The 71,753-nt window shown below is 40.4% G+C and overlaps 2 protein-coding genes and 1 non-coding gene across 4 annotated transcripts; 2 read left to right on the plus strand and 1 right to left on the minus strand.

Annotated features, from left to right (window-relative positions):
* Positions 1-4,258: 4,258 nt before the first annotated feature.
* TIPIN (TIMELESS interacting protein) lies at positions 4,259-14,072 on the plus strand. The gene is made up of 8 exons (XM_074156784.1): positions 4,259-4,815; positions 5,173-5,338; positions 6,596-6,689; positions 7,581-7,656; positions 8,694-8,816; positions 9,376-9,439; positions 11,459-11,656; positions 12,023-14,072. The coding sequence occupies exons 2-8, from the start codon at positions 5,206-5,208 to the stop codon at positions 12,178-12,180; spliced, it is 846 nt and encodes a 281-aa protein (XP_074012885.1). The 5' UTR covers positions 4,259-4,815; positions 5,173-5,205; the 3' UTR covers positions 12,181-14,072.
* LOC141470616 (small Cajal body-specific RNA 14) lies at positions 10,496-10,632 on the plus strand. The gene has a single exon (XR_012463499.1).
* DIS3L (DIS3 like exosome 3'-5' exoribonuclease) lies at positions 13,266-30,483 on the minus strand. Of its 2 annotated transcripts, XM_074156782.1 has the most exons (17): positions 30,309-30,483; positions 27,731-27,884; positions 26,849-26,977; positions 26,064-26,199; positions 24,340-24,516; positions 23,348-23,426; positions 22,212-22,391; positions 21,014-21,183; positions 20,070-20,231; positions 19,124-19,371; positions 18,150-18,242; positions 16,468-17,001; positions 15,817-15,971; positions 15,530-15,708; positions 15,044-15,189; positions 13,866-14,040; positions 13,266-13,790 (listed from the first exon to the last, which is right to left on the minus strand). In XM_074156782.1, exons 1-17 carry the CDS (start codon positions 30,436-30,438, stop codon positions 13,479-13,481), a joined length of 3,159 nt encoding a protein of 1,052 aa, XP_074012883.1. In that variant the 5' UTR covers positions 30,439-30,483; the 3' UTR covers positions 13,266-13,478. The 2 variants fall into 2 exon arrangements, with proteins under 2 accessions (XP_074012883.1, XP_074012884.1); XM_074156783.1 differs by lacking the exons at positions 26,849-26,977; positions 30,309-30,483 and having other exon boundaries at positions 27,731-27,876.
* Between the last annotated feature and the right edge of the window lie 41,270 nt (positions 30,484-71,753).

A 71,753-nucleotide genomic window follows, 5' to 3' on the forward strand; every position in this document is an offset into this window, starting at 1 on the left:
TCCTCTGGAGCACTTTACAATTGCACTGTTAAACCTGGAATCTGAAAAATTACTGAATTCACTCGTATCTTAAAGTCCCGTTGACCTATAGCACGAAAACAAAGGTATTTTGAACTGACTGAATATAGAAATAAAGTCGCGGGCGTTCAGATTGATGCCACGGCAGGAATTATTTCTGTGTAACTGCTGCCGCTACCGCCGAGTTCCTCCGGCACCTTTGTCCCCCCGGAACCTTAGAGAGACCCCAAGAGCTGGGTGGCCCCTGAGCTTTGCTCAAAGCCTCCTAAGACACCTTATTTAGGTTTTTTATTGTTGTTGTTCATTTTTTATAACGCTTGTCACGCGGATCATACTGAATGACCGGTTTTCTTTTCCATGGCTACATAGCACATTTGAAAAGTTTCAGGGTTGTTGCAGGTTGGTTTGAACTTCTGTAAAACAAACACGTTTAACTTCAGCGCATTTGCAACTAAAAATTAAGCATATTTCCCCAGCCCAAACAAAACACGTGTTTGGGGAATTTGAATATTCTCCATGGAAGGAATTGCGTTTTGCTTTGCGTTTCTGAAGGTGGATCACAGAGGAAATGATGAAGGAAGAATAGAAGGTAGTGTCATTTCTATGAAAGACTTCTGAGCCGGGAGACTTCCCGATTTATTGATTCCACCGCTGCTTGGAGAAACAGAACTACAAGATGTCTCTGTAAATAGAAATGGAACAAAGAAGCCTGTCTTCATCACCGCTTTTCTTCTCTCATGGAAACCTGCATTTTGTCTAGTTTCTTGCATGAAAAGGAAAAAGTGATTACTATATAGATTAATCGCATCACTAACTTATCCCAACTTTTAAAACTCCATTGCCACATAAAGCTCCGTATTTTACTGCCAAAACATACGCACGCAAACTTTTATTTGTAAGATTTAATGCTTCTTAATCTATTTAGTGGTTTACAAAGCAATTTAAGGAAATAATTAGTCCCATAAGCAATGGAATTTAAGAAACCTGATTCAAATTTGACTGAAACCAGCCAACAGGATCAAAAATTATTAGGAGGGGGCTGACAGACAAACTGACATTCAAACAGCTGGAGATCCCGACCTGTCTTGCAAATCCTCTTTTCCTCAAGAAGCAGGGATTTAAAAGAATGCTGTGGATCCGAACACAATCTTAAATGTTTAGTAATATACTAAGAGCTTAGAAATTAATGTTTAAGATGACTGTATAATATACAATTTGGTGTAGATTAGCAAGATATAAATCCCAAATAGCTGAAGTTTGCTAGATCCGTAAGCTGTGATCTCCTGGTAACGCAGCTACAATGGTACCAGTTTTGCCTTGGGTCTGTTGAATGAACAGCTTTGCCAACATAATACTTAAAGGGTTTTTGCAGAACAAGTATGACTCCCATAGGAGTAAAACCCTTCAAATGCGTAAGTAGCCAATTATCCATTTTACAGATTTTCTTTGCCATCTATTACATCTAACATAAACCAGGAAATGAGACTGAAACATAAAATAAGGTGCTACATTTCTGCTATTTTTCTAATGAAATTACACTATTCAATACAGAAACAACCAAGTAATATTTCCATTTCACCTAACTAGAAAACAAAACTCTTTTCTAGAATACAGGCAAGCTATGGGTTGTTTGTTGTTTTTTTTCCCCTGACTTATTATTTTATCAGCATGTGGCTGGTTATTCATTTCCTGAGGAAAAAACAATAATCAATGCCTGCCAGCATATGCTTTTCATTTAATTAGGAACATAGGACTGGAAAGAACTACCTAGGTCATCAAGTCCAGCCTCTAATTAAACACTCTTCAAAAATATTGATTAATCAAAGTTGCATAAATACAGTAGGTTTTATAACACTGTACTCCTCTGCAGAGGTTTTAAGTGATCTGCTTTAATCTTTGCATATTTTTCATATACATAGGTATATACGTTTTTATATACATAGGTATATAAAAAAGGTAATTTTTATACCTTTTCCAGCACTTCTCTTCCTATCTCTTATCTACCTGTTTGGGCAAAGACAAATCGCCTACCACAGGACAGAGCTCTGGCTGTGCAGAGCAGGTGGCCTGGGTATACGCAGACTGGCCGGCCACGTAAATAAATTCTACCTTCTCCCCAATTCCCCTCCAATTTTGAAATCTTGAGCCTCTAATAAGTTTGGTTGACATTAGAGAAGTATTTCAAATCCAATTACTTCACATACACACACACCCCCTTAAATATTAAGGAAAACATTTACATGCAAAGATGCATCACACTAATAGTTATGAATCAGATATTTAGGCTACACCCAAAACCTAATTCATTTGTTTGTAAAGATTTTTTAATATAAGGAGTGACTGTTATTTTCAATGCAAAGAGCTCATCATACAAACATTTGATTTTCAGTAATTTTATATAACACAAATCCTTATGGTCTTTTGAGCTGGAAATTAGCAGCATCTCATCTATAGTTATTAGTATATCTTTGTGCTTATTTTCATACTTCATGTGCCTCAGTCAATTGCAGAAATTGGCCATATGTAAAAAGTTAAGATAAATGGATTCAATGCTAACAAATCCATTAATGTGTTCTCCCTCTGTTTAATGTATTCTTAACTATAAAAAATGCTGCTGCATTTGGGAAAAAACATTTTAAACATTAACTGATAAAATAATTTTGACTAAAGGATAATACTTTTTTTTTTTTTTACTGGAAAGTAACTGCAATTGATTTTCTTTGTCATATTAGAAGGAATACATTAAATTACCAGAAACATTATATGTAAAATTTGAATTTACAGAGAAATAAGGGAAAAGCAATTCCTTTAATCTATTAATATTTGACATTAATTTCTCTCATTTTGCTTAACTGAAGACCTATAATTTAAGTCACATACAATTCTATGGACTGACCTGTAAAAATACGAAAACAGATTTTTTTTCAGATGCAATGGCACTGGAGATGGTAGCGCGGAGCTTCTCTCCTATTATTTCTGCAGCCTAAGTCCTTAAATGGCATCTTATGCACAGCGCTGCCAAATCTCAGAGGGCTTGGACATTTGCAAATCGTTTAGTTTTAAATCACCAGAAGGCTCTAGCTGGCATCTGTGTGGATAAAGCTTGGGATCACAGGCGATAGGACAAGAGGAAATGGCCTCAAGTTGCATCAGGGGAGGTTCAGATTGGATATGAGGAAAAATTTTGACACTGAAAGGGTTATTAAGCCTTGGAATGGGCTGCCCGGGGAAGTGGTTGAGGCACCATCCCTGGAGGTTTTCAAAAGACGGGCTGACATAGTGCTTAGTGACATGGTTTAGTGATGGGGTTTTTTTTATCAGAGTTAGGTTGATGGTTGGACTAGATGATCTTAAAAGGTCCCTTCCAACCTAGACAATTCTATGATTCTATGAATGGTTCGGGTTGGAAGGGACCTTAAAGCTTACCCAGTTCCAACCCCCTGCCCTGGGCAGGGACACCTTCCACCAGACCAGGTTGCTCCAAACCCCCTCCAACCTGGCCTTGAACCCACCCAGGGATGGGGCAGCCACAGCTTCTCTGGGCAACCTGGGCCAGGCTCTCACCACCCTCACAGCAAAGAAGTTCTTCCCCACATCTCATCTCAATCTCCCCTCTTTCAGTGTCAAACCCTTCCCCCTCCTCCTATGGCTCCCCTCCCTCATCAAGAGTCCATCCCCATCTCTCCTGGAGCCCCTTTAGGGACTGGAAGGGGCTCTAAGCTCTCCTCAGAGCCTTCTCTTCTCCAGGCTGAACCCCCCCAACTCTCTCAGCCTGTCCTCACAGCAGGGGGGCTCCAGCCCTCACAGCATCTCCGTGGCCTCCTCTGGCCCCGCTCCCACAGACCTCTACCTGTCCTGGCAGCCCCTTCCTCAGAGGCGGGGAAGCGAGAAAGGGCTCAAGAATGACCATTGTAAATCCCATTCCTGGGGCTGATTCACGGCGGGGCCAGGCAACCTTGTACTCTTCGAATAAAACTCTCACACACCCACACCCCCCGCAGCTTTTACCTGAAGCTGTGACACCGAAGCTGCCCCGGGAAGCCACCGCCCCAGCCCCGGCCCCGCCTCAGCCAGCCCGGCCCCGCCCATCGCCTTTTGGCGCCAAAAGCAGCGCCGCCGAGGCTGCCGCTCGGCCGCGCATGCGCACCGGCGTCCGCCCGGCCGGCCGCTCGCCTGCCTCCGCCGACCCGTCCCGCGACCTCGCGAGACCTGGAGCTCTCGCGGCGCTTCCCCGGCGCGCGGCCCGCCCGGCGGGGCAGGAGGAGGAGGGCGGTGAGGGGGGGGCGCGCTCCGGCTAACGAGCGATCGTTCTTTGGGCTGTGGGCGGACCGAGCTCTCCTGAGAGGGTGGGTGAGGAGCCCTCTTCGCCCCGCTTGCCGCCGATGTGAAGGGGAAAGTCGTGTTTCCCCCGTCTTCCCCTTTCCCCTCGGTGCCTCCGCGCCTCGCGGCTGCTGTGGCGGTGTGAGGGGAGCGGGGCCTGCGCGGCGCCTGGCGGGTTGGGGCTCTGGAGGGAGACTCCAGCTTGCTCCTTCGCTGCCCTCCCTCGCCTCCCTCAGCCTCCGGCTCCCTCAGAGTTTGGCGGCCTGGAGGTAGGGAGCTGCCTGGGGTGTCGCTGAAAACCGCCCGAGAAACAACTTTCCCTTCAAAAAGAGCGGTTCCTGAAGCCTTGGGAACGCAGCCGCCGTGAGACCGGGTCGTCCTAAACCCAGTTGTGCTGATGTGCTAAAGTCTTTGGAATTAGCTTTGCTCAAGGAGCCGGAAAAGGGGAATTCTCTTCCAGACTGCATTTCCAAGTGGGTAAGTTGTAAATCAGATGAGTTATCACCCCCTCCCCCCTCCCCTGAAGTCTTTGATAATCAAGGATGTGAGTGGAAAACAGCCGTCTGGATAAGTGCTTTGGTTTGAATTCCATTTCTTTTGTTGTGTTCCTGTGACCCGTAACTTTAATGAGTTGAAACATGACAAACCCGTGTTTTATTGGGCTTGTCGAGGCTGGGTTGTGTCATCCCTCCGCACGGTATCTGTTACTTAATTTGTATGACGTTATTTTTTCTGGTTGGGAAATCTTTTTTTTCTGGAAAAGCTGTAGACATACTACTGTATATAACTGGTGTTTTGCTGCTTCTCTTTAAACGCTTCTGGTATTTCCTGCAGGAGCGAGGGGGAAAAAAAAGTTTATCCGTGGCAATGATAGATCCTCTAGAGAACAACTTGTTTGATCTTCCTGATTACGAGAATACAGAAGATGAAACGTTCCCACCTCTTCCACCTCCTGCCTCGCCGGGAAGAGACGATGTTGAATGGGCTCAAGCTAATGGAGGTGAACACCTGTGGCCCCTAACGATCCCATTTTGCAGTATAGACAATGAAATGCTGGGAGATTAGTAATACTGGTGTTACACTTTGCTAACTTGAGTTTACTGCATAAAAAATAGCCTTAGGTAGATAAGAAAGCAATTAATAAATTTAGATTGTTATCGCTTCTATGCTTCCGAGTTTGTGGGAGAAGCTTATTTTTGTAGATTCCAGAAAATATGCACACAAATGAACCTGCATAAAATTTGAACTCTTCTGAAAAAATGCTGGTAAAGATAATTATACAGAAGTAATCTATAATTACCTTTTATGCTTTGGATTTCAGACAAGGCAAGAGTTTTAAATGTAGTATTCCAGGGAGGTGTTGGTAGGTTTTGTAGAGCATGTGACCTAGGAAAAATCCAAGATGCTTCAGGACAGTAAGACTCAATTACTTGTATTTGAAAAGATCTTACTGTGTACTGAAAAAGCTAATAGAAAGTATATAGATTTTATTTTTACTATTGTTTACTTCAACTTGTATTTACCTGTAGTGTTAAAGATATGTGTTCTTCCATCCCTGCTCTGTCTGTTCACTAGAAAATAGTTTTTGGATACATTTAGTTCCTTTGTAGATAAAAAGGACAACTTCTGAATTCCTGATGTTCAAAGTAACAAAAAGTAGACGAAGAAATCAGCATGATAACTAATTGCTGTCTCTGAGATGAGATAGGTACTGGTGCCTTGTCTGTTGCAGTCAAAGAATATATACTGGCCCTAATCAAAACCTATATGGACTTTGGTTCTTAAAAGACACATTGATGTGGTCACACATTGCCTCTTTCTCTATTTTTTTTTTTGAAGGGGATGCTGGTGGTTTAAGTCTGTCTTTCAGATCTATCAGTGGAAATTTTGGGACACACCTAGCAAATTATTGATAATTTGAGTTTCTTAACTTTTAGAAGCAGTATCTACTTTCTCTACATTTCTCATCAGAAATACAATATAAAAGTTCTAAGATTAGGAATTTTGCCTTTTAAGGAACCTACTTTGTTGGAAAGTTGATTCCTCAGTATATTTTGAAGAGAGAGATTTATTTCCAGTCTGTCTTGTGGGAGAAGCAAGGTGAAACGTGCAGACATTTGTTTGGAGCACTGTACCTACAATGGAATACTTGTGACTGTTGTCTTTTTGATGGGGTAGAAACTTAAAATTTCCGTGACATAATTCTAGTTGATGTCATTTGAATTACATACTTGAAGTGTGTTATTGTCTTTATTAGAACCAGATGGAAACCAGCAGTCACAAACAAAGGATTCTGCTGCAGCTCCACGGAAAGCAGTTAAAAGACCAATGCCTAAACTAGATGCCCAGAGGTAATTTTTTACAGAATGTTCTTTCCGTGATTACTTTGGTATATGGCAGTGGGAGAATGGTTAAGGTTACTGTGATCCCTTCTTGGTCATAGCCAAGTCAAAGATCATGAGTTTGGGATATGAAAGGGACTCTTGCTTGCTGTATCTCAACCTTTTATCCCTGGCCTACCTGTGTAATGCTATTACTAATGTAACTTTCTTGAAGCCTCTTTGGGACTTAGTACATGACTAATAATTTAAGAGATATTTATTATTTATACATGGGACTTTTTCAGCTTTATTTCCTTTATTTTGCTCAAACATAGTACTATAGATTTATTTGTTTAAAGTGTGCTTCAAAATCTCCATATAATGGTGATTGTAAGGTACTGCTTAAAGTACACTTACACCTGACTTATGTACAAGCTGGATAAACTCTTATACAAAGAGAAAGGATTTTAATATTGTCTTTGCTGTTATCACTAAAATTGGTGTAAGTTCTTTACAAGCAAGGGAAGGAATCTGAGCTTTCAGTCTCTTCTGCTTTAAATATAGTGATGAAGTTAGTGATATCACAGGTGGATGCTCTGCTCAAGCATCTTACTAGTTTTACTTGGCCAATGTAGATCATAGAACTGACTTACCATGTAACAAAAAAGCTCCTTGGGCTAGAAATAGATGTGTGGGTAACTTTTCAAATAAGTCTTTGGTCTTACAGAGTCTCCATCCTATTTTGTGTGCTTTCTTAACGATTTCTAATTCTGTACATTTTTCAAATAGAGCTTTGTAACTTTAGACTATTTAAAAGAATAGGAGGTGGTTTGTGGGGCATTAGTTTTTGTTGTTGGTTTGTTTTTAATTAGATAAAGAAAGTATGGGTTTCAAATAACTTCACGCATTTCCTATCACCAGGTTAATTTCAGAAAGAGGACTTCCAGCCCTGAGACACATGTTTGACAATGTAAAGTTCAAGGGTAAGGGGCATGAGGTAAGACATAGTGAGCTTTTTTTGTTTGTTTGTTTGTTCTTTTGTTTCCTGAGAGCTTAATCTAGAATTGACAGGTTGCTGCCCATCTGGTATGGGGAGAATTGATATTATATTCTGGTTAGCCAGCTTTCTAACAGTATTTGATCGTACCCCGATAGGGTTTGTAGTTGCAAATTAAAAAAAAAAAAAAACCCACACAAAGAAACAAACCAAAACAAACACACGTGAACGTTATAAAAAAAAATAATTTCATGTTGTGATCTTAAAACGGTTTTCCTCTACTTCAAAACCAGAATATCATGTCTGTGGCTCTTAATATTGCCCAAGACTGCCTGCTACATCAGGAATGCCTCTACCATCTCATTTCATGAACCATTTCCTCTCTTAGTGAAAACCTTCCTGCTTTTGTGATACGTCTATCCCAGCTTCTTTAATATTGAAAAAAGTGTGACATACCACTTAAGCAAAGAGAAAGTGGTATTTTCGCTACAAACTGTCTCATTGTCTCTTTAAATATCATCAGACTGTTGCTGTACTTGCAATGATGCCTGTGCATCTCTGGTTTACAGTGAAAATTCATGGTATAAATTTTCTCTTTACAAATGGGGGCACAAAGAAAACTAAGCAATACTGCTGATCTGAGCAAAAATCTTTACTAGATGAGGTTATTTTGATGTACATTCTGTGTGTTCTAAACATCAAAATAAATGCCAGCTGTGCCCTTATGGATTTATTTTTTTTTTCTGTCTGGGTTCAGACCTAGGTTGTTCAGGCGCAACTTCTCAGAAGCCTGTCAGGCGTTTTACAGTATGTACAAATGCTCTTCCTGAACTTGGATCGTTATCCTTCTCATAGCTTGAAATGCTGCTTACAGACGATTGTGAAAGGGTACCCACGCATTCATATCACTTAAATTTTCAAGAGACTTTGGAGCTGCAGATGCCTGATGTTTTCAGAAACGTTACTGTCCTGTTTCCCTCTTTAGTCTCCTGTCTTGGCCAGTTTTTACTAGCTGGATGTCTCGGTTCATATTTTAGGCAGAGGACCTGAAGACACTCATACGACATATGGAACACTGGGCTCATAGATTATTTCCAAAATTGCAATTTGAGGATTTTATTGACAGAGTAGAGTCTTTGGGAAACAAAAAGGAAGTTCAGGTACGTATTAGTCCTGTCAGTGTCTCCTTGGGCAGCACTGAATAGTGTAAGAGGTAGATTTAGGAGAGCAATTATGCAACAAAAGAAGACTGATGTTGTGCATAATGCTAAGGAGTATAATACTACTTAAATTAATTTATCTCCCTTTAAAAAAATCTTTCCAGTGTTTCAGTTTACATTTAGATATAACCTTTCTTTATTTGAATTAGTGCCCCAAAGAATTGGCTTTGACTTTTCCAGGACATCTTTAACCAAAGTAATGTCCTTAAGAGTGCTGGAACTGGTTGGTTTTGGGGTGGGTTGGTTTGGTATTTTTAATGTTTGATCCTGCAAAAGAAGAGTTATGAAGAATGCTGCTTCACCTGGCTAGATGGTGGATGAAGGAAAATGATCCACGGCATTAAAAGTTGTGGGTCAAACAGATGTGTAGTGAATTGGATATTTTTTTCAGAGTAACAAAATGTAAAGAGAAATTGGGAGTAATATTAAAAACATGTCAGTGTCGCCCAAAATCTGTTGTGCCAAATGAAATATCAGTATTTTAATTTCTCATTTGCAGACCTGCCTAAAGCGGATTAGACTTGATCTTCCTATTTTACATGAAGACTTTGTGAGTAATGAAGGTATGCTCTTTGTGCTCTTGGTTCAAGAGTTCAATGCTTAAAATTACTTTTATTTCACCTCCTACTGACCAGAAGTTAATGATCATGATACGCTTTTCTGATGTAGAAGAAATTGTTGAGTAGTCCTCTATTTTAAAATGAGGTTTCTGTGAGACTTAACGATTACAAAACTGACCTGGTACTCTGACTAAAATGCTACATGTATATACAAAAATAAATAAAGGTGTGTGATGTGAAAGGAAATTGAAAATGGGTATTATTACCCACATTGTTAGCAACATTCTTTCAAAAAAAACAACCCCCAGAACTGGAATTATCAAGTGAACACGTTGGTTTGTGTTTGCTCTTGTGAGTGTGCATCTGAAGAGCTCTTGGATCTTCCTAATGCAGAAATCACACACTTGTTACAGCGTTTGTACCACAAGGTGTGACAGAGCAGTCATGGTGTAGTGTTCTTTTTAGGGAAAGTACTCGTTAATGCTTGTGGGCTGTTACGTCTATAGGTCACTCCTGGCATAAGACTTGGTAGTTCTCATATGAAAATCCAGCCACTTAACAAGTAGCTATTTCAAGAGTCTCTTCCAATCAGATGATGGTTTTAGATAGACTAGAAATAAAAAATTCATTTTTCTCTGGAGATCCTCAAGGCCCGCCTGGATGCAGTCCTGAGTAATGTGCTCTGGGCAATCCTGCTTTAGCAGGGAAGTTGGACTAGATGATCTCTAGAGGTCCCTTCCAACTCTGACAATTCCGTGATTCTGTGGGTTTTTTTGTTTTTATAAAAAGAGGGAGCAGAGTTCACCTGGTTGGTTGAAAGCAGCTTTATTAGCAGAAATGAGAGAATTTCATAGTCATTCCGAAGCTGCTTCGCAGGTATTCACACTTTCACTGTGAGTCTCTCTTGAAATGAGGATCCGCCCGTTGTCTAGTTTGTCTTCACTTGAACCTCAGCCTCCAGACAAACCAGTGCTTGGGAAGGGCGTTCTGGAGGCCGAGTTAACCAGTGGTAAAACCCTGCCTCAGCTGTGGGGAGGGCCTTTGGGCAGTTGGTGGCCTGTGGCTGTCTTCGCTCTGGGCTGCATTTGCTAGAAATGGAATGCAGCCGTAAGCAGCCACGAACAGTAAAGCAAATGGTTCCTGCCGACAGGGTCTGTAGAGTGATCAGATTTTTCTGTGCGATGGTTCCATACATTTGTATTTAAATACAAATATGCTGATGTCATGATGGTGCTGATCTGTTCTTGAACTGCTCGTACTGCTATACCTGGTCAGTCTGCAGTTGAAAAACTTGAGTAGGTGCCTTACAGCTTTGAAATAAAAGCTGCAGCTAGAGTATTCTATTAAAAACCAAAACCTTGGTGTCAGCAACTTCTCTATTCACAGGCCTAAAGTGGTGCAGAGGCACAAGCATACTTGGCCTTAGGCACTCTTGAAAACGTGCTCTGCTTCTCTGTTGGTGGGTGAAGTTTGTCTAATGGAGTTGAACCGCTTCTGTTTTGCATGTGTTAATGTTGGCAAATGAGTAAATATTCCATAATAGTAGTACTCTGAATTCAGAACTGACCATTCAGTGTCTTGTGTTCAAACTTCTGATTCCCATCGCTAGTCCCTGCCACTTCCCAGAGGGCAGTGCTGCATGAGTAGGGGTGGGAAGAAAATTATCTGGCCTTTCAGCAGGGATTGCCTGAATTTACTGGCTCTCTTTTAACCTTCAAGCACAGGTTGTCACTGCTGACAACACACAGAGCTGTGCCTCTTTGAATGCAGGCATTTATTGTTGTTGTGTGTTTGGGATGTCTGATAAGCATTGTATGCTCTGAATAGCAGGCCTGTGGACCCAGGCAGGAAATTGCCCGTTAAAACTAAATTATGGAATGATCTTCAGCTGTCAATAAAATGTAGATCATAGAAATGCTTTAAAAACATTCTCTTGACAGATATCTAAAAGTAGGTGTCTCTGGGTTGAAAAGGTTGATTTCTGCCCCTCTTCTCCCTCTCACCCCCCCAATTTTTAACCAGATGGTGCAGGAGAAAGCAATGGACTGGATCCAGCCACTGAGGATGTACGTCCCTGCTCTGACAGTGCAGAAGAACTCGGCTCTCTGTCTGGTACGACTCTCACGGAGGAGCAACAGCAGCGAATCCAGAGGAACAGGCAGCTGGCCCTGGAACGCAGGCTAGCGAAGATGCAGAGTAACAGCCAGTCTCAACCCAACGGTAATAGCTCTGTGACTTAAGCCTTCTTGGTAAGGTCTGTAGCCCAAGAAGCTCATACTCTACAACTGAGCTGCTGAGTCACTTCATGGAGATAGTAGCGGTTTCTAGTAAGGAGCAAAATGGGCAACTCTCAAATATAAACCACGTTCCTGTAGTCAGACTCGCTCTGAAGCTCAGTCAGAACTGCTCTCCCTACTTGTGACAGCTTTGTCTGATGAACTGAAACTCAACTTGCTGCTCATCTCTGGAGTTGGCTTTCTTGCGGAGTGGGATTCTGGTGACAGAAACTGCAGTTAAACACGGCAGCTCTCTTTTCTCGTGGTAGGAAATTGCTTTATGACCTTATTTTTATTTTTTTTTTAACAGAGCTCTCTGCTCATCACTCCGAAGAGGAGTTTAATACCTCATTTGCTCAGGATCCTACAGACCTTACTGAAGACACTCAAGTTACCACAACCAAGGCTGCTGTTACAGAAGCTGAAGATGGAGAGATAGAACTGGAATGTGCCAGTGAAAAGCCGTAACAGTTCCCCAGACTTTGAATGACTTTCTTGACTGAAAGACCCCACTGGTTTGTGTACTATCACTATATTGAAATGTTGCTGGCTCTTTGCACTCTGATTCCAGCGGCTTTACAGAGTCTTCGCCGTGACCCCTGTATGGTTGGACAGACTCTTCTCTTGGAAGTGCAGATGAGCAACTCCCTACACTGGAAGACAGAACAGAGTTCTTCATCTGCATTGGAGACATCTTTTTCCACCTCTCCCAACATTCTCCAGGAAATGTTAATGAGGTTTTGACCTACTTTGAATTTTGTTTACAACTGATGTCACACTGAAGTACCGGGCTATTGACAGGTGGAAGTTTCTACTCAAGCGCTGGTTAGTTGGTTGGGTTTTTTTTTTTTCTTTAATAGAGGGTGTATATATAATAGCAGGTAGGACTGTCTGAAAAGGTCTGCCTGGGTTTTTTTTAAACTTTGTTACCAAGTACCTGTATCTTTTTCTTATAAAATGGAAGCTATTAAATTTCAGAAGTTAAACCTGAACTTCTTGTATGAGGCTGTTACAAATATGTGTCCTATAGCCTTCCCCCTCCCTTGTGCTAGGTCAGACATCTCCTCCCAGATGGTACATCCCTTGGGGGAACCTGCTTTGGCTTTGACCACAGTAGTTATCTTCCTCTGGCTGATTTTGTTCTCTGGCTCCAGGCTTTGTTTCATCCTCTTCTTACAGTCTTGTTTTTCCTTCTTGCAATTCCCGTTTGTGGAATGAACCAGAATCGCCATAAAGGTAAAGCCCTGAGAGTGGTGTTCGTAACAGAAAGTAAACTAAGATGAGAGCAGAACTTAGAGCAGGTGAAATAAGCTCATGTCAACAGGTATTATTTTATGCCAGATGAGCAGCTAGAGGATTTCGATAAACAAAATTCTATATTCTAGATCAGCGTGAAGGAGTTTGCTTTTTATATCCTTGTAGCTGTGAGTTTAACTCACTGAACTCTAGTGGAAGAGCCAACAGCTGTAGGAAATACTCAGGTTTTAAGAATTCATGGACAACACTGGAAAGTAACTTTTTCAATGATAGTTCAAAGAATTCACCACACTGGAGTCTGGAAGATGAGATTTATCATGTATAAAAATATTTCAAAAACTTATACATGTTCATAATCAGATAAAAATAATTCTTATTTTAAATAGTCATTTTGTTTCTTATTAAAAGGATGCCTGAAAATTTAAATACACTGCTTTAAAAAAACCCACCCAACCATACAAAGCAAATAGGAGCAGAACCTCAGGAATGAGCTGGTGCTGGGTGACAGTTCAAGTTCTAACGTCGGCTGAAACATCTAATAGAGCCAGGTCCCTGATCTCCTCCAGCAGCTGGTACAAGCTGGCTCCCTTGGTCTGGCAGTACTCCTTGTAGTCTTCATCCATTACCTCAACGCTTGCTTTTTCTTGGGCGCGCTGAGCCGCCTCTGCCGACTCGCTGACTTCTTTTACCAACTCGGACTTCACCATGTGGAAATTCTTCTGGGAAACCTCTGTGCCTGAAGTCTGGTATGGTGCGTTCCTGATTATTTCCAGCTTGATGGTGTCAGCATGGCAGCGGGAAGTCTGCACGAGTATTTTCACCTTAAAAGCAATATAAAAGTTACTTTATTTCTGATGGTGCTATTTCCTTTTACTTCCTTCAGATTAAATACTCACTGTAATATGATCTAAAAGGCTTAGTGTAACTGATTCTCCAGTGGTTGTAGTGGAAGTGATTTTATTCTGAAAGCGGTGAAGTGATCCAGGCTTCCACTCACAGCTCCTGTCACCTTGACAAGAGATGACTAAGCCTTCTTTGTTTTTCATATATGCTGCACCTTTGATGCCATATCTACAAAAAAGCAGATAGAAGCTGTTCTTATAATCTTCATCCTTGTCAGTTCTCTTAATTTTGAGACCAAGAGAAGGTGAGCTGGGATTGTATAAAAGCAACATAAAGGGGCAAACGCTGTAGCCTGATAACCCTGCTTTGGAGACACAGATGTGCATTGTCAGAGAAACCCTTAGAGTACAGGAAAACAGCATGAAGACGGTGACTGAAGTGTTTTGAAAGCAGTGAAGCAGAAGCGAAATGCAGTCAGTGATCCATGATCTTATGTGTTGGGTGGAGCCTGGAATGGCCGATAATGGAAGAGGAGCAGCGTTACGGGTTATTCTAGAGAGCGCAGTGAGGAAACACTTCTCCATTGGAAGTTACTTAAAAAAACAGCAGTGGAGTTGCACTGGGTTCTCTGGAAGGAAGCCTTTGGTGGCTGGATAGGTTCTGGCTCCAGGCCAAGCTGTGGGGAATGCTGGAGACCACAGGCCCACATTAAGCTGGTTTGGAGCCAAGCCCAGGCTGCATTCATGGAAGTCCAGGGTGTTCATGTAATGGTTTGCTTTACTTAACATCCCTGTCAAATGGGGTTTGGGTTTTGTTTGGGTTGTTTTGGGGGGGTTGTTTTGGTTGTTTTCTAAATGAGAGTTTTTGTGCCTACATTTCTTGTACCTGTTAACTCGCCGGGCAGACAGTGTTGCTACCAGTAACGCACAAAATATTCCAGTCACTGTTCTGCCCTAGCAGCTGCTTGGACAAAAAATGTCCCTTTAATGTTTTGAAGTCAATACATACTGTGCAGCACAGTCTTACATTTCCTCACAGGGACGCCTTTTCAGAGCCAATGCACAGAAAAGCCCTGCTTTTGATTTACAACAAAAATCTAAAATGCAGTCATCAGTCAATGCCAGCCCCTGCTATAAACACTTCCTTTCTCAAGGACCAGAGCCGTTCCCATGGCATTCCAGTAACAATTACGTCTTGTTTTTAAGCTCAATCCAGGCTCTAATCAACTCACCTTGGTACAAAAACCAGCACACCGTTTGTTCGGACTGAGTAGATAACACCATCTGCGATGCAGCGCTCATCCGTTTCTGGGGTTTTGTCTTTGAAGTACATGCACTGGAAGAGTTCAGTAGACTGTTTCTGAGCACGCTGGGCTGCCTACAAACACCCCCCAAAAGGAGAAGACAAACCAACCTAAATAAATATTTCAACGAGCTTGTTTGGATTTGATTTTCATAGTTTCTTTTTCCCATTACCTGTCCCCTAGAAAAATTACCTGTAAAAGGAAATAGTACAAGTAGTACAGGTGAAATAGGAAGTCACTTTTACTACCGCTCTCAGAAGAAAACTGGTATTTGAGTAAAAAAGCCCCAAAGCGTTATCAGTAACAATGAAGTGATATTATGTCACTGTAGTACCCAAAAGCTCAGCCAGGAACTGGGATCCCATTCCCTTGGGCAGCATACAAACGGAGGGAGACGCGCTGTGACCATCTTACCCGGTTTCTGTTATTAATGTGTCTGCACAATTCCTGGAGATCCTTATTACTGAATATATAATCCTTAACATCTCCTTTAGTATCCTTCAGAGTCGCTGCCATCAGGAGTCTGTGGACAACAATATCAGCGTATCTTCTAATGGGAGAAGTGAAATGAGTGTACTTATCTAAGGCAAGTCCTACAAATGAAAAAGGAAGCGGTGATAAGCAATCACAGCAATCAACTGCCTCCCCCCCACTAGTTCAGAAATAATAACAGGAATAGCAATTAAAATTGACAAGAATACCATAATGATGAAACTCATCCTCAGGACAAGAGCCAGTGGAGAAGTACAAGGCGTTAGACATCGCGTGAGTGGCCATAGATCGCAACAGTTTATTTACAATTGGATCCAAGGGGTCGTTTGCTTTATCCAGAGACTCGGCCAATGCTTTGTTAGACCTGTCAAAAAAGGGTTAATTCTGACGAAAATGATGCTATTCCTGTGATGAAGCTCCCAACCCTCTCACAGTATCTTGACAAGGTAATTCTGAATTATTTTGAGTTATTTAAAATGACCGTATTGCACAGAATTAACTTGATTTAAACAAGTACTCTCTTACATTACTATTACAGGAAATACGGCGCAAACAAAGCTATTACAGAGCTTAACCACTGCACGCTGACCGCACACATTCTGGTTGGATATGTCTAAAATTACTCAGACACTGCCTTTTCAGTCCAGCCAGCAGAACGCAGGCAGCCTCTCTTGTTTAGAGCATCACCTCCTGCTCACAGAAAGGTTACGGTAAATTATTATTATTTTTTTTTTAAGAATTGCTATAGAGTGTCTATTAACATCGATACCGAGAACTGTAATGCTTTGTGATGGTCACACAGGCAAACAGTTAATTGCTTAACTTTAATTAAAGCACTGAAGGTAAGTAATAAAAGATACCGTGTGTCTATTGAGAAACCTTTGGCACTGGCACATTCTCGAAGTTCAGTAAAAAACTCCTGTCGCGGTGGAGGGTGTTGACGCAGCAAAGCTTGGTGAGGAAAATCTTCTGAAATCTTTTTTGCCACCCAGTGGTTGGCAAGAATCATACATTCCGCTACTGTCTCGTGCACCTCCAGCGGCTGCTTGGGGATGAGATCGTGGATATTATTTTTATCATCCAATTGCACTCTGATTTCTACCCCTTCTAGTTCCAGAGCACCACAGCTGTCCCGCTGAGCTCGAACGGCTCGTGCTATATCCGTGAGTTTTGATATTGCCCAAACCAGTTCATCCAGCTTCTTCTGTCGAGTTCTTTCATCTAAGTTTTCCAGTTCCAGGATATCACCGATGACGCTTGTGTCTCCATCTATTAATGCCTGTGCTGCTTCGTAAACTAACTTGTACGCAGATCGAATGATGGTTTTCTTGTAGCAGACTCCCAGCATTTCATATGACTCTTTTTCTAGTTCCCACAAGACACTCACAGCATACCTTAAACATAAAATCACAATTCTAGAAATAGTTCTGGTTGACTTAAACTATCAATTCGAGCACATAAAACTTAACAAATTTACAGGTTTCATTCTGTTTTTTTTACTGGAAACATCCTTTTCTTGATAAAACAAACCAATGTTTGTTTTATGAAGAAAACAAAACAAAGCAATGCCACTAACTGATGCACTTGCCTTTCAGTCTCGAGTATCACAATTTAAAAAGTGAGGACCAACTATGTCAGCAGCATTTTCCATCTGTTGGGGCAGTACTTCCCCTGAGATATAAGGCCACATCTCTTTTAAAGCACAGCTATGCTGCAATAGTTATTGCTATAGAATCACAGAATCACAGAGTGATACGGGGTTGGAAGGGACCTCTGGAGATCATCTAGTCCAACCCCCTGCCACAGCAGGTCCACCCAAAGCAGGCTGCACAGGAACGTGTCCAGACGGGTTTTGAATGTCTCCAGAGATGGAGACTCCACCACCTCTCTGGGCTCTGCCACCCTCAAAGTAAAGAAGTTCCTCCTCATGTTTAGATGGAACTTCTTATGTTCAAAAGTTTGTGCCCATTACCTCTTGTCCTGTCACTGGGCACCACTGAAAAAACACTGGCCCCATCCTCTTGACACCCACCCTTTAAGTATTTATAGGCGTTGATCAGATCCCCCCTCAGTCTCCTCCAGACTAAAAAGACCCAAGTCCCTCAGCCTTTCATCATAAGAGAGATGTTCTAGGCCTCTCATCATCTTTGTAGCCCTGTTATTCATTTTTATTTTATTAGTCAGATGCATCCACAATGAACATATCTGCACCCTGCATATCCTCACACCAATGAGCCAATTAACCCCGTAAACCATAATGAAATGGGGTAACGGCATGTTTGATGAACAGCACAGTAGTAAAAACTGTGACTATTCATGTGGGTACACGCACTCCAGACTGAAACCCATGTGAAAAAACCTTAGGTTGCTGTTTAAATCCAAAGCAAATTGCTAAGGGTATGGGGAAACATTATCGGAAGACAAGACAGTCACTGGATAATACTGTATTTCAGCTTTTTCTGACTCCATACTGTTCTGCTTACAAGTAGTAGCACAGAATTCAAAAAGCAAGCACACAAGCAGTTCCTACACAAAATCTTACCTATCAACTCCACTGAGAAGAGAGCATACGTCAGCACTCAAGACGGAGGGCAGCATGTCGTAACGACGATCCGCTAAATAATAAGTTGTTGCCCTGGGGAATAAAATACATTTACTGTTCTTCTCCCAAGGACTCGCTGGTGTGTATCTCCCAAGCAGTTCGCATTATAAGCGTGACTTCAGCAAAACACAGCACGTACCATGATTTTAAAAGGTTATTCTTACAGAATTCACACAAGTGCAATACCGAAGTCAAATTATTTAAATAACTATTAGTATAGTACAAGCCTAATTTTGCCTTCCTCGGTATCTTGAAGTGCCATTAAGGCCAGAGTTGGAGCTGCACAAAATATGCTCAACTACGGTCACTTCATATTTATATCAAACACCTCTGCTAGCTGTAACATTTCTTTGCATCTACAAAGAATACATTTCATGAAGTGATTCAGCAGTTTCAGTTCAAAACAGTGGCAATAACAGAAAAAGACGACCAAAATATTTGGCATATTACATCACAAGATTGAATATTGAAACGTAAGTCTGACAAATGCCTCTGGAATTAAATTCATGTAAGACTTAATTCAATTTTGTGGATGTTCTATGTTCTGTGTGAAGATTCATCTCCCTTGGAATGCTAACAAGTGGTTTGTAAATACTTCAAATCACAAATGTTAAAGTAGACTATAAAGCAAACACTAGTGATTGGGGAATGATAAACTTAAATTATAAATTTGTGGAAAAGAGCAATTTGATAGTAAAAGGGTGAAGCAATAGGTCAGAAAGCAGTTTCCTCCCCAGTAGGCCTATTTTATCCAAATAAAAGTGAAATATCACTAGTTATATATTGGTTTTAATGAGATGTTTCCATGGCATGCAAGAAGAACGAATGTTTCCACTCTTCCAATGTTTCTCAGTATTTCCTTACGGCAGCATCACAAACTCCATAAATTCTCTAATTTTTAGGAAATAATTTACCTTGCTCTGGCCTCAACATCAGTGTAAGAATTTGCTGCCACAAAGTGGGTTACATCTGCGATGTGGACACCTAACTCGAGATTCCCATTAGGCAGAGTCCTCACGGAGAGCGCGTCATCCACGTCCTCGCAGCCTTTTGGGTCAATGCTGAATATCAAGTGTGTGTCTCTCAAGTCGAGACGCCTTTTTTCCTCCTCTGGATTCACTTTCCATGGATGCTTTGAAGAACTCACGGGCATTTCACTCATCTGTACAAAAATATTATGGATGAATACACAATTATATCTTTTCTTCAAAACAAAGCCAACAAACTAGATTTAGCTCTTCCTTTTCTACTCCATTAATTGTTCTGTGTACTTTTTGATCGTAGATAAATTGTTCTTTCCTTGCATTTTCCAAGTCAGTCTATTAAATTTACTTCACGGAAATTATGAAACAATTGAAAAGAATGTTACACATATTATTAACAACTGCTATTATTGTGGCGATATTGCAGCTCTGGCAGACATCACCACTGTATATTGGTTTTTTTACATTCTTTTTCTTTCAATCGTATGTATAATATCTATGAGAGCTGGTTCCTCTCCTTGTTGAAGATAAAAAGATTTAAGATAATGATTTCAGTAGCTCTGTGCCTTTAGGATCAGTACCATAAATACATATTAAAGACAGTAATATCTTAATAGTCTACCTCAAATTAGAATTAAGAGTTTGTAATCTTCTCCACGTAGAAAACATACTGTCTTAAAGTCGCTCTTGACTTGAAAATTCATAGTATCTACAGAACCACTGATCCAAAAGTAAGTCCAGAAAAATGACCTATAAACAGTTTTCGGTTTTCAAAAACCTGTTGGCAACTAAGACATTCAGCTGTAAGAGGGTCCCTCTCTTTAAACAAGACCCCGGAAAACAACAGAGAAGAACGTATCTAATCACAAAAACTAACCTGGATTTCTGAGAAAGGGGCGACACAAATGCTGTTCTCCACCAGAATAGCTGCAATTTCTCCCTCGAGATCCCCAATTCTTCCTAAAACTCTCACAAAGTGTCCATTTGGATACACAGAAGTCGACTCCCAAGAGTCAATACGCACGACAATCCTGTAGTCCTGCAGCAAGACAATTCTGTTAGAACAGCAAGCAACAGAAATACTCCAGAGGCAAACAATGCAATCTAGAGACTGGCAACTCTGAACACTTCATAGAAAGGAGAAAGAGACCCACAAGGAGAAGCACACAAACAAATACTAATAATTACACTTCTTTCCCGATCAAAGACCCGCTTGGGATCATTATATGGAGAATCTCTCTATTAAAGTGTAAAAATAAAAGCAAAACCAAGATGCACACAAATATTCTTATACCAGAAGAGACACAATGGGAATTTACTTCTTGGTTGTGAAGAAGTACTTAACATTACAAGGTAAAAGGAGCAAGGAATGAACAAACCCATGTTTCTTCTTTCTACAGCAATGGCAAGCTAATCATAATTCATTATCAATTTGTTGAAAAGCTCTTACTACTTTCATCAAAGTTCACATATAGGCAGAGATCCAACAAAGCCACATGGGCTATTACAATTTATATGTATATATATATACCCCATATATGACCTGTATCAGAAAAAAACAGAGCAAGTAGTACAGAAACGGTCAGGGGACCTGAACTGTGGCCAAATTCAGAACTCAAATAATCTTTATTACCTGAAGCTGATGCAGTTTTGACAGGAATTGAAAGCATTCCTTCAAGGCAGAAATTGAACTACTCTCAGAGACTTAACTTTATTAATAGTTTTACCCATGTTTTTGCCAAGGAAACATCCTCAGAGAGCATGTAACGCCCACACAATTTTGTAGGAACACAGAATAGAGAAACACTTCTGTCAAATTACCTGTAATGCTTCAGCTTGCTGGGTGCTGATCCGGATTTTGGGAATTCGATAGTCCCAAGGTGTAACAAGGATTTTCTGTGTGTTTCTGCCCTGGGACTGGTTCTCTTCTTTAGAGGGGAAAGTGACCACGTAATCTCTCCAGTTCTTTTGAATGATTCCAACAACTTTACCTTTTAATGAGGAATATTGTTGGCTGTTACATTAAAGAGTTAAACAGGAACATGAAAGCAAACACGTGGGAGGTATAGAAGACATTGTTTTGTGATATGAACGAATGTGTCCCCAAATCTGTACTACAATTGCTACCAACATATGGTATGGAGACAACATAACAAGTTCGTTATAAATTATTGTTGGCACAGCCAGATTTTAATGAGCTTTTATCTCTGTGGATACTAACTCACTGTATAGATTTCAACTGATACAGTACATAAATTATTCAGAGAGGTTCCCACTACTACCAAAATGTGGCCAATTCTAGTAAAAAATACAGAAAATTTTTAATAGCAAAGATCAAAACCAAACAGCATTGTCTTGCAGGAAGAAAATGAACCTCCTAAAACTTTTAACTGTGACCTCAGCAAAATTTTAAGATGTAGCTATGCCTGCAGAGTAATATTTTCAAATAAGACTCTAACTTCCCATGGTACACAGACTTGTCCCATTGTAATGGGAGCTGGCTACTTCTTCACCTAAGATAAAAAAAAAAAAAACCTTCATCCTGAAGATTATTTGTCATCAAGGAATGAAAGGATGCTGTTATCTTTCTGTATAATCAACAGTGATAGCAGAGGACCTGAGTGCACATTCTGGTAAATTGGTCTCTATTGGAATGGCAGTTTGTTTCTTGTAGAGCTGTGAAGAATGACAGCATGTGTTTGGGTAGTTAACGTATTCCAAACTCAATTATTTTAGGAAGATAACTACAATATTTCAGCTATTTCTACGAATAAAATTAAAAAGAGAAAAAAAGGGGGGGGGGGCAGGATTTGCACATAGAAAGAACCCAGTGGCCTTCTTGTTGGGATATGTTAGAATGCTTTCATTTGGGAGAATCACATCAAATTTACTATGGTGCAAAACATGGGACAATCACAGAAATCAAGGGGAGGGACTGTATAATGAAGAGTACATCCCAGCTTGGACCAAGGAAGTGAGGTGACCTTCACAAAACACTGCACCGTGCTGTCTACGTTACCTGTGGGCATGGGGTCACCAGTGGTGTCTGCGGGTGCTTTATCCTCGCTCTCATTTTCGCAAAGGGCAACGATCCTTCCTTTCCACTCATGCAGAGGCAGTAACTCAACAGCTACCACATCACCATGGATTGCACGATTCCGAGCTTTGGCCCCATAAATAAGGATGTCACTTTGAAGTTCTAAATTTAAAATAAAGAGAACTATAAAATGCTAGAAAATTCAAATCCCTACTCTTGGCAGCACTCTGCTAAAATAACAATGACATTTGCAATATGATTTCTTCCGAAATGGACTATTGGCAAGTGGTTTATGTTGTTAAGAAAATTAAAACCGTTCCCTCATTTTTTTTAAAGGAGATATTAAGCAATTCTGTAAGTAATCTCTGGGATAAAAAGCAGCACAGGCTAGGATGAGTTCATTGTTCTTAGGCAGCAGCTTTAAAAACACACAACAGAGTTAAAGTGTGGAAACCACTGCCACAGGATTCTGGGCAGGGGCCAGAATTAAACAAGGTTTAAAAAAAGGATTAATATATTAAACACTGGTTTGACTGCAGGGCCTGTCACCAGAACGTGTGAAAGTACTTACTAGTGAAAGCTGGGACAATGTATCTGTGCAAGGACAATGCGCTGTTCCTTCAAAGGTATTTATTACTAACTCCCACCAGAAAGACAATACTGATGTTCCAGTCTGATCCAAAAGGCATTTTTCCTATTATGGTCACAACGACCAGCTTCCTAATCCCACCAACACCTACGCAAACAGTTATTTCAGTCGAGCAAGTGGCCATGTGAAGTTAGAGCAAAGCACAGAGATAACAATTTGCATCGATACGCCGCAACTTCAGGAAAGGTCTAAGAAAACCTGTTGGTGGGACAAGAATCCATAACATGGCCAAAGGTACTAAGACAGAGGAAGGAGGACATAAAAGATATTGTTTTCTCATGAGGCCCGCCCTCTGAGTTCATCTTCAGCCTCCTCCGCAGCCCATGAAAATAACCCAAGCATTGGAGTGTCTTAGCTTTCATCTTATTTAATAGCTGAACAGCCACATACATATGGCTACGTGGTTTCCTGTAAAAAGCGCAAGCAGCATCAAAAAGGCATTGAGTAAATCCTCTCATCATCTTTTCACCTGTTTCTTTGCTGCCAAATCCCTCAAGTCGAACAAAAGCTTCCAGTTGTGCTCTATGCTTGTTGACATTCAGCGTACCCTGAAAGAAAAGAGCAAATCAATAAACAGAATGAAACAGTCACGCCTCTAAATAGCCAACTTTAAAGTATAACATTTTAGGGCTTACAATTTTTTAAGATAAATTAGTAGTTTTTATTGATACGTAGGTTATTCTGAACATAACTCTGCTCTCTGGACTGGGAGAATGTACGGTGCAGAACTCGCTTCTGGAAAAGAATGGTCAAATTTAAAAGAACTTTAAGAACAAATTTAAAGGAACTGCTCAAAGCTGGTAAAGGTCCATTTATTCAAATCCCAGGCCAGGTACTTCTGCTGCCTGCCTTAATATGGAACCTGGAGTTACTCCTACAAGAAAGAAAATCCCCAGTCTTTCTGTTCATACTCCATTCTTGCCTCGCTGCTGAAATTGCCAAGAAAGGAAAAATTACTACCTCTAATTCTTTAAATTTTTAAGAGAAGGACACTTGTCCACCAACAATCCATATTAAGGCCCTGAACAGCCATAAAACTATAAATTAATTTCACTGACTGAGAGATCTCTGGGCAAACGAAGTAAGAAATGCTGCCCTTGTACAGCATTTTTTATATTTAGGAATGAGATATAGCTGCTTCGTATCACACTCAGTTTCTCAATTTACAGGTATATCACATATCAACCTGAAGAAAAATCCATAGCAAATTTAAGATCCTGAGTAACAAATTCTCATTTTTCCTTCTCCAAGAGAAAAAAAAAACAACCCTAGGTGTTCACAAGATGAAGTAGGGGTTGAGACTCCTAATCCCTTCCATCCTCTGACTCTTGCTTTTGTGTTTTTTTTTCCCTTTTCCCACTATAGCAATATTTCTTTATCTAATCAGTCTAATTCCAACAACTAAAGGGACCAAGTGGAAGACTGCATTGTTCTGTGGATGCTCTCTCTAGAGCAAATTACCTGTATATATCTGCCAGATTTAATTCCAGCCTCCAATATTTCCACAGGTAAGTGCTCAGGATATTCTTTTCCATGGTTTTCTTGGCTTTCACTCTCCCGTTCACGCCGAGCTTGAAGTATAGAATCAAAGAGTTCATGGGCTGGCTTTAAGTCAGGCCAAAAGTTATCCAAGTAATTCTGTATGCACATATATAGACAAACATGAAAGTATTTAGAGGTCTCTCTTCTTTTAATAATGCCTTTGGAAAGCCCATAATGGATAAGAGCTGTCTCATATGCTATCCTCAAACAGCACATCCAAGTGGTAACGATGTGTCTGCTCTACAGCTTTGTTCCAGATTCAACCTAATTCATTTGTTAAATACAACAAAGGAGGCACAACTGTTAAGACCACATCCTAAACTAGAGATTCACAAACTTTTACCACCAATATACCCCATCCAACCTACATGCTTCTTGTAAAGTGCAACAGCAGAAAAAAATCAAACTGGCAACCCACTATTATTTTGTACACTTTTTATATGACTTTGTACGCTACATTTGGGCCACTTTCCATTGTCTCTTAACAATTAAAAAAAAAACAAGCATCATTTCCCCCTCTACTCTGCCCTGATGAGGCCCCATCTGGAGTACTGTGTCCAGTTCTGGGCTCCCCAGTTCAAGAAGGACAAGGAACTGCTGGAGAGGGTACAGCAGAGGGCTACAAAGATGATGAGGGGCCTGGAACATCTCCCTTACGAGGAGAGGCTGAAGGAGTTGGGTCTTTTTAGTCTAGAGAAGAGAAGACTGAGGGGGGACCTGATCAACGCCTATAAATACTTCAAGGGTGGGTGTCAAGAGGATGGAGCCAGTCTTCCTTCAGTGGTGCCCAGTGACAGGACAAGAGGTAACGGGCACAAAGTTGAACTTAGAAAGTTCCATCTAAACATGAGGAGGAACTTCTTTCCTGTGAGGGTGGCAGAGCCCTGGAAGAGGCTGCCCAGAGAGGTGGTGGAGTCTCCATCTCTGGAGACATTCAAAACCCGCCTGGAAACATTCCTGTGCAACCTGCTCTGGGTGGACCTGCTTTGGCAGGGGGGTTGGACTGGGTGATCTCCAGAGGTCCCTTCCAACCCCGTATCATTCTGTGATTCTGTGATCATCATTTTTATACAGCTTTAAGGTAAATCTGCTTGGTCCTGTTTTTACTCAACATCCTTTCACAGCTAAACATAAACATCCCGTGCACTCCCACTGAATGCAAGTGGTATCAGAGATCAACAGCTTAATGACGAATGAATTACCTCCTCACACATCACTGTATCCAAAGTAGTCACAACGAAATGAAATCAGCAGAATAACGCTAATGGATATTTAGGCTAAGCTGTTTATGGACTGCTTGCACTACAAGTTAGACAGCTGGCTGAGGTAACTGACCATTGTTCACCAATGCTCGATTCTTTAAAAACAAGGAAAACAATGAAAAGGGCTCCTAAGAAGGATGACGTCTATCTTTAGAGCTGCAGTTTTCCTTTTCAGTTCTCTGGCACTGCCACCATTTTTTATGACATTCCCATGACTGACATCTTTGCTGTCTTTGATAAATGAAGGCATGAGTTAGCATCATAGGTTTCTTAAACGTAAACTCTGAAATGATTTGCACTATACATTGGGCTCTGATGCACTTGCTTCATCATTTTGATGCAGTGTAAAGGAAACCTTCTTCGATTTTTCTGGCATGTTACCTTGAAGGAAATCACAAACACTCCTTCTGTTTCATTTCCGTACTGCTTGATAGCATCTTCATCTTCTGTTACCATAACAACTGGCATCTGACCCAAGCAGTGATTAAAATACCAGACAGCTGCGTTGTAAATACTCCTAGAAAAGCAAAGTTTGAAATAAGATTCCTGGCATATCTCATTTGTTACTTGCAAGACATTTGCAGGCTTCGTATAAATGAGATTTTGGGTTAACACGCACAGTTTTGAGATATATACTCAAAGCTACATAAACCTTGTATCTGCAAGATTTTTTATATGCCATACATAAGCACCAAGAGAATAGAGGAAAATAAATTGTTTCCTCCCCAATACACCCACTTGTGCCCCAGCTGCAACATAATGTATTGTTCCTCTGAGTGAAAGTTTGTAAAAAGCAACTTGGAACTGCCAAGACTCCAATGCCATGGTGTTTGCAGGCTACCAAACACTACATCAAACAGCCCGATAAGGTGAGCTTGATCTATTAATTATGCTAAATTATTCTTTAAAATGGCTGTGTAACTTTAAAATGATCCAGCTTTTTTTTTTTAGCATTATTGCATTTAGTTAAGTACACTTTTATCTATTTGCCTAAGAAAACAATGTTGACACTTTGTTAATCACAAAAGGACAGACTTTCAGTTACTGTGAACCGTTTGAGGTGAGCAGAGAAAGAGTATGAACTCTCACGTACCCAATGCAGGCTAATGTTCCTAAATACAATGTCACAATGTTATCAGGGTAGTACCACGTAAGTGAAAACAAACCTGGTCTGCCATTTCTCAATGGATTCTCCCTTCTCTCTTGGCAAATAAGAATGCTGGTGGAATTCATTAACAAACACAATACAGTCATGACGGGCATCCTTTACTAGATTTCGTAACTTGTTGTACTGCCTGGAATACGAAAAAGATAAATATAGTCTTGTGCTTTCTTTTGGTAATGCTATTTTAACTCCAGCTGAAAAACTCAACTAAAAGTACTGTCATGCACAAAGAAATGCATTCATTAAAATACACCATTGATGATAAAACCTAAAACATCATCTGTAAGCAAGCTTTTCTGATTTCCATTATGAATGCTTTGGATTTTTAAATATATTTGCTTTCCAATAAGCCCCCCAAAACATCATAAGCATTCAGGAACTTATTTTATCACTTCTGGGAGAAGAGCTATTTCTTCAAAGGTGTTTGAGCTTTAGCAATATAGGAAGACCTTGATAGCAAATTGCACACTTACATGCTATGGCAATGCATACGTTAATGTCTAGCAATATAAGTACATATAACAGTATTAATTGCTCAGACAAATGCTCAGTCTTTAATACAGCAAACCAAAACCAAGTCCATAATCTAGTTGTGGCACATGACATATCATTTCTGCAAAGACTACTTAATTCCTGCCACAAGCCATCTGATTAGTTAATATCGCTCCTGTCAAGTGAAAACTGTGACAGGCACTGACGTCCACGGATCACAAAGGTTCACAGTTGCTTTCTCTTCAGAAAAATTACATTAAGATACCTGAAAGACCTAAAAACCAATTAAACACAGTATATTTGCTGACATGGGGTTATTGTGCTTAAATATACATTTTATAAAGTTACCATCTTTACTTCAATTTAAATTAAGTTATTTTAGGATAAGTACCTGCGTCCTTTTTGATGTTGCACAGCTTGACATGCTGTTTGCATGAAAATAATACCTTTCAGCTCCGGAAACTCGAGAATCTCAAGGTAATCTTGAACAACCTTGCAGTCGGGGACAACATAATGTGTAACATCATCCGATAACAACTTGCCATCTAAAATATAATTCAGAGTTTAAAGGTTTAAACTTTCAGTTGCAATACCGGTTTCTCAAAAATACTTTCAGATGTCAGGAAATTAGAGTTGTCTTCAAAGGTATGAAAGTATCTCTTTTTCTGATACAAAATTATGACTACTATGGTACAATTCTGTGGTACAATCTCTAAATTTGTGACAGAACCCTTTCGCATCCACTGATGAAAAAAATTTAGTGCAAATGCTATCCAAATGAGTGAAAAAGATCCACTTTCACTATGAAAAGGATGTAACTTGAAGAGTGCAGGTAACAGTTCTTTTTCCTCTACTTCCATATGAAAAAAGAGACTATACATCTGCCACAGAAAATCTTTTAATGGAATTTTCAAAGGATGCATAATTACGGGTACTTCTGTTACGCTGCATCCACAGATCTCTCTATTCAACAATATCCATTTACCGCAGACTCTTTTTCTATATTTTTACATAAAAGAATACAGATAAGGGTACACACAAAGAAAAGCAATACTACTGCAAAGAGAAGATGTTCTTGAATCTAAGCTATTAACCAGCATCGTTAAGTTTCTCTCAAGAGACCCCATCCTTTAGGAATACGCCATCAAAATACTACAGCTGACCCATCATAGATGGCATCTTAAAACATACCTCAAAAATAATGAGTTGAATTGCTTTAGATATTTCAAAGATTACCCGACAAACTTTTGGGCAGGGGGGATCTCCACTGTATTTTCTCTCAACGCTATTTATTCCTTATGATATTACAACCACTAAACTTACAGTAGTACAAGCCAATTGCACACAACAAAAGTATATAGATCTTGACAAGTCAGGGTATTTTCATGTATTTCTTAGAAGCTGACACAGGACAATCTGTCTATTAACTGTGATCACTAAAAGTGTGAATCCAGTCAGCACAATTCTGCATACAGTAACACGGCTACAGCTCACAATGAAGGCATATAATGGATGATGGCAGAATGTATACAAGAAAGCTAATATTTATTAATACTTCAAAAGGGCATTAAAAGTGAAACGTCACCGGAAGATTTATGTAATTGCCCACATTAAGCTATCCTTGCCTAACCTGTACATCTAGATCAGAGTAACTACTAAGTAGGCACAACATTACAAATATCTGTAGATATGATTTATGCAGGCATCTCTCACACGGCATGAAATAAGTCTCCTCAGCACATTGTGTAGAGTCAGGAATGGAAACAAATGTTCACCTCACCTCTGAGCTACCTAGAATAATTACAAACAGACATACTCTGATACTCATCTACAGCACAATTTACATTTAAGTGCAGAAGAGGGGAAGTTAGGTATGGTACGAGAGGTAATAAGACTTTTTTTCTGGTATGTGCCTGTAACTTATCCTTAAGGAATTCATAACCAAATGCAATACATTAGGCAGCTATTAACTACCACTAGTCCTGACATCCCAGATAGCAGTAATAGGTTGGATATTATGTTAGTTATTTGCCCGCCTGTTTCTTGCGCCAAATAAATTGTGCTATTTAACAACAAAAAAAAACCCATCCTGAAATATCAGCCAAAGGTCACACGATGATCTATGATGCACATAATAGCACCACAGTATGTAAAAACAACAACAAATGTAGACATCACAGAGGCTGGCAGCCTTCCCATGTCCGGAATGGCCAGATATAATACAGGCAATTACATTTAATTACTAAACAGAAATAACTGCCGATGCAGAATTACAATCACTTCAGGACTACAGCTTGGCCCCACTGTAAGGATACTCAACAGGTACGTATAGAATTTAATTCATGCTATAAACCACCACTCTGCAGAAATTAGTGCATTTTAAGAGAGCTTTTAAAAAACGGAAGCGTGAAACTTGCGATACCCGTTAGCCTTTTATCCCTGTGTGTAAACTGTTCACAGTCAAATCCTGTAACAACCAACTTCTCAATCCCTTTTTCTCTTAACGCCTCGTTTCTTTCTGGACGATTTTCGCTCTGAAGGAGCGCTTTTGCCGTATCCCTGATTTGGGACCGCTCCGTTTTTCCACGACTATGCCCGCTGTTGCCCAGGACGGGCCATGCCCGGCCCGGGACGGCAAAGGGGGGCTCCTGGCCGAGCCTCCGGCCCCCACCTCCTCCCCACCTCCCTCTCACCCTTATTTCTCTTTTATTCACCGCTTGTCCCGCTCGCTGTCCCCCCGCACCCGCGACAGGTCCCGCCGGGTCCTGTCAGGCCTGGCAGCCCCGTCCGTCCAGGCCGTGTGGGATCTCCTCCGCCCAGAGATCACAGTTTCGCTCCGACGAGCGCTGAGGCACAAGGGCCCCCCGGAGGAGAAGCCGCCCACCGCTCCACCTCGGGCGATGCCGGCTCTGGTTTCCCTCCCTCTTCTTCCCGGAGCCCCCCAGCCTCCCTCCCTCAGCCCCCCTCACCGCGAGGACAGGCGGCCCGGCACAGGGCGCTGCGGCACGGCACGTCGGGGCGCAGGTAGTGCTCCCGCACCACCCGCACCGAGCGGCCCTGCTGGCCCCGCAGCTGCAGCACCTTCTCGGTGCGGAGCATTGGGGCGGCGGGAAGCGGCGGCGCCTCGGCCGGGCCCGTGGCTCCCAGGGCGCTTGCGCATGGTGCGGCGGGCGGTGCAACCGTAGGAGGCAGGGCCTCAGTGGAGGGGCGGGAAAGGATCGCCCTGGTGGCGGCGGCGCTGCTGGGGCGCCCTGAGGGGTGGCTGTGAGGGATAGGCGGGAGCGAGTTGAGGGAGCCGGGGTCGCAGCTGAGGGACAGACGGGAGAGAGCTGAGGGAACCGGGGCCGCCAGCTGAGGGGCGGCTCTGAGGGACACGCGGGAGCAAGCGGACGGGACCGGGGCCGCAGACTGAGGGGCTGGCGGAAGCGAGCTGAGGGGACACGCTGAGGGAACCAGGGCAGCAGCTGAGAGGAGACTGAGGCACAGACGGGAGCGAACTGAGGGAGCCGGCTCCGCGGCTGAGGGGAAGCGCTGAGGGACAGGCGGGAAGGAGCTGAGGGAACTGGGGCCGCAGCTGAGAAGAGACTGAGGGGCAGGCGGGAGCGAGCTGAGGGGACCGGTGCCGCTGCTGAGGAACAGGCAGGAAGGAGCTGAGGGAACCGGGGCCGCGGCTGAGGAACAGGCAGGAAGGAGCTGAGGGAACCGGGGCCGCGGCTGAGGGACAGGCGGGAGCGAGCTGAGGGAACCGGGGCCGCGGCTGAGGGACAGGCGGGAAGGAGCTGAGGGAACCGGGGCCGCGGCTGAGGGACAGGCGGGAAGGAGCTGAGGGAACGGGGGCCGCGGCTGAGGGACAGGCGGGAGCGAGCTGAGGGAACCGGGGCCGCGGCTGAGGGACAGGCGGGAAGGAGCTGAGGGAACCGGGGCCGCGGCTGAGGGACAGGCGGGAGCGAGCTGAGGGAACCGGGGCCGCGGCTGAGGGACAGGCAGGAAGGAGCTGAGGGGACCGGGGCCGCGGCTGAGGGACAGGCGGGAGCGAGCTGAGGGAACCGGGGCCGCGGCTGAGGGGCGGCTCTGAGGGGCTGGGGCCGGGTGGGGCTGAGGGGCAGACCGCCCATCGGCGGGTTCAGAGCCCTGGAAGAGCCCTTGTTTGTGCGGCTGGGTGAGCAGAGAGGACAGATCCCCTTCCAGTGAGGGAAACCCGAGAGATTTGGGGTACAGGGATGAAAAAGTGGCTGGGCAATGGAAGCCATGGAAGGCAAATGAGAAGAACCTGTTAAAGTCTGTTAGGCTGCAGTGGCATTAGGTTGGGGTGGTTATGGTGAAGATACGTGTGGGGATTTTCCGTTTGTTTTTGGGATTCCTGTTACAAGGGCAGTGATGTGGGTTTTGGTACTGGAGGATAGAAAAGGGTCCAGGGAAGAACAAGAACAGGCCAAGCTGTAGTCCTAAACTGTAGTCCTGAGTAAATGCATGCGTGTGAACCTCCGTGGTCTTTCATGGCATCTTCCAGGAGAAATCCCAGGTCCGTTCCTCAGATCGTTGGATTTTGTGTAATCACCTGCCAGCACTCAGGGAGCTGAGGTGGGGAAGGGGGCTGGTGTGTGTGAGGAGTGCAGGCAAGTCGTAATGTCAGCTAATTTACAGTAGATACCGCATTCTTCACATCTATGGAAGCGTAGGTAAAGGCACTGAGAGATTCAGTCTTGCTCAAGATCAAAGAAAAAAGCAGTGGAAGGTCACGAGTCCAATGCATTGTTTCTGGATCTGACTCAGTGCTCTGTAAATGAGTCCATAATGCTGTTAGTATGGCATTTGGAGGATGGTTATTTTGACTATTAAAAAAACAATACTTTCTCAATATTAATTAATTGCCTACATCATAACCTCACTTGAACACAAATGCTTGGTGCAAACTATCTAGTATTTGTCCTTATGAGGAAAAAAGTCTGGGAAAGAGCCAAGGCAGTATGTCACTGTATGTTCCTGTTTATTCTACTTTCTTATTTTTCACATGTTTTATAAAATGTGTATCTCCAGTGACTAATACTTCTAAGTAACCAATTGGTGCCAGTAAAAGGAAGTACCATCTGTAAGAAACTGATTTGCAGAAGCCAAGTTCTCAAACATATGAGGAGGAGGAGGTGTTATAACTTAGTGAGAGACGACCGAAGTGTAGACTTGGTTTTGGTAGTCAAGATGATTTTAGACATATTATGTAAGCAGGATGTGAGAGGAAAGGGGAAAAGGAGACCCAAATGCTGGAGCTCTTGTTCAGTAGGAACAAAGATGAAATAATCAGTGGTGATGGAAAAGGAGAAGAAAAACACAGCATTTGGGAGAAAAGACATTTCATTCCCTTTTGAAATGTAGTGGATGCTGATTGCTGACACAGTGAAGAACACAGACCAGTGTGCTCACTCAGGGTCATTCAATGACTGCAATAAAATGAAGGTTAATTAAATGAAAGTGAGTGAGATCACTGCTCTCATTTGTTCACTTTTTCACAGAGAAAAATGTAAGACCTTTGGGCTAGGTTCCTGCATTGCTGATACTGTTGAGTAGCTGCATGCTTATTTATAATATACTCGTCAGAAAACTTAAAATTCTCAAAGTTTCCCCACTTCCTTGCTCTCTTGGAGAGAAACCTTTTATGAGTAAAAGTCAGTCAAAGGTCGAGTCACTAAAGCCAAAGAGAACTGTTTACACTTTATCTAACAATTGCGTTTATCCCAGTGAGATCAGAGAAAAACTTTCATGCTTATCTGGTAATTTATTGTAAATGTGGCAAGTCGTTTGTGTGGAGAGAGCCAAAGCTGACTGGATAACAAGAGCATCTGTAATATTTTAAAATAAAAGCTGCAAAAATGTTGTAAATATCAGAAGATTTCATTAAAAGTTGAAGAGCGAAGGTGGAGTGTGGCGCTGCTGCAGAACGATGAGACGTACTGTCCTGGTTTGAGGGCCCAAACCATGACACGTACATTTTTTTCATGCAGTTTTCCTTCACTAAGTGCTTGAGAAACAAAACATGGTAGAACAGAAAGCAATACAAATATTGTATGGTTGGACTCGATGATCTCAAGGGTCCCTTCCAGCCATGAAGATTCTGTGATTCTTTTCATAGGGTATTCCTTACTTCATAGAGTGCTTCCTTGGGTAACACCAGTGAGTGCTAGAGAAGCTTTTATTTTAAATGAGTGAGAGAATTCTTTTTAAAGTTCAATTACATGTTTGTTCTTGCCTATGTTGGGAAGAGTGAGCCTCTCAGGAGGTCTCCCTGCTTGGAAAAAAATGCCAGGAGATGCAGTACGGAATTTCAGTGTAGTACCTTTTGATAGAAGTTGCTCAATATTTTGACAAAGAAATGCTTCAGGTCACTGGAGGATACCAGCTTTTGGCTCAAGTTTCCCAAGCTTGAGGCCTGACTCATCTGACAAATGCCTGAAAACAGCACGACCTAAGAGGCTCATTTAGAATGCAGATGTAGAAGTTTAATATATAGGTTATTATGCATCTATATGTAGAAATTGAATGTGCACAAGGCAGGTATTCAAATATAGGAGTGATAGATTGTTGACCGTGTAATGTTCAGCTGCTTACCAGTATTTGTCAGTTGGCACCACGCGGATGTATCTCTTCGTGCACCTCACTTCTGCCCTGGCAAAGCAACTGCTGGGTTTTCTTCTTGAAAAGGGATTTCTTCCTTGTGTTTGTAAAGTCTGTTATTACACCCTCCTCCCTCCCTCCTGTTGTGAGGTAGGCTGTGGAGTTAAAGTGGGCTTCATCGGCCAAGCTTGTGTTTAAGATGGTGACAGAAAAGTGAATAGAAATGTATATAGCAAATTATATTCTGGTCGGCTACTGTGCTCATAAACAACTCTGCAGTTAACAGCCTAAAGACGGGGTTCTGTAAGCTATTAGGTCTCATACAGGCTGTCTGAAGAAAAAAAATAATAGATGGAGTAACACAAACGAGACAGAATATTAAAGTCTGGTATCTGCACAGTCATGGAATCAATAGAAATTGTATCTTTTCATTTGAAAAAGGCCCTTTTTTTTTTTTTTCTCTCCAAGAACTCCATCACTGAGGTAAAAGATGGAAGATCTGATTATCTCATCGCATATCTTTGAATTTGGTTCTTCCATTCTCAAAGCAATTTTGAAGCATCTGGCAGTTCAGCATCTGCTTCTAGCTCATAGAAAACCGAATAAATGCTGTCTTTTCTCTTGGAGATTCCTTCTCTTGGATTGCTGGCTCATTAAATGCCAAATATTGGAAAAATAGTACCCATATCTAGAATGGTCTCAGGATTAATATGCCATTTCTTGCACTCGTAAAAGAAGTATAATGCACAGTTCTTGCCCCGTTGCTCTCTGGATGCCAATACTTACTGTCTTTTAGAATTTAGTCTCCTTCCTACTATGCAGCGGAGATAAGCAGCTGATAGGGGAAGCTGTCTGTGTTTTCTAAATGAACAAACATAAAATCAGGAGCAGTATCCATGGCTCTGTTACATGTAGTGGCGTTTCAGAAGTAGAATTCTTTGCCTTCATTTGTGAGAAAGCATATAAAAACTCCCTGCAGGAGTATTAGCAGGAGTGATGAAATACGTGGAGATGTCATAGCTGAAGGTCCAGGAATTTTATTCCATTAGGTCAGAATGGTCAGCTTGTCAATGAAGCTCAGTTTCACTGATGTAGCACATGCTTTTATATTATTCTGTTTGTCAGTGATATTCCCAGTTGGAAACCTCTTTCTACTTAAAGGAGCTGTACCAAGGTTAATTATGTTTATTGTTGGAAAAAATTGACTTAATTTCTTGTCCAAATTTGTTACCTTGGTTTTTGCCTCATGATGCATTTGTAAATCTGGAAAGCTCTCATCAATTTTCTTTTCTTCTTCTGCTTTTACATCATCATCTAATGATTTCTTTTGCTTTTTTCTTTAATAACTTAAACAGGTCGATCTCTTCATTTTTCATGTTTTGCAACTCTTTAACCATTTTGTGTTTTATTTCTGAAGAAAATGCCATTGCATTGTGTGTACTAGAATTGAAAACTGCACCATGGCCTGAAACAGATGCTATGGAAAAATCTTCCTACGTCTTGTTCACCTGGATATGCATCTTAGAATTAGACTTTTTTTTTTTTTTTTTAATATTAACATTGTGCTGAGGGCTCAGGTTCAGTTATTCATCTGTCACTATTTTCAAATGTTCTTAAGAGTCAGTACTTTCTAGACAGGATCCATGTTATGTAAGCATGGCTTACATCCTTTGTTGCTTGAAGTATAAACTTGAACTTAATTTTTTTATTATTATTACTTATTATTTTATACATTATTTGCTGCCACCCAGCTTATGAAGTGATCTAGGTCAATGGTCTGTCCTCTGCCTGGTGCACCAGTCACAAAACTATGCAAAAGAAATCTCCATAATGACCCTAGTAGGAAATCTGAAAATAACATGTAAATATAAGACCTATTAGTTAAACTTTCCTTATTCGATATAATATATGCCGTGCTGATGTGCATCTTTCAAAAAAGCTGTGTATATGCTGACAAACAGATGGTTTTCCAAAAGCTTTAAATTGCTTGCAGAATTCTTATTATAGTGGCAATATTGCTTTTACTCAACAAAACTATAGTCCCATCAAAAATAGATATCAAGTTTTTTTCACAAGGTCTATCTTCTGTAACTCTGAGTCCACTGGCATTATATCATTGTCCTTTAATGATTTTTGTGAAATGCCGTATTAATTAGACTTTATGTTATTTTGTTTGGGATTGCACTTTGACCGACAGCCCTATAATTACCTGGATTATCCCATTTATGCTTTAAAATTGTTTTATACAGCATTAAAAAGAACATATGAATGTTCTTTTTATTTTAGTGAAAATAAGATGATCTTGTGTTCGTGCATTGTTAGGCTTCTGATTTTTCTCCCTGGATTTCAGTTAGTCATCGACCATTTTAGTACTTTCAAGTTTGCAATACCGGTTGTTACCACTGGGAGACACTATTTAATTGATTTTGGGTTTAAATGGGAAGTTTTGCTTCCATTGCCGTGTCTAATAGGCTAAAATTCAACCTTTCAGCTTCCGTGAACAAACTGCTTTGAGTTGTTTATAACGTAACTAGACAAATTTCTTCTCCAAAATAGTCTAGAAACTGATGCTGTTCTGTAATACAAAAAAAAAAAAAAAGGCTTGCAGATCTCTTCAAGCATGTCAGGAGTATGAAACTACATGATGTTTACAATTATTGGAAGCATAAAAGCAATTTATTTATCACAATACCTGATTTTTGCTATAGTATGCATTTCATTTTCTTCCCACCACCCTTTTCCTCCTTGGATGCGGTTCAAAAATTTTCTACATCACTGAATTACAAAGCTGTATACTATTTTGTTTCACTTGTTTTCTATACTTTTACTTTGTTTAGTCCAGGGGTGTTACCATATTTACTGATGAGAGATCTCAAATACTATTTAAAGGAAAAGAGCCTTTATACTAACATCATTAGAATGTTAAGCTTTAGCTGATTAAGGAGCTTTAGGTTATTTGTAGATGTTAACAATTTGGTGAATTCCAGTATTTCTGCTTTTATAAAATAGGTTTATGTTCGTTATGCTAGAAATTATGAGAACAATTTAGATAGATTAAAGAGGAGTCCACCATATTAATCTTTTTGTCATCAAAATGCATTTGATTTGGTTGGAGCCTTTACATTGAAATGATGCTCTGTGGTGCCTCGGCCTCTGGAGTAGCTTCTGTGAGGTTCAAAGTATAATTGTGGTTAGAGATGGAAAGACCTAACAGGTCACCTTTTCCACCCACTACCAAATTGGGATTGCTCCCTGTAGTATATCTAGCTCAAGCTTGAGGTCAATGCTGCACAATATAATGCTCTAAGGTTTATTTATTTATATGCCACAGTAAATAGAAAACAGAATTGCAAGGGTGACTTTTTTTACCTCTGCTTTCAAAATCGCCAGGAGAAGTTTCTGGGTGAAACTGATTAATTTGCTCTTAGGCTCCTATAATAAGATATTAAATGGGGTTGACCTGTGGGGAACTCTGCTGTTGTGATTTGCTCTACAAATAAGATACAAAAGATTTTCCTTGAGAGCTCAGAGATGTATATTGAAACTAAAGGAAAATATGTCATACTGTATTTCTTGTCTGCAGCTGTACATCTTAAGTGCTTTATGTTTTTCTCACTAAAAGGCTATGAGTAAAGATTTTATACCCATAACTGCGCCACCCTCTGGCAAATCATATTTCCTGTTGCCTTGGTAAATAACAGTTTACTGTTTTGTCTTGGTTTTTTTTTTTTTTTATTGTTTACAAAGTAAAAAATGCAAAATTTCAAAATACATTATTTTGTCATAATTATTGTCAAGAACTAAGTCTTAGCCAGCAAATAATTCAGGTATAGCTAATTGTATATAGTAATACTTTAACTTATGCTGTCCAGTTCTGTATGTAATGATATTATTTGTGTTTCCTTACTCTAAGTGCGTGAAAATGACCAACAGTGAATATTTTGAAGTTAGTGTAAAAGTCATAAAATGACATATGTACTGCTAACCATTGATTGTGCAATTTGAGGTTTTCATTTGGCAAATGTTCAAGCTTAAAATGTGTTTTTCATGATTATTCCCCTTATTAAAGCTCATTTGCTATTCATGGAAAGTGAGCACAAAAGGGATATGAACAGTCAAAAGAAATCCATTTAAAAATTCAAATGAATATCCAAGGGAAATGGATTGCAGTATTTGCCCAACTCTACTGGGTATACTCTGCTGCTGAATGTCTTATTAATGGGTGCCTTTGTCATTGTCCTCAAGGCTTTCATCACAAATGTTAGACAGTTTTGTTATGACTTCATATTGCAGTCATTATGCAAAATTTGTTCTTGATATTGCTAAAATGGTTCTGTTGGAGTTATGCTAGGTGAGAGCGTGTTCACCGTGTGGCTGCTTCTTTTTCAAATTAGTTAAAAACTTATTTGTTGTGGTAATAACTACTGAGTTTAAATGTGATGGAGTCGAAGAACCTCAGGTCATCATCCCTTGCTAAAAGCTGAGACGTTACTTCCAATGGCCTTGTCCACAGCAGTCTTAGCGACTCGTTATCCCTCTGTAACCGCCTGTGTAGAAGAAATACCCAGTGATGGGAAGAATCTGGATCATCAACTGTGAGAGCAAAAAGCAGTAACTTTTCTACTTATGCTGAGCTCGTGCAATGCTAAGTTGCACTTTATGTCTTTGCTTGCTTTCGTGGGAGCAGGATATGTATTTAAGGTTCTTTTCACTGCCTTCATCCACAAGGTCTAATTGAAGTAAAAGTAAGGTGATCAGTAACTGTCATGTAACTTCACATGTGAGTCTACAGTACTACTCTTAGCTTACTGTAATTTCTGAATGAAGGAAAAGTGTTAAAATATAGGCTATAAGCCTTTTACTATAGCTAAATAGTGCAACATTTATGTGTCCTAATTCCCTATTATGTTGGAGAGTTAAAGTTATGTGAGCGACTGCATGGTTTCTAGGGGTAGATAGGTGAAAAAGAATTTGCTGTATCATTCAGCCTGAGGTTTTGGAGATGCATTTACTCACACAAGCTGAGGTCAAAGGCTAGTGCTTTTCACAAAGGTCTCGCTGCTTAGCCAGATTTATAGCTGCTTGAACCAAAGCAAAGAAGATCAAATTATTTGCCTGGGGTCACATGCCAACTGAGTGGCTCAGCCAGGATTTGAGCCAAAGATCCATTCTCTTGGTTCATCACCCTTGACTGTAAATAGTAGATTTCATTCTGGTTTATGAAGATATTAAGCAGGTAGTGTAATGTTTAATAAGTTTCTGAAAGAGACTGAGCTGCCATTACAATGAGGATGTAGTCCAATGAGCTAATAAAAAGCTAAGAAAAAACAAGATACAAAAAATACTGCCAGAGGAAGAAATTAAAGCTTGGACTGGTAGTTCATTATTCTGTTAAATAGTCTGGACCGGGATACAAGGGTGACATGGATACTCTTTCAGGTACAGCGCTGTCCACTCTATAAGTGATCTTCTTCCCACCCAGAGTTCAATCCAGACTTGTACACCTGACAATGTACAGAGACGTTGCATGTCCTCCCTTTAACAGGTCACAGGGAAGAAAGTGGCTGCTGCTATGCATGGTCCAAACAGAACCATTTGAGCTTGTGCTGTCCTGGTGTAAAGAGGCTGATAGAGGTTGCCTAAGATATTATAAATATAGATTAGTAATAAGACAGCATTTCAACACATCCTGTTCAGAAAACTTTGTGTTTAGCTTTAGAAATGGAGCTACTTTATGTGGCAGCCAGTATGATGTGGAACTTTCTGGGGATGTGAAAGACACCAGAATGGCCATCAAATACCAAGATGCTCATTTAATCTAGTGAAAGACTGCACGATTTTTTATATTTTTCATGTTGATGCTTATTTTAGATATTTTTTTCCATTCTTTCTCTAGTGCTGTATGTAGTGTGTGCTACTGAGGAAGTGCAAAGCAGCAGTGTGATGAGGTGTCCCACGTGTTGGACTGGCAAGCGCAGCTGCAGGTAAGAGAAAGCTTTTCTTCTGGTGCAAACTGAAGGCAAAAGAGTGGACCCAATACTGTGGCAGAACAGTTCTGTAGTTAGTCAGGTGACATGAATTCTCTTTCAGATACAACAGCCTATACTTTTAGAAGCATATAAGAAGATGGAGGGACAATCTTGGATTATTTCAATCTAATATTTTCACTTAAAATTGAGTTCAGCATGTTATTTTCCAGTTTATCTCCCTACCCCTCCATTTTTTCTTTTTATTCTAGTATGTCCTGTTCCTTCAGTCTCATTTTTGGAATTTAATATCTCCTGTTGATGATTTCTGTTCCTTATCTTCCCTTGATCCATGTCTGCTTCTCTCTTAGATTCTGTCCCCTTGAGTCTCCAACTAATGTCTCCCTGTATGTCAGATTAAAAAAAAATAAATTACAAGATGCTAGGCTGTGAAAGGAACCAGAGAATGTTTATGTGGTTGCAGCAGGCTGACCATTAAAATGACTTTATTTCTACAGCATTTCAGATGCTGGTCTTGACAGTTTCATTTCCGAAACTATTTATACTCACAAAAGTCCGTAACAGCATTTCCATTATTTTCTTATATGATTCTTTTTGCCTATATTTTATCAAGTTAGCTGCTTCCATTCAGGCCTGATTTCAGACAATAGGAATACAAAGTGGAAAAATCCTTTCTAAAAGAGATTGTAGCTTTTTATCTATTAAAGTATCTTTCTGTGTCCCAACACATTTTTATCTCAGTCTGCTTTTCAGCCTCTGCTGTTTATTTGATCCAATGGTATGACATACAAGGGAGACTTAGATGAAAGTTTCACCTGAAGAGTAGGCCTGCTCGTAGCTGAGGAACCTCACTAAAGCTTCTTTTCTCATTATTCACCAAAGTCCTCTTGCTGTTCTAGATACTGCTTCTGGAGCATGCCATATTAAAGCAAAGGCTAATTATAACTAATTGCTTCACATTGAAAACATCGAAGGAGTAGTTTTTTACTAAACTAGTACCAGTGGGCATCACAATAGGCTAGGATGAAGAATGATTGATTTTATTTTCTTGCTTATCTAAATATAATGTTGTCCAAGCAGTTATATATGCAACGTTCCATTTTTCTTCTACTTCATTAAATGGAAAAAAACCCACACCTAAACCACAACTGACGGTTTTGAAAAGGAAACTATAACTAATATTAATTATTCTTGTACGTTATTGTATTAAGTTCTGGCACAGTTTGCATAAAGAGATTGTGGAATATGTAAAATTCCAGACGCTGGAAATTTGTAAGAAAAATTGTCTGTTAGGAATAGTCTAGGTGTAACTTGCACCTTGCCACAGTAATCAAATCAGTGATTCCCGGGATTTCTAGTCTAGCAACCCATTGTCAGCTCGCAGGGCTTCTCTGCAGACCACCAGACCCCCTTAAGTGTCAGTGTGTGTTGAAAACATAACTAAGACAACGCTCGCTATGATTTCATAAATTACAGTTTGGAAACCACTAGACATAATGACTGCTTTGGTCCTCTCCAGCTTTATACGTCTGTGGTTCTGTACTGTTGCCGTAATTCCAGGGCAATGGTAGAGTAAGTTTGGGATGATATATGATAATAACAACTGTCTGAGCTGCAGCCCCTACTAGAATCTCGTTTGCTTGCCTTGGAGACACTGCTTGCCCAGGAAGGTCAGCGGGTTGTTTGCTTCCTGTTGAGCTAATTGGCAGGGTGACAACCACTGCCTGCCAAGCAAATGCATTTGTTTAATCTCTGCTGGTTGTGGATAAAAACCACCAATAGAAAAAAGAGGCCTTTTTTTAAAGATCTAATTTAGAGCTGGGTGAGGATGGGTTCTCCCCTTAAACCCCAGAATATCAGTATTTGCTGCTGTAGATGCATACAAATGATATACATCTAAGCTCAGTTTGGATCCCTTTCTTTACCTAGCAGTGCAGTAGTAGGAGAGGGGAACTATTGATCTCAGTATAACATGAAAAGTTTACCAGAACCAGGTGGATTTGATGTCCATAGTTATGCACTTAAAAGATAATGCCAATATTAAGTGCAAGATTGCATGGAATACAGGAGAGATGAGGAGATTCCTCAATTGATTTAAGATGTGTGAAGCTGGTGAAGAGTACCTTTCCGCTTCCATATAAAGGGCATATGCAAGGCCCAACGGAGTCAGCGCAAAGGTTCTTGTTCATGTTCATGGGCTTTTGGTCAAGTCCTAAAGACAGAGTCAAGATATTTTGACTTTGAAACAAAGGCTCTGGTGCAACTACATAATTCCTGTTATTCTCATGTAAGCTGATGTGTGTTACTCATCATGCTGATCAGAACATGCTCTGCATCACTGTACTATTTCTGGTTTGGTGATTGTGATAAGCTTAGTAACCTTTTTCAGCCTGTGAAGTTGTACACTTCCTTCAGATCCTTCATTTAGCTTGTAAAAGTGCTTTTAAAGTTTTAACGGACAAAATTTATGTTTATTTTTGCCAATTAGGGATCACGGGGGCTAATGGTATTCTAAAAATACAGCAATACTTTTAGTACTGCTTCATCTTTGCCTCTTTCAGAGATTTCCATACTCTCCATTTGTATTTAATGTGCCTGTTGTTGCCATCTCCCTATAATAGAGGGCTATCTGTTTGGTATCCTTAGGATTTGCAGGTTTTAATTAGAATGGATTTATGTTGATTAGAGTTGATGGGATTGAAATGCCATGTAGTTATTAATTTCCTAGTTTTAATTTTGCTACTTAGTCATACGTTACCAAAAATATCTTAGAAATATATTTTTTTCCTTGTAAAGTGGCAAAACAGAGAAATAAATGCATTGCGGCACGCTGTCATTTTACGAATAAACTTCTGGCAGATCTTGACTTTTTAAATTCTATGAATGGCTATTGAGCTGGATGAAAATGAAAAGAAATCTTTGCAGCCAATTTTCTTAGATTTTCTTTGAAAACTGAAATAAAACTTGTGGGAATTTCTGTTTCTTTTTACCTTTAAAATGTCAATGAACATCATTCCTTGAAATTCGAAAATTTGAAAATGTCTGTTGTAACTTTCATATCTGTAGCATATGCACCACAGACCTAGATTCTGTACAGAAATTGATATTAATCAGCTCATGGAATGCTATTTCCGTTTTTGCAGGTAGGAGAGTGAGGCATAAAATAATCTGTGATCCAGTCCAATAGTCAATCAATCTAAAGGTATATCTCTAGAGCTCATTCTAACAGGATAAAGCCTTACGCAGAATGGACTAGATTTGTAGGTTGCTCATCTCTGCAATGATGAATAAAAGTAGTAACAAAAAATCCCAGAACAGATAAAAATTCAGATTAGATTATCCAAAATTCCCATGCTGAGCCAGTTGAAGATGAAGGTACTAGACCACAACACTGAGATACACAAGTCAGTTGGCAGAGTTTTGGACTAGGAATCAGGACTCCTACGTTTTATTCCATGCTTTGCCATTGCAACTGTAAACAGTTGCTTTTCTTCTATTTTGCCTTCACTCTTGCTTGCATATTTTTTTTTTTTTTGAGTTTGTATGTGAATATGTGGGAATCAAAGGAAGTCCTGATCTTGATTAAGAACTCTGGGTGCTACCTTTATGCAAATAAATTATAATAGCTAGAGATAAATATGGTCATAGAAAAGGGATGCAGTTAAGAGAATGTTTATATCCAGTGTTCACATTCAACTAGTTCCTAAAACTTCAGGGTAAAAACTTACACAGAAATCTATCATAAAGATAAATTCACAGCTTCTTTCAGCTTGTCTCTTCTTTCTGTAATAAAACCCGTTCCTCACAATACAAGACCAGTGAGCTCAAAACTTCTCTTGCTAGAAACATAACAGAGCAATGTGCATTCCACAGTGTGTCCAAATAATGCCAGTTGCTGTAACAGCACATTTTATACAGTTTTAAGTTCGGTCTTTAACGTTATGTCTGTCTGGAGACAGCTGTTTGAAGAAAACTGGCTAAGCTTGATGCTCCAGCATATTTAGAAGTACTTGTAAATAAGTTATAAATGAAGATATCGTATAGACTTGTCTCAGAATGCCGACCACATCGATTTCTATCTTCTTTGGTCCTTATTTTAACTTTATCATCTGGTTTGCTATCACTTGGAATTCTGGTCAGTTTCTCCAGGGGGGAATTTCCTAAGGTAGAGCAGACTCTTGGGTTTCTGTGTGAAGGAGCAGAACTTAGGGGGACCTCACTGTACTGGTGTAGGCAGATGAAGCGAATCAGCATTCTTCTTTAGCTGCTGATTCCATACCCCTTTTTAGGTTGTTGCTCATGGCTGTTCCAGCCTTTGGTTTTCAGTGAAGAAGAAATTCTTGTGCTTAATATCCCTACATTTCTTCACAGAGTACCTCTTGCAGTATTACTGCTTTACATCAGTGCCGGTAGGTTTCCAATTTGGTCCAACCTCAATTTAAGGAAATGTAGATATATAGTCTTTAAATGATGGCTCTCTGAATGATTGGACAAACTCAAGAGATTGGTAATAGTCCATGCAGCTTTTAACTCGGTGACAAATACAGCTGATATTGTTCAACTTGTAGATGCCTGTTTGGTGCTGTAAAGTTGGGAATCGGTTCAGTTCCTTCCATACCCTTGACTCTACCTCAGCCAGTACTGAGAGGATCGTCCTGTAGACATGCAGGAGCCTGGCAGATGAATTGTCCTTTAGCTCTCTAAATCAGAAGGTGAAGATGTGGTTGGAAGCAATCGGTTTCTTGCTTCCGTTGCAGTATGTGTTTTCTTGATAGAAAAGAAATCTAGTCTTTGAGGCTATCCACATTGGAATTTTCACTAGAAAGACAATAATTGCTGATGACCTATATGACATTGCTATTAATTATGCATTATATATGCTGCTTTTCATATTTTTTTGTTCATTTTGAGGAGCCTCTTCGCTTCTCAGTTCATATGCATAACTCTCATTAACATTAATAAGAATTTAGGTCTTGTAGAGTGATTGTCAATCTATTTTGATATCCTTCTCCAATACTTACCGGTATCACGTGCTTCAAATAAAGGCAGAATGTCATTCTTGTTGCTAGCGTGTACTTTAGGATCCTGATAAGTTTCATATAGAATTCCACACTGAAACTGTTTTTCTGTGCTCTGGATGGCAAACCATTTTTGCTATGAAGCTTGGAGACTGTAGTATAGCCAAGCTATTTTAATTGCTTAGGCTATTCCGATTAATCAAAATAGTTGATCTTTTTCTACAACAAAGCTGTCACTGCTATCCTGCAGCAGGGAATTCCACTTGTAAATTTTGTGAAAGACTGGTCTTTTATTCTGTTTCCTATATAAAAGGAGTAATAGCTGTGGACGACTTTATTTTGCTATTTTTGTTAGTAGATCAAAATTCTCCCTGAAGTAATTGGCTACAGTTCAGTTGAATGAATTTTATTTCTTCCATTTGCATCATTGCATAATTATTTTCTTCAACCTTACCAAATCCTTTTTTTTTTTTTTATTTTTAAATTTACATAATACTAAACAAAAAATAATTTCATGCTCTGGTCCCGTGGAGATGCCTTGATTAAGAAAAATTGCGGTTACTAAGAATGATGGTCATATACACATGATTAAGACCAGAATTTGTCTTCATATAGGATAAGATTTACACAAAACCTCTAGTCACTGGCCAGTTCTTAACTCATTTTGAGTGCCCTTTATATTGTGTATGGGAACAGACTTAAAAGCTCTGTTAATGGAAAATCCAATTGACACGATTGAATCAGGCCCTATATGATTAGTGTCTATTTGAATTAGATGAATAGCTTCTGTATACTTTCGCTAGTGTTACGCAGGATTGATGTTTTCTGATTTATTTTTTTTCATGACGTGTTCGTTAAGAGTACTGGGACAATTTGAGTGAAGCCTTGTATTTGGGAGAATGGGTCCATGACATGGGAAAAGGTAAATTATTGTTGTCTCTGGAGTGGACCCAAACTCCAAAGGATATCTACGCTTTTTGACCCTTTGGATTGAGGTATTGTATTTCTCCAAACTTAGAAGCTTAGTCAACAATTCTGACATAGAATGAAGTGAAATACAAGTCCTGTGAATGCAGGAGTTGCCTTTCTAAATGAGAGTAGATTCTTGCAACCATTATTTGGATAGATCAGGGGAGTCAAACAAAACATATGCAGAACTGGCTGTGGTTAAGACTGTATTTTCTACACTGCCTACAACTAATATGTTTGTATTTGATTTGGACACTTTGTATTGGAAGAAGGGAGTCATGCATAAATGAGGCCAACGCTATTATTCAGTATTATTAATGATGTTGTCTACTCCTAGTTTCTCAAAAACTAGAAAACTAATAAATTTTACATATTGGAAAAAAATCACAGATAAATCAAACAAATATATAAATTCTTTAAAGTATTTAATATGTGTTAAGAGGACAGAATGATGAATTCAATATTGAAAACCAATATCAAGTTTACAATTATGTACCATTTATCATCACTGATTGCACAGACAGCATATTATTGCAGGGAACAGAATGATGCATAAACTAAAACCCTGATTGGTTTTGTGAAAAACAAGTTAAAATTCACGTTATGTCTGAAAAGCTTTGTTTTTCTTTTTCAAGCATTATTTTCAATAATAATTTGTTCATTCAGACACCAATTATGCATATTTAATTTCTTGAGCTTTAATATTAAATGTGTAATAATTTTAGTGTGTTGAAAACTGATGCTTTTACAAACAATAACATGATTCAGTATGCTGTTATTTTCCAAGGCCCAATTCTCCTTTAAGAAAAAAGAACATAAGGAAAATGAAAAAGTGGATAGGAACCAGTTTTGAATTGGATATATAGGAGCAAGCAAATAAAAGCAGTAAAAATGCTCTTGAAAGGTGATCTGACTTTGAAGAGAAAGCATGTACAAGGGGCCATTTCTTACTCAGCGGATCTTCTCCCAGGGTAAAATTCTGCCTCCCCCAAAAGTCAATGGCAAAGCTCCCTGTGATTTCAGTGTTTTCAAACTTCCAGTGTCTGTACTGAAGGACGTACCTGCTTACCTTTACGAGAGCTGCGCTTCTTTAAACTCCAGTCACCCCAGCTGAGCTCTGGGAGAGCGAAATGAGTTCTTCCCTGTCTCTCACTTTATCAACAGAATTATTAAGCAGTTTTCTGTTGCAGAGTCACTCTTGTAAAGCACTCTTGCCTGTTTTTTTTCCCTTTTTTTCCCCCTCCCAATTCTTTTCTCAGCTTCATGATGGTGCTCAGGTTGCATGGAGATAACCAAAGATATCATTTCAGCAAACTGAGGCTGTGCACTCATAACTGAGAGTTATTTTGTCCTTCTGAATTTCAACAACTCATTCTGATTTATGAAAGAATCTAGCTAAGCTTGAAGATTCAGCTTAAGTTTATAGAGTTATAACTCTAGGCTAGACTCATTGAGTCAAAAATAATAAGAAAAAAGCCAAACCATCTTTTTATATCTTTATTTGTAAACTGAATTTAAAAAACAGAACTACTGAACTAGAATCAGTGTGGTGCAACCTGGTGCTGTTTATACTGAATGTCTTTTTAGAGGAGGGTTGCATTTAAATAGAGACCAATAATAAATGAGTATTATAGTAGTCACCCTCAAATGTAAACCACATCCATAGCCAGGTTCACTGACATTTACTAATGTCTACTACCCTTCAAGTAGACAGCCCTATTGCAGAGAATACCAGAACTACACTTTCCAAATGAAATTACGGAGCGGGATGGGACTTTACATGAGAAAGAAGAGCTGGGCTGAATGCTTTGTCTCAAACATCTGTAAACAGTCGTACAACAGTGTAATAACTTGAGGTTCGTTGATGTCCAGGGCAGTCGTAGTTTGACAGGACACTCCTTTAGGGATGTAGGGATGTTTTAAGGACAACTCTGAGAGACAAAAAAAAAAAAAGTAAAAAAAATTTTGTAGTGGCAAGCTGGCCTAATTTATTTTAAGCAGACTGATTTTGTCTCCATGCATTTCAGGTGGCATCTTACCTCTTAAAAAGAAAAATCAGGGAAGCTAAGCAGTTCCCCAACTGGAAATTAGTGACAAAACTGAGTCATAAACAATGCCATCAGTACAGAACAACTGGTGTTTTTAATATTCTTATACAAACAACAAAACCTAATTATCTTTATTTATTCAATGAATCTAGTTCAAATTTGATCTATTAAATTGTATTAAATATTGAAAATAATTTAATAGATAAACTTTATTGCTAATTTATTATTGATATTCATTATTAGGATGTTTGTAAAAATAATTAGAAATAGGTTGGGAAAGATGGGGATGAATTCAGCCCAGGTACTAGTAGTGCTGCAGATCCTGGTTATAGGTTGCCTTAACCATAGCTAATGAAGAAAAATAGCCTTCTGGAGGTAGAGAGAGAGCAGAGAGCTGGGTCTGCAAAAAAAGCCAGCAGTCACTCCAGCACACATGTATTCTCCACTGTCCCCTTCTCCTGGTTTGGGCGGCTGGTGGAAGATCTTGGGAAGGCTGCAAACCAGGACAAGGCAGCAAGGGGAAGGGGTGAGGACCTGGAGGCGCAAAAGCAGCGGTGGGAGCAAAGTTTTTTTGGGAGGCTGGGAGATTGCAGGGAGTCCCTTATGGAAACAGCGTACCAATTCTGGCCCAAGCTATCTTTATCCATTTTGAAACTCTGCCATCACCTGCGGTCATGTACTGGCATGTTACCAAGAAACACACAGTGCAGGACAAAGGATTTTGGCAGCCTCATATGTACATAAAATATTGTACAATGTAGGGATTCATGGTATGGCTACAATGACAAAAGAAGCTCTATTAGTCATTTTGGTACATTATCAAAAAGGGACTTGGTCTTATGTTTCTTACATACTGAGATGACAAAAAAGCAGGAACCCAGCCAACTTTATTACTCTAACTAGAAAATAATCAGTAATAGTATATAACACAAATAGAGCATAGGATTGCTGGCTAAGAGCTAAGTTAGTGCAGCTGTTCAAATCACCTGTCATGAGCATGTCGGTCTAATGATTTTTATCATCATACATTTGTAACTTCTGCTACATCTTTCAGGAAGAAAATTACAACCATGGGGTGTGATTCGTTCCCTGTCTGATACCTCTGAGCATCCAGTGGCACTGAGCCACCCTGAAAAGCAGCAGCGGTGCAGTCGATTTGACAATACAAGGGCAGATGCTCTGGACGGTAGAGGATGCTAGAGAAGAGGTAAATTTTCCATCGTGCTTTTCTCTGTCTATTAGCAGCCCCTCAGTCTTGCCTGCTATCAGCTCTAGCCAGCTTCTCTCCATCCAGGGGCTGCTTTAGGCAGTCAGAGCTGCGTCTGTTTGCCTATGTCTGCATGCTCCTACAAACCGCGTGTGTGTAGCTGCAAACCGAGGCACCTTGAAACGGGTCCAGAAGTTTGCATGATCTCCCGCTAAGCACATCCCTGGAGTTTGATGGGTCTCTGCTCTGGAGATCCCGTTCTTTCATCTGCAGGAGGCAGGGAGACTTGTTTTCCTCCCTATCTCCTACCCTCTGCTGAGCGGCCAAGTGTTTCTGCCTCAGCTACAGAGTTTGCTTCTTCATTCCCACATGCGCTGGTCGGGTGGCAACCTTGGGATGCTGGGGTGTCGGTCTGATTCTTTGTCCTTTTAGTCTATTTAAGTGTATTTTAATCGACTCGGGAGGAGAAAAAAAACCCAAACACATACACAAACCCCAAGGTTTCAGGATTAGATCTCCCTTCCCTCCATCAACAAAGGGTTAAATGAATAATGAGATGTCAAACCAACCATCACCGAACGAATAAGCCAAAAATCAGCGTCAGCGCCGCAGGAAACGGGAAAGTTTCTGCGCTCTGAAGCTGGCCCCGTGGTACCGCGCGTAAATGCAAGAATCCGGGGGGAGCGGAGCGCGGCCCCAACCCGCCGTCTGCGGGAGCCGGGGCTGCACCGGTGCGCCCAGCCCTGCATCCCGGAGCGACCGCCCGAGAGATGCTGCTGTGACTTGGTTCTGCGCTGGGAAATGAACGGCTCCGAGCCCCCACCCCCGTCTCCTCCCTCCCTCCGTCGTCCTCCTCCTCCTTCTTCCCCCTCCCCCGGGTCCTGCGGGGAGGCGGGTTTAAGGTGGGTCGTGTGGCCGCGGTAACTTTCCTAACAGAGCCAAAGAGGCGCCCGGAGTCCCCTACAGCACCATCGCCTCCCTGTCTTGGGCAGCGGCACCAGCGCGGTGCACCCGCGCGAGCGGCCCCGGCTCGGCCGTTGCAGCCCGGGCTGCCGCTCGCCGCCTCACGCCGCCGCCTCTCGCAGTCGCGCTGCCGCCGCCGCAGCCCCACGGATCCGGCCCCGACGGCGGGGCTCCGGCCCCGGGTCCCGCCGAGGTAGGTGCGAGTCGGGACAGGGGCTGGGCGCTGCGGGGGACGCGGTTCCGGAGCCCCCGTGTCTGCAGCTGCGGCCCCTCCACGCCCCGTTTGTTCCTGGCGCTGCTGCTGCGGGGCAAGGAGCTTCCTCTGCACCCTCTGGCTGCAAGGGAGGAAGCCCCCTTCCCTGTTCCTCCTGGAACTGCCTAGGCACCCAGGACCAGGCGGGGGGAGGCAGCCTCTCTCCAGCCTCCCGTTTCTGTCCCTTCCCTCGATCTTTCTTTGGGTTCTCGGTGGTGATTTTGGAAGTGCTGATCTAGGAGAGATGCGCGTGGGTGAGATCTTACGGCTTTATTAGGACTCTCCCCTGTAAGCGCTTCTCTCAGAAGCCGCCCCCCCACCGCATGGTTTACTGGGGTGTTGTGTCGGCACGAACTTTCTTCTGGTTGCGGGAGGCAGATTTGGTCCCCGCCTGTCCCCGTCCCCGGGCTGCTGCTCTGCGCGGGGAGTGGGGTGTCGGGCTGCGCCTCGCTGCTCGGGTGGCAGCGGCTTCCCTTGTCAGCATTTAACGGAGCTCCTGATGAAGAGGAGCTTTGGGGTGGGGAGAGGCACAAGGGAGAAGTTGTAGGATGCGGAGTGTAAGTGATGCCTCGGTTTCTTGAAGCTGGGGAGCTGGTGGAACCTCACTCTCGCTGGTGCTACCCGCTGCTGCCAAACATTCCCTTCTTTTACCTAGCAATGACTCTGGCCACCCTGCCAGGTGGCTCTTAACGAGGGAGAAGTTTGGGAGCATCAGGGTATCGGCTCCCAAATTCAATGCTCAGCTGAGATCCTCAGGTGACAGCAAACAGTTCTGATGCCTGTGTTTATTAACATTTGTCTGCAAGCACTGGGCATCTGGTTGGCCCAGAGAGGTGGGCAGAGTGTTGGTATCTTGTGAAACCAAGGCAGCTATCTCTCAAAGTGTCACAGGGGCTGGAGATTTAGATAAACCCTGTAATCACAGAATACTGCGAAGGCTGGGGTTAGCCCCTGCCCTCCCTCTTAGCAGAGAGAAAGTCTGGAGTTAACTGAAAGGAAGCCTACAGTTAGTATCTTTATGATCTCCTGGTTTAGATCATAAATACATAACATATGAATCAACTAGAATGTAGTAGCCTGTCTTCCATGTCCTGTCAAATGGGGGAGACCTCTGCCCCTTGGTCATTCTCAGTCCTGTATTTTGGTGATAGAAACCTCAAGTCAGGTGATTGGATGTTATGTCTCTTAATTTCACATTAACAGGGCTAATGAATTCTGTGGAGATTTCTTCTGGGATATCCAAGTCTCAGTCCAAATCCTTCCCATTCTGTTAAACTTCTCTTAGAGTACAAGGCAGAGCTTTTTGTCCCTCTCTCTGCTTGGACCTTCCTTATACGTCCACTTTGTTATTAAATCGCACAAGTTCTCCTCAGAGTAATGTCTGATGGATGGATTCTTTTAGGTGTATTGCCTTGCTTATGGTAGTGCTAAATAGAGGTGGGTAAACCAACTGAGCAGTCTCACCATAGGGTTTGGGTTTATGTGATCTTTTACAGACTGATGATCTGGTCTTTCAAAAGCTTATGAGCAAGTTTACGTTCTTGGGACCTGGTCTGGAGTCTATTAAAGTTAATGTGAGGCACCTGAGTTGGCTTTGCATTAGGACAATAGATACCAAGAAGCACATGTGATAGATGTTTGCAAAATTAGTTTTAATGCAAGTTCAGGAGTTACTTATTTGTGGGTAACAACCTCTGGAGGCTTCTTCAATATTCAAACTGTTGAACTTAGTTTTCTTTCTGCTTCTTGTTAATATCTGAGTAAATTTGTTACAGAATTGTAAAAGTTTTATGGTGAAAGTGTTTCAACATACGAAACAGTGAAAATGGTCATGTGACCACCCTGTTTTTCAAAATAAAATGCCAATGTTGTCTGTCTCTCCAGTCATCTACTTGATAAAATTCTGTAATTTTAGTTAAAAAAAATAATTGGCTGAGGTAAAATATACAATATTAGGAATGCGTTATGTTTCTCTTTTTTTTTTTTTTTTACTTATTGAAAAAGGACTAATTTGATCTTTTTTCTATACAATTAAAAATACATTAATAGTTAAAAGTATCAAATAGAAGGCAGTGTTCTCGTTTAATAAGTTGCATGTCTGTAAGCATATTTACTATGAATGGGGCATTCAGCCATTTTTACTTTGAATAATCCATCGTGTTTTAAACGCCAGGCAGCAGAATTCATACTTAAGCAAATGCATACAGCAAAACTATAAATCTCTGAAAACAGTTAGTTATATTGGAACGGTGAATGTACCTTCAAGTTCAGCCTGTATAAACTATTTCTCTGCAGCGTGATCACAATTCTTGCAAAGCTTTTATCCTTGTCTGTGAAATCATTTCTAATTTTGTGCTCCTGCAAAGCATGTGTTTGGTTATTGTTTTCAAAACCATGTGGTTTGAGCTACTATTTAAATATAATATTTATGATACTACTTTGGTTTTTCAGCTTAAAAAGAAGTGCTGCGTACCATTGCATACTAAAAAGCTTCTATATAATTACTACTTTTTGCAGTACTGCTGTGCAAATCTCTGGGGCAGGAATTTAAATGGAGACTTTATACAGTTCACAGTTACTTTGTATAAAAGCTATGAGCTCTTTTTCTTGAAAGACGGGGGCTGCAGGCACTGGGGAGTGTGGAAGTATGGTGCCTGCACTAGTTTTTACATTTTTATTATTGCAACATGTATGCTTGTTGTTGGCCTTTGTGTGCTTCCAGGTGCATAGAGAATGTGGTGAGTTCTCACAAACTATGCAGTTGTACCACTTTGGGTTTGAATTACCTGTTTACACACTTGGTTCTTATTGTCATTTTATGCAAATATGTCAATTCTGGTCGCGTCTTGCAGAGGAGTGCTGGGAGGCCTGGGGTTATGTACACTGCCCCTCTCTCCCTTGCATATCTGTGCAAAGGAAACTGTGATACTGCAAGAGTCAGAGTCTTATTCCAATTCAAAGCTGAAGCTGCTGGGAATGTCTCCACTGATGGTGATGGACTTTAGACCATGCTGTAGCTGCAGGTAGGATTCAGGTCTCGCAGTCATCTTAGGTTCTCTGGGGTATCCTACCTGCTCTCTACTTACTGGTCCACCAGCATTCAGTTGTCCTGTGAAACATATGTCAATCTAGTGCCCTATACAGATATCTTGTTTTTCCTAGAGTGCCTCAAATAGCACTTGGCATCCATGTTTAGGCAACAGAGTCCTTCCCTGAGTGTCTCACATTACTAAAAATGACTAATATTTAAAACCTGGGCTCAAGGAAATAGTTACAATTACTGTTGTGAATAAATGAGTTGCCCCTAGAAAGGATTGTTCAGATGTTAATGGAAAAAATGTAAAAAACTCAACCTCATTGTTCTGTACTGTGGAGGCTGACCGTGCTGCAGTAGCGATCGGTACTTTTCTTTGCACAAAACTGATTGAAACCTCAGTGAGGAAGTTCTGTACGTTAAGGACAGAGAGATGAAAAAGCTTGTGGGAAATTAAAAGAGCTACTCTCAAAGGAGACAAATCCCAGATAGAATCAGTTTTAAGGATTGCCAGATGAATTCTGCCATATGATACTTCTATGTGATTCCTTTGAGTGATGTACAATTGCTGTATGCATATACAAAGGAGGAATTTTCTTTTTAAGAATTACAAAACGTGGTCCTTACCTTAGGAATTAAAGATTATGTACCAAATTCATGAAGAGACACTATTCCATGCCCTTGGGAAGATCAGACGCCGTAGCTGTAAAACAGTGGGCTGCAGCCCGGAGAATCTAAGGTATTCAGTCAGGATGTCCAAAGACAAGTCCAGAATTCTTGAAGATAAGAGTGTTTACAAACAATTGTGTATGAACAGTAGTGCTGAGCCCTTCAGGCTGTTTCTCCTGTCTGGCTGCTGCTCTAAAGGGAAAGTATTGAAATTTGTATGAGAGCTTCCTTCTGAGAGAGGGAGAGAGATACAAGATGAAGGTCACCCCTTAGCCTGCTCACAGAAGTGCAGCAGGGAAGAAGAGCACATCCATTTGCACCAGATTGCAAACAAGACCAAAACTGGTCACCCTAACCTTTTCCTTTGCAATAGGAACTGGCACTGAGAATTTCTCCCAGTAACAGCCTGACTATAAAGGCTAATGAATGAATAGGCATGAGCCTGAAATCGGATTCACTGCTAGAGATACGCTCTGCCTGGAAGGGGAGTTAGACACAGTAGCCAAGAAAAAATAGTTCTGTGCTCTAGCTTCACATACTTCATTTTCTAGGTTTTTCAACCCAACGTGTTTTATGAGCACTCTGTAGTCACTCTGAAGAATACTTTAAAGAGTTAAAAAGGCACCAGACAACTGTCTAGAATATGACAGTTTAAGGTTAGCCAAGTGTGAAATTTGTGAACAAATAATTATTATTATTTTTTTAATATTTTAATTTTACTGGTAGGTATGAGTAGAAGTGGATCTAGGTTCTCTTAAGTTCAGATACACAGCTTAAGTTTTCTTTAACCTTTTTTTGTTGGATTCCTTGTTAAGAACTAGACTTTTGCTAACCTGTTTTTGTCACAAGTCTTATAGTACATGACTTTGCGAGGTTTATGGAATGTCATGAACACGTGAAAATATGCTTTCTCTGGAAAAAAGAAGGTGGGGAAAAAGCTATAGGAATACTGTGAGGTAGAGTATTGGAATTCACAGTTAAATCCTTAAGGGACCAAAACAGGAAGGTAAATTAAAAGCTCCAAATCACTTAAGTTAAAGGATGTAACCTATTTCTATAGATTGTACGGCTAGGTAAGGTCGTTTGGGAGCATGTTCTACTTTTTCATAGGATTTGAATCTTTAATACTCACATCTGTTTTTAAGGCAAATACTTAAATAGTAAAAGCTGTCATTTGACATGGCCGTTTTTAGAGGGTTTGGTACAAATTTTTCTCCCCCTTTTTTTACCAGTGTAGAACATGGAAGTGTGCTGATGTAAAGCCAGTGTAAGCATGAGGAGAATCAAGTTCTTTATCATGCTTTTATAATCTACCGACTGAGGGAAGCATGGATGATTTGTAAGTAGTCGACTGGCATATGGTACCATTATGATAACATCATGTTCACAGCACTTTCCAGATTGATATACAACCTTTCTAAAATAAGCTTGGTAGAAAAAGAAAAAAGAATGTAAAGTCATTTAGCAGCCAACATGCTTTTGGTAGCAGCATAGGACACTGGTAGGTGACTTCACTGACACTCAGTTTGTCAAATGAGTTGTGCATCATAGTCTAGTACCTACTTGACAGGCAGTCACTCCAGAAAACTGCCGTTGCACTTTGTACATTGGGGTCTGATTCGTGCTTTCTTAATTCACGGTGAAATGCTGCATTCATTTTTATTCCATGCAGTCTTGGCGGAGTCATGGGGGTTAGCACAGGGTATAGAATTTGTTTCTCAGGAGGAAGTCCAGTATTAAGCCCTTTGTTAGCAGAATAAGAAAGGCTGGGGTTATCTGGGGATGGAGACTGAATAATACTCCAGTTCTGGATGGAAATATCCAGACTGAGATTGAAACTGTCTCATTGACATGCTGTGTCATTTACGGTTCTCAAGGAATGGTAAAATCATAAATATTCTTAGAAGCAGGAGCCTTGACAAGACAAACTACGGCACTATTTCACTATTTCAAAGGGGTTTTATCTACTTGCCTCAGCTAGCTTAATTCTATTAAAGAATTAAAACAATGATACTTTATATGTCATTATTATAGCATAAATTATACTTTTGTTTGCCTTCATTTAAATGTAAAAGCTGTAAATATCACTTTAAAGAAGTGCTGGCTGATTAATTTGAAATCGTATTAACTCCTGGGTGTTAAAATGGATAAGGCAAATCAAAAGCATTAAAGTTATAACACCTACCATTTCTCAAAGTTAGTAAAAATGTCCAGTGTAGCAATGTTCTTCATCCCTTCTCCTCTTCTAATTTCCTTTCTTCTGCGTATTTCAGGTAGGCATTTTATCAACCAAACAGGGCCAATCAGTTACTTCACAGATACAACTCAAGCATCAGAAAATTTACTTCTCAGTGTTATTATGCAGTGCCTTCTCCTAAACACTGTGACTAGTCGTGCACTGAGACGCCAGGGAAAGAAGAGTTTTGTATCGGTGTTCTTCACACAGGGATTAGCAGACCTTTGAAGGCTTGTTTTTGCAGAGGGTATCACCTTTAGGATGAATCGCCTTCTGGATATGATGCCTGCCCCCTTCCTCCAGGAGGACAAGGTAGTCCCTGGTAGTCTGCTAGCCCTCGAGATGGACTAGCAGGCCATGCCAGGCCAGGCATCTAACTTTTGGTTTACTCAAATCTGGTGAGAGGAATCCCTCCCTTTCATAATAATGCCTGGTTTCCATTTCACTCATAAAGAAAGGTAAAAAAGACTAAAAACTTTATTGTAAATGAATGAATGAACAAATTTGAAAATTATCATTTGTAACTGAGCTTTAGTTTAGGTGTGATGGGTTTTGATAGCTCCAGTGTTAAAGCAGGACAGAGCTGTGCACGTTATCTTATATAGAATGATAGTTTTTGCTGTTTTACTGTAAGCTTTCCCTGAATGAGGATTTTTGGATGTAGCCCTAACTATTCCCAAGTAATGTTATGACAGAAAATATCATTATACTTAGTTATGTAGAATTTTGTTTTGAAGAGCAAAGTACAGTAACTGCAGTCACTGACTACAACTACTAATAACCACTTTTCCAGAAGACTGCAAAAATCTTCCAAAAAAAGAACTCCAACAAATCAGTCTTTTTTAGTGGTGGTAAGTGTAAAGTACAGCGAGAAGTTCTTTTGGTTTGGAGTCTTTGGTGCCATTATAGCTATCATTAATTATGTATTACTTGTTTGGAAGGAAAGACATCGGTAGCCTATAGGATGTATTTGCATAGTAATTGAGGATTGATCAGATACAGTCTCTGCAGTGAGGGCTACTGGAAATAAGTCACAGAAATTACAACAGTGGTAAATTACATTTACAAAATATTCATTTATAGTAAATAATGATGGTCAAATATACAGAAAGATTTGTATGCTGCAAATGGAAGGAGACTCATTTGCATGTTACTGCCCGTTGCAAGAGAGGATCCATCCATTTGGTACCTAGCACTGGATTATAAACTCTTCAGGGCAGAAGTTGTGATTTATGTAAACTGAGGTCTGTTGAATGACAAAACACCATCTGCTCTTTGTGGTCAGAAGATAACGAAGTATCGCTTAACAAACGAACGCAGTGGGTGCTCTTAACAGTTGAGGCAACTGCTACGACCATTCCAATCCACAGGAATTTTGCAAAGGTTTATATTTCCTAACCTTTCTTTTTGATTTATATTTTACCACTTTGGCTGATAACGATGTAATTGAAACTTATTTCTCAAAATATGTTCCGTGGGATCGTTTGTGGATAATCTTGAGTTCAACCAGGAAACTGAGCTTGTTCCTCTTGCTCTGATTTGTAAAATGGAAAAAAAAATGTGGGAATTCTGAATAAGGAACAAACAATGTTAAACAAGAAAGGCCATGGAAAATAGCTCGGCAGAGGTGTGGGGATAGGAATGACACAGAAAGTCACTTTTAAATATAGAAAATACCAAGAAAAAGAAACATAATTGGGAAAATAAACAAGAGGAGACAAAAGACAACTAAACAAAATTCAGCCACAGATAAAAGGCTCACCCAGAAATTTTTGAGCTGAATGAGAATGGTAAATTGAGGAATCGGGTCTGTGTATGGTGTGCAAAATTCTTCTGCTTGACAGAAAGAGAGTCAAAGAGAAATAGTTAGCAGGATGCTGCTGCACTGATTAACGTCCAGCATTTAACAGTGATGCTTTCTAGATAATTCAGGCATCCTCCACATCTTTTTTTTAGCAGCTATTTTTCCCCTGCTGTCTTATTTTCCTGCAGGTCTTTCTTTTGTCTTATCCTCTGCAGCATTCTTTTAGGCTTTGTTTAAGGATTATGTTTTCCACTTGAAGGGCAGCTTGATAGAACATTAAGCAGAGGACAATTTTGGGGCCTGTGTTCTCTGTGTAGTAGAGAGCGAAGTTTAGGTTGATTGTTCTGTGTGCAGGCATTCAAAAAACAGAAGACCTACTTAAAATAGTGCACACTGGAAGCAGACTCATAGTTGTGTTGACTTTTGTAAAGGAAACATTTGCACAGGTACTCTAGAATGAAATAGGCTCTGACTTTTATACACAACCAGCGTGCAGACTGCTGAAGGAGAAAACAAATGCATATTCTGAACTTGCAAAAGTGCTGCTGTGGGGTAAATTTTAGTAATGTAGCACACTGTATTTATCTGAAGGGGTGCATAAATATTGTTAGGATCTGATTGTACTGTCCTGCTGAATTGTGCATGAAGCAGCACCGAGAAAGGGGAAGGACGGGTCTCTCAGTGTTACTTTTCCACTTCATGATGGAGCATGGCATCAGTTTGGCCATTATATGCTGTCTGTGTGCTCCCATTCCACTGTGGCCTGCTACCGCCTGCCTGGTATTCTCCAAGTTTGTCTGTGTCTGGCTTCAGCAGTGCAATCCCCAGCTGCCTTTCAGTTATGGCTTTCCAGGTGAGGTTTTTTTTGAGGATCTGGTAATCAACAGACATCTCACTGGTGTTTGATAAAAACAGGATTTTGGGAGTTTACTGGTGACAGCACCAAAGAGAATAAGTAGAGAGGATGAAAGGAATTCAACTTAATTCTGAAAGAGAAAGTAGTACGAAAGGAGGACATAAAACTCTGAAAGGACAATATTGGGGTATGTAAATGTGTCTTTAGGCACTTAAACATTTCAAAAAGCTAGGGATGTAGTCATACAAAACAAGCATGTGATCTTACAAAGCTCTAAGGATGTGGAGTCTCCATCCTGGGTGCCCAAACACTGTCCTGGGCAACCGGCTCGAGGGGGCCCTGCTTGAGTCGGGGGCTTGGAGCAGATGACCTCCGGAGGTTCCTTCCAACCTCAACCGTTCTGTGATTGTATGGAACTGAGATTAATTAAATACTTAACAGTTGTCACCGAAAAGTGAACAAATGTACCCAGTACTTTCATGGATGCTGAAATCACTAGAAGACTTTAGTAGGGTTCTTATTAATGTTTCTGTGTTGTTTTGGTTCTTCCTTATTTTTTTTTTTTTCCTTTTTGTCATTGCTAACAGCATTATGCATTTGTTAGCACTGGATTTACTTCATTGAACCCATTTAGGAACATTGGCTCTCTACAAAAAGGTTACTTTTTTCACTTGGACGTGGCTCTTTTCCATATTCTGGAATGCTTGCGTACCACTTGTTTATTACATTGCATGGGGAAAAATAAAAAAGTCATATAAATTCTTAACTCTTGCATTGGAGTTCTGGAGAAGAAATTGTTTTAGTCAGTATGCGCAATAAGATCACTGTTAGGAGGCTGTGTTGTAAATGATAAGCTTGACTCCTTGTGTTTGAGAGTTAGTACATCTGCTCTCACAAATCATTCTGGTTAGCAGCGTGAAGAATGCAGTCTTAAAAAGTTATGTCACTTCAGGTAAATTCTTAAGCCACAGTGAGAAAGATCTTATGAGCAGATATGATCCTCATTTAGAACATCTGAGCCACTCGGAGCAAGTGGTGCTTGAGTATTTGCATTTCAGACTGAAACCCCGCTGCTAGTCAGACTCTCTGCAGCGATCATCTCGGACGTCTGTGTATGAATTAAAAGAAGTCTTGTGTCGCATGTTGCCTGTCATACAAGAGAAGACATATACTTTTGCTACAAATAAGTATTTTCTTGCATTAGCATAATACCTTGTTACTCATTATGTAGGAATTCGTAATGGACAAAGAATTCTCATCTAGATAAAACTAATTATTCAAAGGCATCAGATACGAGGCTGTTTGGAAATAGAATAAGGTGGCCTTCATGCTGTTCTCCATACTGTAATATTCTTTTGTTAATTGTACACAAGACTTATATTTTTGGCATACGCTGTATGGATTTGATGTAGCCTCTGTGTTGCTCACTAGTGTATTGTAACGAATTCACAACTTCGCTGTGTGAAGGACATCACTTTTTATTGTTTTCAGCCTCTCTCAGAGCTGAGTTTCAAATCTGAACTCAAAAGTCCACAATGATGGAAAGTGCCAGCAGTGGGGATATTCAACCATGCTGAGTCTTGCTGTTCTTTTGAAGATGAGACTTTCATCAGAGATATGTAGGACAGTAAGTTTTTTTTAGGACAGTTAGTTTCTTTGGATGTCTTTACATAATATATAGGCCTTCATTCTGCTTGGGACCTTTGAGCACTCCAGTAAATTCGATATTAAGTAATAAATGTTATGGTTACTCTTGTTTATTGGATAAATCTGCTGCCAGAAAAAGAGATGTGTTGCAGAATCAGGAGAGGTGAACCCTGTTCTTGGCTTTGTCAAATATTGCCTCTAATATCAGTGCTTGCTATTTTCTGGGAATACTAATGCTCCTGATATATTTTTTTTAATCTTAACGTATTTGTAGTGCGCTCCAAGATCTTGTGCAAAGTTCTTGTGAGTGCTGGATGCATTCCTAGGCAACTTAGTCTCGTGTTAGTTAAAGGTGATGGAACAGCTCATTCTGGATCTCCTCTAAGCACGTGGAGGGAAAGAAGGTTATCGGGAGTGGTTGACATGGATTCACCCAGGGGAAGTCATGCTTGACCAACGTGGTAGCCTTCTACGATGGCATGACTGGCTGGGTAGATGAGGGGAGAGCAGTGGATGTTGTCTACCTCGACTTTAGCAAGGCTTTTGACGCTGTCTCCTGTAACACCCTCATAGGTGAACTTAGGAAGTGTGGGTTGGATGAGTGGACAATGAGGTGGATTGAGAACTGGCCGAATGGCTGAGCTCAGAGGGTTGGGATCAGCGGCGCAGAGTCCGGTTGGAGGCCTATAACTAGCGGTGTTGCCCAGGGGTCAGTACTGCATCCAGTCTTGTTCAACTTATTCATCAATGACCTGGACGAGGGGACAGAGTGTACCCTCGGCAAGCTTGCTCATGATACAGAACTGGGAGGAGTAACTGATCCACCAGAAGGCTGTGGTGCCTTCTGTAACGTGTAAATTCTGTTAAAGTCACATTTAGATCTATGTTCCCTTAGTCAAGCCACTTCCTCAAGATATATGCTCTGCTAATCAATACCCAAATAGGAAGAAATTGAACTTGCAAATGATGAGGCACTCCTTGGGTTTCTCCACTTGCTCCCCAAAGCTTCGTGTCAAATATAGTAGACAAATCTTCACATCTAAATAATTCATCTGCAAATGGTAACAAGAAGGGGAGGGGGGAAGTTGTTCCATGCTAAAATACAATAATGCATTAAAATTAATCAATTTCCTCCTGCTGGGGAACAATCATTTAGAAAACATTTTAATTACCAAAACTGAATAATGGGATCAGTATTTTTGAGAAAGTTGGACTCACCCTACTGAGCACTGGAGAATCCTCTTCACAGGAGCCCGTAAAAACATTGCTGTTTTCAAGTTGCTACTTTCAATCATAATACTTCTGGGGAGAAATCTGATTTTTTCACAGCAGCTTTTAAGGAAAATGTCGAGTGGACGGCAGGCGTGCGTTAACTATTCTGTGCCCAGAGCATAGCTTTGCGTACACTCTAGCCTTTCTTTTTCTTTTTTCTTTTGGATGAGAATATATTGTGTGCTATTTAACACGTATCTGAAGTCAAATTTTCAAGCCAAAGTGTTTGGCTGCAACACCAGACCATGTTGTAATGTAACGTTGTAAAAATAGCATTCTTGTGTCTGTACTCAGCCAGGCAATGATAGAAACTTGCAGAAATAAGACAGCCTGGTCCATTGTCTTGGCTAGAAGTGATGCTTATGGCTATTACATTAGGTATAACAACTTTGACTTACCGAATTTGCCATGGAAGAGCCTTTTTCTCTCTTTGATGCATAAGGATCTTGGTCTCCAGCTTTGGTTTCATGGACATTTGTCAGAGATCTGAATGTTAATCAGAGAAATGACTCACTAATTGTAGAGCATATGGTGACCCCCAAGGAATAACCACTACCTGGCCATCTGGGAAGGTTGTAGGAGACTGTAATAAAAAATTGTGTTTGTAGCAGGAGTTTCTTCACATATATGGGATAAATTTTAGTCTAAAACAGTTTATGTCACTTATAATTTTTTTCTCTTATTAAACTGTGGAAGCTTTGCTTTCTCATAAACATGGCACGGCAGGCACATAGTCATGTTTGCTAGTTTTCCCTAAGTTTCTGTTGGATAACACTTATGCAAAGGTGTGGCTGATCCTGTTTAATATCTGGAACCTAAACTGCAAAGCCCTCTCATCAGTCCCGCACAATGAGGCGATGTAAAGGGTCTCTGTAAGAATACATTTCACAGAAAGATGACAGAAAATGCCGTAGAGCGCATGTTTATACTGAGGAGAAGTGAGATCTGGCACGAGAGTATATATCAGTAATGGGAGGGTTAGAACAGCTGTTATTTTGCAAAGATGTGTTGTAACTTTTCTTCACCAACACTGCCTGTTGGTCAGGAAAATAATTAGTTAGATGGCTACCAGGGTGCCCGCTGAAAATTTAGTCACATTAAACTTTAAAGATAAGCATACACTTAACAACTTTGCCGAAGCTGCCCTGTATGAATTTCAGGAAAATTTACAGTGACTGGGGTCTTCAGTGCGTGCTTAGATTCAGCTTGTTTCTCAATACTTTGCTGAATCAGGATATGAAGTTTGCAAAGAAAATGAAATAGATTCACTGAGAATGATGTAAATCTTTATGTTCTCAGTAGGGCACACAGGCAAAGCTGAACATCCTACTAATAAAAGTACCTTGTAACTTGTGAAATGAACAAAGTTCCCAAAATGGTTATTACAGGCCGTATTTTCTGTTTTGGTTTATTGAAATCGAATTACTGAGAATTAAGTTGTATGAAAGGCATTTTCTTTTTTATTTTCATAATTATTCTGTCACCCACATAAAACTTTTTTTTATCTTGCAATAGTCTAGGTTGGTACTGAAAATTGCTGTAGGATAAGTAAAACCAGTCTAATTGAGATTCATAAATCCACTTTTTAACAAGTACAATTAGGAATAGTTATTAGACACCAGCTGGAAAACATTAGGGATAAAAATTTACCATAGGAGGTTTTTTATGTGTTTGAAACATTGTTTGATACCAAAACCTAAATTAGATCACCAGAGAATGAACCTGCTATTTAAAATCTAATTTGTACACAGAAAGTTAATTTTGAATATTCCTATTGATAAAAATTTTATTATTAGGTCTTGTTAAACTGCCTGTTTTTAATGGAAGTCTGACTTTTACAATGCTTTTCCTATAATTAAAATATGAGAAGTAGCAACTTGATTATATTGAATGCATTTGTGTCCAGTGGCTGTGTAATAAACCTCAGTGCTAGTCAATTCTATTCTCGGTTACGATTTTTGAAAGTGTAGAGGTTTATTGGGCCTAATTCAATTCAAAGGAATTGTTCAGTTAGTGCATTTTGGATTAACATTTTAGGAACCTAAGCACAGACTTTCAAGCATATTAGCATCCGACTTGACACCTGGGGAGACAGTCTTGGGGAATTACTTCTTTCCTGTCTCCCACTAAGGAACGCTACAAGGGAGTGTAACGACACAGCAACGGCTGCGTTGGGTCAGGTCAAAAATTCTTCTGGTCCGGTCTTCAGTCATGAGCTGTAGTGCGTAGCAGCGGTGAGCCCACAGCGATACATCCCTGAATATTCTCCTAGTTCACTTTTCCTGGGATCTTTCTACAGTTGGTGCAGAGAAAGAGAGGCTGCTCTAGTGGCTGAGTCCGAAGAGAAGACTGGCTTTGGTATTGCATGTAATCCTGCCACCCAGCCTTTTTAAACTGTGGTTTGCCTTTGTGTAGTCCCTTTTTACCAGCCTTTTCACAATCACCTCAATATCTAAGATTCAAGTTTTTCAAATCTGTTAAAAAAACAAACCAAAACTTTAGAGAAAACTTATTTATTAAGAATTTATTACTATTTTTCATTATTGTACCAAGGAAACCATTCAAACAAATAATTTATGTTGGCTATGTATAATACTCAATCACTGCTCAATTATGATATGTGGAAAAATCTTTCCGCAAACTTTTGGTTGAGCTTTCACGTTACTCCTGTTGAAACTGAGGCTTTATTTTGGAAGTGGTGTTGCAACAGAGAGAGAATGCTTTTAGCATAATTGAACTGAGTGTCTTAAAAGAGCATCTCATCAGTCAACTTTGAATGTTTTCTTCTTATTTGTGGTTAATTATATTTCCCGCCTGGAAAATTGGACAAATCAATGTAAATGAAAGAAGATTTTATTTTTTTTTTTTTTAATTTTTTTTAGGATAAATAAGTAAACACTGTTAGCCATAATAAGCCATCTGTGAACAATACAAATCAAGGATGTAAATCCACTGCAGTCAAATGTTTTACACCATTGATAAATTTGACTCATTTATTACTCATCTAATTAAATTGTGCACGCAGAGCAGGTATGCAGATGTCAAATGGGTATTTAGTGCACTTCTGATTAAGATCAGCTAGTTTACATCACACTGTGTTGATTTGTTATGATCAAACAAAAGATAGAAAGAAAATGATTGAGCCAAATTCTGTTCTACGTAAATCTGCGTTTAAATTTGAGTAAACTTGGTGCTTTTACTGGGATCGTGTGGGTGGAAATAGCAGGAAAAGAGGTCAGGAGTTGTCAGGTGCTCTCTCTGCAGCACTTGTTGGGCCAAAAGATGCTGGTGTTGAAGCTAATGCAGTGGCAGAGAAGTGGTACAGAGGCGAGTGAGGCTCTCTCTGTGGGACACCCTGTAGCCACACCACGGGGTGTCACCAGACTGGGTACAGCAGTTGCTTGACGCAATCCAGTGGTGTGTGGCATTCATGGGGTCAGGTTAGTGGCACAGCACTTTGGAGATCAGAGATCAGGAGGACGCTAGGGAATCTGGTGGGAAAGACCAAACTGTACATGAATTATGTGACACTTTATGTTTAAATAATCTGTGTAACAACATGCCTGTTGAGGTAGACAGTTGAACTTTTTCAGTTTCCATCTTATTTGAGCAAAACCCAGTCCCTCTTTTGTTCATCTGCTTTTCAAATACCTGCAACAACAATCACTTATTTAGCGGGTAGGAATTAGGCTTTCTCCTTTCTGTCAGTTCACTCCTACAACCTTTTTCATCGTGAAATATAAGTAAAAGGAAGGAGCATCTCTGTCTCTTCTTTGAAAGGCACCAGGTGGTTGGTTCCAATGTTACTACGCTCTGGCTTGCAGCAAAGGGAGGGAAAGTTGGGTCTTCTTTAGCTGGCCTTTGTCTGCGTGTAGAAATCAGCTAAAGCCATAGCCCGAGTGACGTACAATTCACAAGGAGGAAGAGTGCAGGACAGCAAAGAACTTGTTTATCAATTTCTTTTTTTTTTTTTTTTTTCTGCCCAACTTTACGAATTGGGTTACCAACTAGGAAAGTGGTTTTATTTGTTATATAATCAAACTGGTTTGTACTCAGGCCAGAGCCATTCATTTGAGGCAATTAATTACCATTTGTTATTCCTTCCAATTTACTTTTTAAAGAATTGCATTGCCAGGGGCGTTCTGTTTTTGGCAAGACTAGTGTAGTGCCACAATTGGGGTGCACACATCCATATGTGTCAGATCCCTGCAGCAGCCTCCTGCATTCCTTGTGGAATGCTGTGAAGGCAGTTAGCACAAGGATCAGTACCGGGAAAAACCTCTGCTTGCCAAGAGTGGAAAGCATAGATGCAAAGACTCTGCTCATCAAGCCTATTGCTGGCTGCAACTCCAAAAAGTGGAATTCTAAATGTAGAGGTTTTCTGATGGCTTGCACCACGAAAACTGGCATTTGGAAGTCCATCCAACTGGCAGCCAGTGTCCCACCGAGACATCTGCTGCTCCCAGTCCACCCCATCCATAAATGGGCAGATAGAGGGTACTTTAGAGGGATCTTTTAGCTCAGCATCAATCAGAGCAATAGGCCAGAAAATGGAATGTATATGATTAAGATGACTGTGATGAGTGTTTAAGAAATAATGGCAGACTTCAGAATATGTGAAGATAAAAGCAGTAATTTCTGGTGACTGCTTTGTTTCCTACATCCAGGAGTATCAAGGAATCCAGTGGGATTTCAGGCCTTTTGATGACTGTGAGCTGTGACTTTGTAAGAGTGTAGAAGTCTGTTTGGTTTACTGGACTAAAACAACATTATTCCTCTCTGGCCTTGCAGCCACTGAAAAGCAGATTGCTGATAAGAAGTTTATAATATTTAAGTTTATACTAGTATGTTCTTTTAGAGCTAAAAAGCTGATGTAATTCAACAGAGACACCATTAACTTCAGCAAATTCAAACCACTACTGTAAGAGAGCATGAAACTCATCCCATGATTTGATTTTGCTGCTGTATTCTCAGTCTGGTTAGGAGATAACTTGATAACATTTTCCAGTCAGCTTCAAATTAAATACAAAATCTTTGTTCAACTAAATAACTTCGAACTTAGAAATAGCCAGAAATATCCTCCCCCGAATTTTCTGTGCTTGGAGGAAATTTTGTGCCTCATACGAGGCATGTTTTGTGCCACTGGTAAAAGAATTTACTATGACTTTGTCTCAAAAAATACACTAATTTTAATCTGAAGCTGTGAGAGTACCTCTCTTAATTCACTTCCTCACAGAAGCTTGCAAAGCATTTTAAGTGCTTCTAATTTTTTAGCTTGTATTTTATTCTCCTTCTTTTATGAATTCCCAGTCTATTACTGGAAGTTTGTCAGAAGAAGTTGTACGTATTCCTATATTGTTTGTGTCTCCAGGTACTCCTTCTTCCAGTGCTATGGCACCTGTGTCCCACGCACACTCGGCCCCCGCTCCCCTGGCGTGACAGTGCTCTTTACAAGTTAGATTTTGTCCTGATCTGCTTTGATGATTTTATTACTTCACCGAGTTGTTCAGCGACACACAGGAATTGAGCATTTCGGACAAAAAGTAAGGACGGCTTCATTGAAGTGAAGACACGTTAAATGTGTGTTACCATTTTTGAGAAGACAGAAGCTTAACTCCCAGTCGTTTTCTAATAATATGACTCCAGCTTTAAGCAAGTCCCGCGCTGTCTGTCTGACAGCTGGGCTTGTACCTGGGTAGTGCTACACATAATTGTATGTAGCTTCTTCCTGCGCTTTTCACCTGTCAGTCTCTGTGTCAGTCTGTTCCTTCTCTCTTTCTTTCTCAACTTGGATATAACTTTCTTCCCAAATCTCTCTTTGCCATTTGAATCCACACTCAGCAGCATTTCAATAGTGGTGTGGGACCAGTATTTTAATTTGGTTTGTAACATGTGAATGTCAGGCTCCTTTTACTACGTAGCAGTTTAAATGATGAGATGAAATAGAATCCCCCTCAATGCTAGTACCCTTGTTCTTTCGCCTGAATGATTGAAATGCCTGTAAGCCAGCACTAGGGTGACGGAAACAAAGGCAGGCATTAATACATCTGCCCTATTTATGAACTAGTTAGAACTGTGGTTTATTGACCATTCAAATTGCTTTTGGTGTAAGATTTCAGGTGGAAACATTTCACTACTGAAGATCTTGCTCTTCTTTGGAGTTACAATAATTTTTTCTCCCCTGACACAGCTTTCATTTTATTACAAACTTTATCTGAATAATCAAATTCAGCCCAGTATAAGACGTAAGGTCTCTTCTTGCTGTGGCCAAGTTTACATGCATAATTCCTTTTAATGCATCAGTACATCAAGAAGAAAATATGCCACTTGATGCTCTCAAAGCCTCAGCTTGCATATTAAAAAATACATTCCTGTAGCAGGTGTACATGTGTGGATCTGTTGTCAGAACATGGGAAAACATATTTTCAAGTAATTTAAAATACATTAGTCAAACCATATCTGGGTGTGCTTGCTGGCTGCATTGACCCTCATTTTTAGGAAAAAATTGGTTATTTGGATATAAACGTAGAACTGACTGACAAGATGAGCACATCAGATTTACTTCATTTATATCCTCTTTTGAAAATGAGGACATACTTTGTAGGGATAGTTTAGATTGAATTATGTTCAAAGCATGGTCTGAAACATTGGAATGCTTTAAATGATGCTGTCCTGTTCATCATTAAGGACTATTTCATATTGAAATCTGCCATTATGTGAGAGAAATCTTTAGGAAAATTGCTCTCTTGTATAATTCTTCAGGTAATTAGAAGGACTGTTCTCAGGTCTGTGAGTATGGGAGTTTAGGGAGAAATATTAATGGCACATGACATAGACACATAAAAGAAACTCTGTGTGTGCACAGGTGTGTGTATATATATCTACATATAAAAAAATGTGAATATTCAGTACGCTTTATTTTCTGAGGCTTTGCTTCCATGGGTATTTCTTTCATTTGCTTAAAGAAAGGCCAGTTTTTTTCCGTATTGCCAACAAAAGTGTTCATTGTAGGTATATATTTAGATAGGCAGAGCAGGTGTTACAGCACACATGACAGCAAGTGGAATATCAGCAGCTTGGTTTAGATCTTTGGGTCAGTATTCAGATTATAAAAAAGGTAATGGGACTTTCAGGATTACTGTAAATTCACGTGTCTTTTTTGAAGCACATAGCGGAATAAAAAACCCCGAACCACACCAATACCTAAAACTAGCCTATAAGTACCAAACCATTTGCAGAAGATGTAGAAAAAGGATAACAAAACTGGAGACAGAAAAAGGGAATGGAAAGACTATAGAATATATATATTATTAATTAATATGGGAACGCTTATGGAGGGAATAATAATTTGGAAAACAAAAATGGCGTTGTTTTTAGATGTGGTTAGGCTACCTGATACAGAATATTTGTATTTACTGATAGAGTTTCTACTTCATATTGCTTATTAATTATGGGAAGAGGATGTATATTCTATGCCAACTCCCTGTGTGTATTACAGGTGAGAATCAGGCCATTTATTTGAGGGGAGCACGTCTTGAGCACAGGCAGAAAAAATTATTGAAGAATATCACAGGAAAGCTAATCATAGTCACAGAGAAAGCTATAAATTAATTACTTGAGCTGGTACTGATCGTACAGGAAAGGGAATCACTAGAGGAGATAATTGCAGCAGCTCATCCCAGTCAAAACTATGTTCAGAAGTATTCCTCATACTGGCCATTGGGTTTATTTGGAGAAAGAGGGGGAAAAAAAAAAAAAGTTGGCTCATTTTCACCAATATCCGTACTGTATCAGTAGCCATTTTTAGATTAGGCATGTTATTTGCCTTAATGAAATGCTCAGGCAGTAGAAGGGAATTGCTTGTGAACAATAGAGGGTCAGCTCATGCTAATTTTTATGGGAATTTCTCCTTTAAATGTTCCACAGTGATGCTTCTTCATTTTGTCACCTCTTTGTATATGATTGCAAACATTATATTTTCCATTATCGATGGGATAACGTATCCCATCAGACTGCATGTTGGCTTTAAATTTAATTTTAGTTTTACTTATTTAGAAACAAAATTTGGATAAGTGTTTTTGTATTTTTTTTTTTTTTTAACTTCTGTTAAACTTCTTTTAACTTCTGTTCTAGCATTTGGAAATCATAATTTTAGTTCATATTCTACATACACAAAGTAATACCAGGATGTGCATATCAAATACAGACTGGATTGTGAACCTTGTGAATTCAGGTGCAAACGCAGTAATTTAAATGGTTAGTGCTGTGGGGTTTAGAGACCTTTTTAACATCTGTCTCTTTTGTAGTCAGGAATTGATGACCTTTGTAGTGTGCTTTTCTCAAGCAGCAGAGTATTGTTACAAAGGTAAATTTGCCCATGACAACCTTGTTAAATAATTTTAGATCAAAGTGAGAATATTTATATCACAGAGCTGTGCTATGATCTCGAAAATGTTTATTTTGTTACCAAAAGCTACTTCTTTAAAGTTGCTAATTGCATTAGGTTAATATCTAAAGCGTTCTCTATCAGTGTCTCTTGAACACCATACCCAGTAAGTTTTTGTGGAAAGAGCCCTCAAACACTTAAAGGAAGAATGTGACACCCAGTGCTGTACAGAAATAGGCCAAAATATCTCTATCTGAAAGATTTTATATTCAGCTGGTGGACTTATATTATTCTGAATTAGAGAAAGATGCCTCTTCTGATGGGAATCACTGCAGGATGTTTGGTACTTACTAAGGAGCCCGAGAAGGCAGTGCCTGGTTAAGTCAGTTCTTTGCTTCTCCTGCTCTTGATGGAATGTCATTCAATATCAGATCTTTATTCAGTTCATTGCACAACAAAGATTGCACTATGTTGTTTTGAAGCATCTTTTTTTCCTGGGGCAAATGTACCACATTCTGTAGAACTGGCAAAAGCTCCTGTTTTGTCCACCTCTCCAGCTAGCAGGCGTTGCTCAGCCTACCCTCTGCTGGTTTCCAGTCTGGCAGAGAGACACCATTGTTCTATTTTGTCTTACAGTAGAAGCCACCTGGAAATGCATTTGATGAGAACAAAAAAAATAGCCAAAGCAATATGGATATGGAATAGCAGGCTGGATATGATACGAATCTCAGATTGGGATAAGACTTCGGATAGGATATCCCATGAGGATTCTTATCTTGAAACAAGGATAAAAGAAATGGGTTTAGTGGATCTTCATTTACATTGGGGCAAAACTTGCACTGAGGCAGCAGCTCAGGGGAAGAAGCGTAGAAAAAAAACAGAGGAGAATGAGTTGGTGATTTTTTTTGTTTGTTTTATCTTCTTCAGCAGGTGTTCTCAGTCTTGTTCCCCATTCCAAAATGGGACATACTGAGTCACTCCCAGATTAGTCCCTACAGGAGGGCCCAGTCTGAGTGACTAAAACAGGAGCGTGAACCCTGAACAAGAGGACTATGCTGGGGTGGATTTTTTGGCAATACTTTGAAAATTGCAGGTCTACAGGAATGCACTTAAACGTGTGTTTATTTTTAATTAGACCTGTAAGTCCTGTTGATTTCAATGGGAAGAGCGCGTTGTAAGTTGAGTCCCTGAACTGAACTCTGGTGTATACAGCATCTCACGTTAGAGAGAGATTTGCAAGCTGAGCCTTCTGAAATGCATATAGAAATGGCAAGGCCACAGAGAAGATTTGCAAAAGATGTAGCTTTAAAATCACAGTATCTCAATCTGAACTGAATGATGGTAACTGCATCATGACACTGCTACCCGAAGCTTCTCTATCCTTTGTTTCACAGACGGTATCCAAAAACTGGTTACCCAGGACCTGTTCTACCCTTGGCTTAGCTGAGCACAACAGGAT

Source organism: Numenius arquata, chromosome 11 (assembly GCF_964106895.1).
Source record: "Numenius arquata chromosome 11, bNumArq3.hap1.1, whole genome shotgun sequence".
Taxonomy (NCBI): domain Eukaryota; kingdom Metazoa; phylum Chordata; class Aves; order Charadriiformes; family Scolopacidae; genus Numenius; species Numenius arquata.

What these genes read in the sequence shown, in the direction of transcription:
- TIPIN (XM_074156784.1), top strand. Translation starts at nt 5,206, where the DNA reads ATGATAGATCCTCTAGAGAACAACTTGTTTGATCTTCCTGATTACGAG. An exon ending in ATGGGCTCAAGCTAATGGAG is followed by an intron (nt 5,339 to 6,595) that starts GTGAACACCTGT and finishes TGTCTTTATTAG; the next exon opens with AACCAGATGGAAACCAGCAG. An exon ending in TCAAGGGTAAGGGGCATGAG is followed by an intron (nt 7,657 to 8,693) that starts GTAAGACATAGT and finishes TTCATATTTTAG; the next exon opens with GCAGAGGACCTGAAGACACT.
- DIS3L (XM_074156782.1), bottom strand. Translation starts at nt 30,438, where the DNA reads ATGCTCCGCACCGAGAAGGTGCTGCAGCTGCGGGGCCAGCAGGGCCGC. An exon ending in GTGCTGGTTTTTGTACCAAG is followed by an intron (nt 14,041 to 15,043) that starts GTGAGTTGATTA and finishes GCTTTTTTGTAG; the next exon opens with ATATGGCATCAAAGGTGCAG. An exon ending in GCCTTTTAGATCATATTACA is followed by an intron (nt 13,791 to 13,865) that starts GTGAGTATTTAA and finishes ATTGCTTTTAAG; the next exon opens with GTGAAAATACTCGTGCAGAC.